This window comes from Cuculus canorus, chromosome 5 (genome assembly GCF_017976375.1).
Source record: "Cuculus canorus isolate bCucCan1 chromosome 5, bCucCan1.pri, whole genome shotgun sequence".
NCBI lineage: Eukaryota > Metazoa > Chordata > Aves > Cuculiformes > Cuculidae > Cuculus > Cuculus canorus.
This window is the reverse complement of record NC_071405.1, coordinates 21,663,593-21,735,681: the sequence shown is the minus strand read 5'-3', so window position 1 is coordinate 21,735,681 and position 72,089 is coordinate 21,663,593.

The following is a 72,089-nucleotide window of genomic DNA, read 5'->3' as shown; positions in this document are numbered from 1 at the left end:
TGGTCAAGTGTCTGCTCTTGAGTGAGCAAGGGTACTTGCTGTGGGAGTTTAGTTGATGAATTCTTCTCTTCTTCTGAGCTGAATTATTTGCTGATCTGCCTAGAAAATACTTCAGAAAGTGTCAAATGATAGTTCCAGTAAAGACCTATTGCTGGTACCTATATTTAATAAAGAGATTGAGCGGCAGATAAGGAGTTGGTATAACAGTAAAAAGATGTGTTTTCGCAAGACTGAAAGAGCCCTTGGGTACTGTAGTGCAATATATCCAACCATGCCGAAGGAGATAAGGATTGCTTCTTAGTAGCAAACAACAAGTTATTTGAGGTAATAGCATGTCCAGAATAACTTCTGTCCAAAACCACAAGAGCACTATGGGGCTTTTTTCCATCTTAAGGTTTACCAAAGTGGTGTTCAATAACAGACCACAATAGTCTGTATAGTAGTAGTATGTAAAGTAGTAGAATGTAATAGTAGTATGTGGTTAAATTGAGTGGGACAAGGTTAGCCAAAATGCCTTCCAAAATGGGACAAAATGATTTCTAAGCTCCTCCTTATATGTTTGCAACATTCAGGGTTCTTTCCTCACTGTCTTTGCAGAAATCTATAAAATTTAACTTCTTAGTGCTCTGCATATTTAATACAAGTCTTAAAATTCAAGGCAGGGTTTAATGCACTGACAATCTAGACATAAAACGTCAATTTTGGATTAAGTGATATTAGACCCTACTCTCTGTGTAGGGTTTAAAAAAAAAAAAAACTTAAAATCAGATCTGTTTTTAAGAGCAGACAAAAGCATTTAAACTAGATTTAGTATGTCATTTGGTGAGGAATAACAAGTTTTATGGTTGTCAAAATAAGAAAGGAATGAGATATGTGAATTCTTGTCTAAACTGTGCATAGAGACACACATATCGCTAACCCAAAACCAGAAAACTTCATGAAAAAATATTCTACTCTGTGCCATAGAATCCATTTATAGGTTCATTTGTCTGCTTGTGGTGGTAGCTACTATACACCATTTCATAACATCCTGTCTGTTGTATGATTTCCTCAACAGGGAGGATCCAGGGAACTACAGGCCTGTCAGTCTGACCACAGTGACGGGGAAAGTCATGGAACAGGTGATCTTGAATGCTATCATAAAGCACATGCAAGAGAACTGGGTGATCAGGCCCAGTCAACACGGCTTCACGAAAGGCAGGTCTTGCCAAACTAACCTGATCGCCCTCTATGACAAAGTGAATCGACTACTAGATGAGGGAAAGGCTGTGGATGTAGTCTTCTTGGACTTCAGTAAAGCCTTTGACACAGTTTCTCACAGCATTCTGCTGCAGAAACTGTCAGCCTCTGGCCTGGACAGGCGCACACTCTCCTGGGTTGAAAACTGGTTGGATGGCCGGGCCCAGAGAGTGGTGGTCAATGGAGTTAACTCCAACTGGAGGCCAGTTACAAGTGGGGTTCCTCAGGGCTCGGTACTGGGTCCAGCCCTGTTCAATGTCTTTATCAATGACCTGGATGAGGGGATCGAAAGCACCCTAAGTAAGTTTGCGGATAACATTAAGCTGGGTGGAAGTGTGGATCTGCTGGAGGGTAGGGAGGCTCTGCAAAGGAATCTTAACAGGTTGGACCGCTGGGCTGAGACCAATGGCATGAGGATTAACAAGGCCAAATGCCCATTTGGGGCACAACAACCCTATGCAGTGCTACAGACAAGGAGAAGTCTGGCTAGAAAGCTGCCTGGAGGAGAAGGACCTGGAGGTGTTGGTTGACAGCCAACTGAACATGAGCCAGCAGTGTGCCCAGGTTGCCAAGAAGGCCAATGGCATCTTGGTTTGTATCAGAAACAGCGTGACCAGCAGGTCCAGGGAGGTTATTCTCCCTCTGTATTCGGCACTGGTGAGACCGCACCTCAAATGCCATGTTCAGTTCTGGGCCCCTCACCACAAGAAGGATGTTGAGGCTCTGGAGCGTGTCCAGAGAAGAGCAACGAAGCTGGTGAGGGATCTGGAGAACAAGTATTATGAGGAGTGCCTGAGAGAGCTGGAGATGTTTAGCCTGGAGAAGAGGAGGCTGAGGGGAGACTTTATTGATTACTACTACTCCCTCAAAGGAGGTTGTGGAGAGGAGGGAGTTGGCCTCTTCTCCCAAGTGACAGGGGAGAGGACAAGGGAGAATGGCCTCAAGCTCCGCCAGGAGAGGTTCAGGCTTGACATCAGGAAAAAAATTTTCACAGAAAGGGTCACTGGACACTGGCAGAGGCTGCCCAGGGAGGTGGTTGAGTCACCTTCCCTGGAGGTATTTAAGGGATGGGTGGATGAGGTGCTAAGGGGCATGGTTTAGGGAGTGTTAGGAATAGTTGGACTCTATGACCCAGTGGGTCCCTTCCAACCTAGTGATTCTATGATTCTATGATTCTATGATTCTACGATTCTATTCTATGATGCTATGTACAATTTAATCGAATTATTGCTATATATCTAGATGAGAATTTCTTTTCTCAGCCCTGTTGGCTTAAAGATTTCTTCCTGAAAGGCTCTTCCAATTCCTACCTGAAGAATCACGTGAATGTAACTGAGGTGATGACTAAATGAGCTGAAAGGCTTTCACAGATCTGTGTCTTGGATCCTCTGCTAATATGCGGTTTCATAGCTCTATGGGAAGTTTCCCCCTTGAATTCAAAGGGGCCAAGATTTCACTCGTGGAAACCCTTGAAATACAGTCCCAATGGAAAATGATGTTGTTTGACCTGTTACAGAAAATTTTAGCATTTTGACTGTAATCCAGGCTGTTAGCATAATTTATCGGTTTAGATTCTTCAGTATAGCAAACATTTTGGTCTTACACAATACATTTTTCCAGTGCATACATTTCCATGTGTTTTATTTCCCCTTCATATGCTCTGTGTATTGTGTCAATTATGTGAAGAAGTATAATACACATATATTTGAAGAAAGACTATATATGAAGGTTTGCACTAAAAAGTGTGAATTTATGCAAAATATCTGTGATCATTTGGGACTGTATAATCAAATATAAAAAAAGCTTTGATGGTTTCAGTTTTGAAATTGTCACTGGCTCCAAACACTGCTGGCTTATTCCTCATTAATTTACATATCCCTGCCTAACCCTGGCAAAGAAAACACTTCATAAAGACAAGACTGAGATTTACAAATAGAACAGCTCTAAGCAGTCACAAAATAAAGTCTAATTTGTGGTGATTTCAAAGCAAGAAAGAATGTGGTAATAAAAATAATAATATCAATAGTAGCCAAAGATAATAATAATAACAATAATAATAAAAATAAGAAGTATTTATCTGCATTTCAGGAGAATGTGTACATTCCAGTAAGAAATCATGATGTACTGAATTAGAAAGTAATTGAATATAACATGGCGATGTCTGAACGCAACAGGAAAAGATTCAGTTTTGAAGAGTATCCAAAATCAAGAACAACCCAAAACTTGAAAGTTGAATACAGTAGAGCTGAGATGGCATTTAAGCATCAGAATCTTCTGCTTACTTGGTCTCTAAGGCTGGAGAAGCTTAAGTTCCCTATGACCACTAGTTTTTAACCAGAAAGTATAATAGAAACATATTTTTACTTCCATATTCAGAAGTACATCTATTGTAGCCACACTGAGTCACAGTTTTGTAGCTCATACTTTAAAATAGAAAGATGAAAAACATTTGCCTTCCTGGCAACTTATCTCTTAGGTACTTTCTGAACATATTTCTAATGTACATGTCAAAACAATCTGCAAGACTTAACTTAAACCTAGAGTTAGCTTTTCCTTTAATACGGTGCTCTTATTACTCTTCGTGTCTTTCTGAGAAGTGATTCCAGAAATTTGCATAGGCTCTAAGGTAGTATGATTCAGTTGTCCCATCAAGATTCTGACATTCCTTCAACTTCCACGATAGTGTTAAAACCAACAACAACAAGAACAAACTGAATAGTTTTCTTACTTTGGCACAAAGTCACTTGGCAATCATTCTGTCAAAGCTACTCTGGCATACTCCTCCCTCTTCCCCCTGAAATATAGTCATCAGTAATAAAGAAAGGATAAACTGTTCTTGTTTTATGTTTAGGGCACACACTAAGGAGAGAGATAATCTAAATTCTGTTGTCTGCGCTAAGGATTGTTGCACATTTTCAAAGAAAATATGCATTTGGCAAAATGCTTAAATATCCTGAGCTGGAAGAGGAGCACAGGTCTCTGCGGTATCCTCATGAGCGTAGAGAAACATGGTCTCAAGTGATCTTTCTGCTTTGTATTTTCAACCTTAAAATCTTGATTTAATTTCTTCAATGTGACAGTGATGAAAGCACACAAATATTGTTGCTCTTTGTATCTACAGTCTTCCTAAGTTGATACAAGCATAAGCATCTGAATCTCCGCCTTTCAGATCTCTTGAAAAGGTTTTAAACCCCAGATCACTGTGGTAGGAATTGTGTCCCTGAGTTATATGTCCCTCTAAGAACTAAATAATATTCCTAACTTAGGCACTTGCACTTAAAAAAAACTCATTTCCATGCAAAGCCTTAAAACTGCACTATGAAATACCATGTTTTCTTGCCTCTCGGTGCAATAATTCAGCAAAAGGAAACAGAGATCAATGTTCTGTATTTATAAACTGAGTTGATAAAAAGTACATACGCATTGGATTGTGATTAATATGGAACATTAAAGATTAATTTCTTTGTTGCTAACATTTTGGTTTATTTTTACTTCCAGTTACAGATTCATCTGTCTGGAAACCTGAACAATTTGGATTCTCCCTGTAAGCGAATAAACCACTGCTGAGCTCACAAGGAGCTATGGCTTCTGGAAGAGTGTAAGTCTAGTAGACCTGCTGCCAGAAAGCAATCTCAACAAAGGTGAGTTGGCAAATAATCTGAAAAAAATAGAGAACATAATCAAAAGCAATTTATTGCTGTGAAAATCCCTTAATTTGATAAAGAAGCGAAGTCCAGTAGCCCTCAAATGCAATTACTTGCTTTGTCAACACCACTTTCCACATACAGGTGATTCTGTGATATGTAGTTGTTGAGAGCCTTACGTAAAAGAGAAAATCAGCTCATTACTTGTACTTGCCAAGTATGTGAAAAGATGTGTTGTCCTGCTACACATGGGATATGAAAACAGAAATTCTCTCAGGTTCCTGACCAGAACCAGGCTCTAACCACAACTTTCACAACTAGGACCGCACACTTGCATTGCTTGGTGTGAATGTGTCAAGGAAACAAAGAATGTTAGGTCTCTCAAACTGCCAGTACATCTGGCTTTTACCCTTCTCACTACCTCACTCAGGAAGGAATATGGTTATTTTCAAATTTAAGGTCCATGTGTGGATCCAAATAAACATATATTCAAAGATGATAGTGAAAGATTTTAAATGCTCTAAATTGTATAGGCTTGTTTATTGTCGGTTAAATCCTCTCCCCAAAAGAATCGAAGACCTTATTTGTTCTTCAAGCACATATTACATCTTCAGTCACTCTATCAGAACCTCAAAGCAAAAAAGAACTCAAAATATTATTTCATGAACCAGAAGATAAAGAATAAATTTCAAATATTTCTCACGACTGGTTCGTGAACGATTTACCTAACATATTAATTAATTAATTAATTTTGACTTTTTAAGCAGCTGTAACATTCAAAAGTTCAATAAAATTAATTCCCACCATGCAGGTGTAGCTAAATTATGACCAGGAAGGGGGGATAAAAACTCTCTAAGACTTCTGTTCATTGGCTGTCCAGCACTTCCTGTGGTTTCTTTTGATTTCCTTCTTCTCTACTCTTTTTTTTTTTTTTTTTTTTTAATATTGGAAACCGATCTCCTAGACAGTGTTTGGGAAAAGATATGGAATTTTTGTGGAAACTGTAGAACCTCAATTACCAGGGGCTTTCTGAAGGTGTTAGCAATCAAGTCACTCATAACTCCTGGTCCTGAAGCTCCTACAATCACTGCTTCTCCCTGAATCATCTGTGCATGACTGATTTGCAGCTAATTACAGGTTGTGTGAATCACCTGGACATATGTTTATCTACTTTTTCGAGTCTAAGTGAATGACATTAAGAAAAAATAATGGTGTACATAGCCTTCTTATGTAAACCTGTATTTTGTACATTTGCAAAATAAAGCTTAATTGGTACTTTGGATGACTGAAACACCTAAAAAATTGCCGGATTAGTTTAAATATGCACACTTTAGAGAATATGAGTACTTAAGTATAAAAGGCTGTAGTGGTTCAATTATTAACTTTTATTTCTTGACCATTTTGATTAGTGTTCACTTTCTCATTTAGTCTCAACAATATTATTAGCTTTAGCGGGCATAATAATAGAGAGACCACATATACAAGTAAACTAAGTAAAAACCTTCCTTAAACATCATTTTTGCAAAGTAAAATCAGAAATTATGTTCATATTACTTAAACAGTTGTAACACTTAATATGCTTAACAATTCTTTCTGGAGCTGCCCAGATAGAATTTTCAAATGAGAAACAGAAGAAAGTAAAATTCAGTATAAGGTTTGGAAGCTCATGGTACAAATGAGCCTCTATAGCTCAGAGTTGTGTTTTTATCTTTTCTTCTAGAGAAGGCAAGTTTCTACTAACTCTGTCACTGTTCAAAAACTCCAAATCAGGGACAGTTTATTTATTTTTTTCTTTTCACTTTTCTTTCCCCTGTGAAATTTTAAACAGAGTCAGAGATATGAAAATCCTTTATCCTCTGTTAATCTGAGATGGAATCTGTGGCAGTTTGCCTGTCCATTGCTATATAGACTTACAGTATATACTGTAAAGTTCATTAACTTGTCATTAAACAATTAACTACACCTGCATCAGACATATCTGATCCTGATTATCAAAAAGTGTTCCTTGTATTCAGCCTTTCAAAAATATTTCCATTCCCTCTTCACTTTGTGTTCATTGTAAACTTATTGATCATGTCTTTGTTAGATTACCCTTTTCACATAAATCAGAGGAGTAGGTCTTTTATTTTCATGCTGTTTAGTATTTTCCTGGTTTTCATCAGCAGTCCCAGTTATTTAAGTGAAAACAGGTGAGATCTTTCTGGGAAAGGAGAGAAAAAACAGTGAGATTTGTGACTGCAAGAAACAGCTAAGGAATTATTTTTTTCTTTATATGAATATGCTATTAATTTTTGAGGTCCTAATGATCAGATCCTGAGGCCAAGTTAAATCTCTTCCCACAATCCAGTTGTGCACAGGGTACATGAAGTCAAGCTGAAGGAGCCAGGGGAGGTTGTTTTTTCTCTTCTCAAACACATCCCCTTCCCATCTTCCATCTGGTATTAATCCAGAATTCCCACACTCCATTATACTGTGGACTGTTTTGTTCCCAGACCAAGACGAAGAAACAATTTTGTCCCTTTCCCTACCTTCCATCCTTACTCCCACCCATGTTGCGAGTATAAGCCCTTCAATACTGTGCACTAGGCTCTCACAGCATGGTAATGGAAGGAAAATTCTTGTCTTTCTGCGAACAAGCTGTTTTGTTCATGCACAGGTTTGCCATGTAAAATTGTACATAAGATTTCTACACATAAATAGCTATGGTCACCTACTGCATGCTCAAACTTTTGCAAGAGAAGGTCTTCCATGGGGAACATCTAGATGAGCACCAGAAATAAATGAGAAGAAAAAGAAAAAAAAAAAAAAAAAAAAGCAGCAATGTGCAAGAGGATTAACTCCTTGGGTTGCTTCTGAGCCTGTGAATGCTGAATGGCAAGTCCAGAAGGGATTCATACACAGAAGTTTTTGAAAGTTGTTGAGCTCACTTTTAAGTGACAAATAGGACAGATGTATGGAGACTGTATTCCCCACAGATGAGGTCCCTGTGTTAGCTATTGTGATTGTTCTTAGGAATCAACAAACCAGCAACCAGTACATTAAAAAGTCTGTAAAAACCTGAGGTAGTTCAAGTGAAATAGCTTTCTTTCAAAAAGAATAATAATCTATTATTATCAAACCCTGTGAGTCCCATGGATAGCTGAAAGCTCCAATTGCAAGGAAATCCCAAATTCTAGTCCAGAGACAGCTGGATTCCTGCCAGGAAAGAAGACAATATTTCTATGGCAAGTTAATTCTTCAGAAAAAATTCTGCCCGATGCTGCTCTGAGATTTTGAATGTGAAAGGAAGTTAGAAGGAGAGTTTTGTTATCGGAATCTTCATGCAATGCTCAGAAAGGTGTAGTAAAATTAATCCTGTGGATCACTCTGACATGTACATGGTCTTTATTTAAATGTGAACACCTGTCTTGCCTATCTTTTCCAAATCTCTGTAGACTGTTGTGGATACAGATTTTACTTAGATACTTGTTGTGCTCATTGCCCTCTCATGGAGCACAAATATCTTACTCTTCTAAATATGCTCATCTCTCTAAAACTGGAGTCACTACTACAATCTAAATGTCTGGGCTATATCAAATGATAAGCTGTATTCTGTAAATGAATTAGTAGCGCTTTTTCCTACTGTCTTCTTCAAACACATAACAGTTACATAGTGAGTCAAAAGCATTTCGAAACATTTTCAGTCTTTTTTTGCTTGTATAGTGTGTTTTAGGTTACAAAACCCTCTGAATTCTTATAGCAATATTTTCCTGTTACTGATGAGGGGTGGAATCCCATTCCTAAGTCGCTGGCAAGGTTCCCATTTGCTTTATGACAGATCCAGATTTAACAAAAGGGTCTGCAATGTGGGAGACTTCTAAAGTCAAGTCTGAGCCTCATTCCTCTTCCGTCTGGGCAGGTTTTTCCAGCAGCCTACGCAGTGAAGAAGAATATCTTCATCAAGCCAGCTGGCACTGCCTACAACCCTGCGTCTGCTGCCTAAGAGAAAGCTTGTCTCTGGGTCTCAAAGGGATACCAGTCTTTTCACTTTCAAACTGTTTTGGTTTTTGGATTTTTTTCCTGGATTTAGGTGTGTTTCATTTTCTTGTCCAACTACTGGCTCTATATCCTTGCTGATTTCCTCAAATCTGGTTTATAGATTCTGTTCATATTTATAGCTTGTGGACAACAACATTATCAAGCCTCGTACTCCAGACATTCCTCAGTAGAACTGTTCTGACAAGTGACTTTTCCATTAGGGGATTTTTCTTTATTTGGCTCCACTCCTAAACTCTCCACATGTCTCTGTCTGGACACTGCAAGCACACTTCAGACAGACTCCAACAAAATCTCCGGATTTGCGCTCACTTCTTCTCAGTGAGATAACATCATCATGCTTTCTAATGTAAATTCGGAGTAAAGTTCACACATTTCTTTATTGAGTTTGAAGGGAAGTGTAAAGTTAAATTTAATGTGAAACGTGTGTGTAGGAGGTTAAAAAGGAATTAAATCCTGTGAAATTGTGCTTTTATATTACAGGGAGATTTGAAAATTGAATTCTATTAATTTCAAAAATTAGGACTTAGTTTCTTTTTAAAAAGGCTAACATCTGCCAAAATGAAAGATTTGGAGTTCTGGTATCTGTCTGGATTTTGGACTGATCTGAAAGTATTTTTGATTTTTTTCTGCCTCAGACCATAAGGTTTTGGAGATTATTTTACCTAGACAAATGCACTGTTGAAATCAGCTTTTTCTTAGGATAAGAAACTAATCCCCAGACAGCCTCACAAAATGCAATGCTCGAAAGCTATTTCATAGAAATAAACTGAACTCTAATCAGAATTCTTATGTCACTTGGGTAAAAAACTGACCATTTTTAGCTCATTTTCTTCTGGAGGAAGACCAGAAAACTGTTGTAGAGCAATAGTTAGGGCATTCAGCTGGGACAACATAAGTAATTTCTCCTCCCAGGGTTTAGGCATCTAATTCTTATGTTTAATGCCCATATTCTTCTCATCGCTGTGATGTCTACTTGGATGTCAGTCCAATGGTTAGAAGTGATTGTCTTTCTAGTTTCCATCTGAAATTGTTTTCTACACCAATATTTTTCTGAAACTGATAGATAAGAGAATGAATCTTTGATGACAGAAAAAATAAAGTGTTTTATTGCAAAATTCCTGACTACACGACCCTCCAAAAGTCAATAATTATAAAATACTGAATGAATGTGGTGCTCATAGAATAAGTTGTAAGATAAACAAAAAAAGTGGAATATAGTATGAGAACAACTGCATGTATGATCTTACATGAAAACCATTCAGTTTCATTAATCTTTCTCAGAATGAATGTCTGTTCAACAGTAATTTATGAACGCAATATATAATGCAGATATTGAAATATTTGTCATATGAATATATTGGTTAAATTTAATAGGGAGTAAGCAGAATGTGAAAACAAACCATTGCTTTGTGAACGTTTTGGGACTGTAGGGAGATGGTGGCTGAGCTATTACAATAAAGGCTTTGCTTTTTGCCTTCAGCCACCTGAAGTTTCTTTCCCCATTCAAAATCGAGCACCAGGGAATCAGCAGAGTTAAATATTGATGGAATTTACAAAAGAGGATACTTCACAGATATTTAATCAATTGAATAAAAATAATTTTTATGATATCAGAAACTGCCATGCCTGCCTGGTATATATCTAAAGGAATGGTAGGTTACAGCTTTTATTGGTATTTGTGGATTATTTGGACTTTTAAATAAAATTAGCTCTGTGTTCTTTTATTTCATAGATTCATAGAATCATAAAATCATAGAATCATAGAATAGTTTGGGTTGGAAGGGACCTTAAAGATCATCCAGTTCCAACCCCCCTGCCATGGGCAGGGACATCCCACTAGATGAAAAATGAAACAACATTTTGATTTAAGAAAGTTATTTGGGCAATTAATTCACCTCTGGTCACAGGACACTTGAGGGTAGAATTGCCAAATAAAATTGCTTTTGTTGGTAAGCAATAATGATATACGGAGTACAGTGGCCAAGAGCTTATTCTAAAAGTGAGAAGATTATGTCATTTTTCTCTGGGACAGGTAAATGCATCTTTGAGTTAGGACCAGAGGAAGGAGAATGATACAATTATCCCTGTAATTCTGAGAGAAGCGTTATCTCAGTTTTGGGAAAAAAGTACTGTCAGAGCAATTTAAATCAAATAACCCTTGGTGCACAGAAAATCTGGAGGAGACCTCAATTAAAGTGTCAAAATACCAAATACCACAGATATCCTGCTTTCAGAATCTCCAGTTTGACTCAGCTAGAATCGAAGAAAAAAGTTAATGATTTTTCCCAATTCACCTCTGTAGAGTCAAAAAGCTTCATTTACTTCCTTATCCTCAATGAAATGGAAGCCATATTGCAACCACTGAAAAGCTTGTTCAAAGAGCTGAAATCATTTTAGGTTTCTTCTACTTGTTAATTCAAGTGAAACACCCCGTGTGTCCTACTTAGGAACAGAAAATTGCACCTTAGCACTCCTCATAGTTACTGCTAATTGTCGCAGAGTTGTTATCTGTTATATACTGCTTTAGATAGACTTTTCTACTTATACTGTACTGCTACTTCATAAAGAACATAGTCATTATTTTCAAAATCACTCTCTGGATTCTGCTTCTAATTCATCCAAGTACAACTGAAGTCACAATTTAGTTATGCTTACACTTGAAGTGGAATATGACATGGCAGACTAAAGTCCCCCATTATTTATTTTTAAAGTAATTGTTATTCCAGCTCATAAGTTAACTGTTACTGTAATGATAGGAGTACTGCAGGAATGCTCTGCCAAAATTCATTTAATTTGCATTTTAATATACTAAATCTTCTTTCCATTAACAGTGCTGGTAGAGAAGTTTGATGCACAAAATAAAAATGTGGCTATGTTTGTTGATGCACTCTGAACTCCACTGTGGCATATAAAAGCAAATAAGAATCCTCTCTTTGGCACCATTATCCAAATGCCTCTCCACTACTCTTCTGTCTGAGGTGAAGGCTGTGCAGATGATTTGGTATAACTCACTCAACAAAATTATTCAGAGATAAGATAAAGCCCATGTTACCTGAAAATTTACTCCTTTCTTTTCTCAGCATGCTTCAGGCTTTTACTACCTTGAATATTCTATTTCTTAGAATATTAACAACATAGACTAATAAGATGCCATGTTTTTCTGGTAACAATATAGCTTTGCTTTTTAAAGTTCTGCCAGAGAACACTTCATAACATAGTTATTGTATCTGCATTTTGAAAGAGAAAACTACGACAGTCTTAAAATGTCATCGACAGCACCACATTTGTAAACTTTTGTGCGTGCCAGCTTTGTATGAAAGACATCTAATGAAAGCACAAATGAAAGCTAAGAGGTACCAGGAGAAGGCAATAGCTACCTGCATGAGGAAATGTGTTTGAACCCTTTGTGCGAGATATAATTTCTAAAGAGACATTATTGGAGTAAAAAATCAATTTGTCACAGTCTCTTTTTTCACTCTTCTTTAAGTGCTGTCTTTTTATCTGTCTTGACAGAACTTAGCCAGCTGTTTTCTTGTGTATCTTAGATAAAATGACTGTATTTTCAAACTCCAGTCAAACAGAACAATTTTCTGATGATATTTTTATAGGGCTACACAAAAGATTCACAAAATATATGATGGTGTGCTTTTAAACTTTACCTCAGCCTCCGTATTGTCAGTTTTTGATTCAGCAGTGACACTTGTGTATCTCTCACAGGAACTGAGGAACTGAGCAGTAGAGAATTTTTTTTTCAGGAACTTGGGATTTTGATTAGCATTCCCACATTTTACAGCAAGCTTTGAGATCCACTCTGAGCAAAAATCAACTTTCATAATGAGTCTCTTCTTATCAGCCAGAGTTCTGCCATGTTTACTGCTTTGAAGTGTCTTATTCTACAAGTAGAGCCATTAAAAACAATGGAAGAGACAATCTGAACCTTGAAAAGAAATGGGATAAAACTTTGTAGCTTTTAGGAAATTAAGCTGAGAGTTCAGACAAATAAAACAGCTGGTTTAGAATCTGCCATTAATCCTGTGTATGTTGTGTTATTCAGCTCATCACTTACCATTTTGTTTAGACTGTACACTGTCTTTGGTTATCTGTATATTTCCTGACTCCAGCACAGTATCTGTCTGCTTGATGGTTTTTAGTGTTTCTGTTTCTTCATAAAGTACAGTTTTGAACCCAGTTTACAGATGGAGAACTGAGGCACAGAGGAAGTATCATGACCTAGGAGAACTAAAACTAGTATAGTCATGGTCTGTAAGTAAACTTGCCTAACATTAGAAAGATTGATCTGATTTTTTTTTCCTTACCTGGGTGTCTATTGACATTTAAGAAGACCTTGGGTAACCTACTGATCCAGTCAGGATCAATACTTAATGATTCAAAATAACTCAAAACTGTGCTATTTATTTCAAATGAATCTTCATACATATAACTATGCAGTTTTTTAATGTTCTTGTGAAAAATTAGCTCATAAATAGTCCTGGTAAGGGATGCAACAAACGTCTTAAGTGAAAGATATCATGACAAGTATGCAAATAACGTTAACAGGCTCAGCCAATATAATATCAGATTATGAACCTGATTCAGCATCTTTGCTGTCACATGTAACTCACTGTTTCTAGACTTTGTCAGGAAAAAATAAATCAAGGGTCTGAAAACTTTATGCTATTTCTCAGGTACAGCAAGGATATATGCATGAAAGTGGCTTCAGATCTGATTTATTGAAACCTCTTTTTCACTCCAGAGGATGATTGGAACATGTGCATTTTTATATTTTTTCCTCCAAAATGCTCATTCATGGAAGAACATGTTTCAGCCTCTAAGTGATTATTCTACGTTTGCCTGTTTTAGTTTGCAGCACCAGTTACGTTAATGATTTCTGAGGTGATGCTGATACCTCTAAGGCTGCCAGGCAGAATTGCTAGCATAAAACTAATGAGTATCCCAGCACGACCCTGCACTATTAGGATATGAAGAGGGGGGGGAAAATAAATTAGAGACCTCGGTCTGTGGAAAGAATATCTGTAAAGGCACTTAATGGAGTCTAGAATAGAAAATTAATCGCCCGTAATGATTAGGGTTTGTGAGAATATTTGGTTCAATTCCATTTATAAATGTTTTCCATCCAATGATAAATGAACTCTGCGTTAGCTTGTAAGCAATATCTGAATCTGATATAAGCTTTCAGAAATGCACGGAGTAGGGAGGTATTAAAACACAGCAGCTTTTATCTGCTGCTTTCATTCTACATCTAACAGGCTTCACATAATCTTTGGCTACAAAATTATATGCTCCCACTGTAAAGTGACTGTTGGAACATACATGACCTGAAAGTGTTTGATAAAATCAAAGCGAAAAATAGGAAATTAAATAGCATTAGTCTGAAGTAGCCTATTATTAGACCATTAGGAAGCTAAAGCCATTACAATTTATTGTTTATAATTCCCAAGCCTCTAACGTCTTATTTAGCATTTCATATTTTCCAGGTCAGTAGTATGTTGATTTTTTCTTCTTGATACAGTCATTAACCCCTAGCTCTTCTTGTGAGGAGAATTAATATTTTAAAGCTATAGTAATATTTTTCTTAAAAGTGACTATCAAGCAAACAAAAAGGAGGTATTAAAACTCTACTCTACTTTGGCTTTTGAGTACATAAGATAATGAGGAATCATTTTTATAATGTGTGTCATAAATTTCTGAAATTCGGTGTAGTATGTTACGCAGCCAGTGAAGCTGCATGGTTGTACCCATTCCTTCTGGGTAAGTCTGTGCACATGTGAAATGGTTTTAGAAGAAAGATGACAGCATTGTTCCAAAGATGGAAATAAATCCATAATAATATAAAAGGCATAAATTCAAATCTCTTGGTTAGTACTTCAGGGTTTGACACCTCTCTATGAGAACAGCAGCAACTACTCTTTTGTAATTTTTCTTCAGATCTGTATTCATAGTAAATGAAGTAGAGAACACACAGTATTTCATGCCTATATTTGAGGGCTGCAAAAGGAAAAAAAGACAAAGTGAGAAAATAACTAGTAAATTAATGTACTATAAAAATATAGATTGGATATTAATCAAATGTATTTTTAAAAAATCAACAGCTTAAAACTCATGAATTACTGGAGACGTCATAATAGCACTGAGCAAATGAGGAACACAAAAAAAAAGAAAATAATAAGCCAGTTTCATTTCACTGGGGGTGAGAGGTGGCAGAACAGTAAATTATTTTCAAATTGGAGTAGAAACAGAAAAAAAATCCCAACACTTGCTATTAAAGAATATTGTGACCATTACAGGATTTTTTTGTTTTGAGTTATGTAATTTATCTTATTTATTACACTTTCATTATTTTCATCTTCTAAAAAAAAAGCTGTAATATATCCCTCCTTTTAAATTTGTCAGACAATTTAATTCCAACAGAAATGGTTGCGTCAAAATTTACGCAATTTCACAAATCCTAGAAGTCATGCAATGGAAATAGCTTGAGAAATTCTAAAAATCTGCCCCTCATTTAATCAGATAGTGGCTTGGTTTACCTATTTGGATAATTTATACTAAAATGTCATATTTTCACTATGTTAAAATAATTATGAAGATAAGAATACTTTAAAATAATTTTTTTTCCCTTTTTCGATTAAAAGCAAAAAGCTTATAGGACTCTACTGCTAATACTCAATTGTCTGGCTTTTGGACATCCTGCATTTGAGTTGAGAAAAAGTACATGAGACTGAACCTTTGTAAGGTGAATCTGTACTGAACATTTTAAGAAAACTATTTTTTTCTATCTGTTACTTCTTTCTAGTGTGCACATCAGTGCTTCTTTATTCAAGCACCTAAGTTGAGGTAAAGATCACCTGATACCTTGCTTTTGTGAAAGATATCTGCAATGTATTTGTATCTGGGTAGCATTTCATGAGTCAACAGAGCCTATAAAAACAGTGTGGAAGAGGATAGATGTTTAAACAACACAGTGGTAAGGCAAGGAGTAGGAAAGTGAATGGTTATGGGAACGTGAACAAGCAGAAAGTTTGAAAACCCTCGGGTGAAATCTGGAGACAGTTTAAAAGAAAGAACTTAATTCACAGTTTGCAGGTCTTACCTTTGACTTCAGTTCATGCAAGCTTTTGAGAGACTGTTTAGCAGCCTAAGGCTTCTGGAATAGAAAACTCTTCTAGAAAAAATGACTGAAATCATAGTGAATGCACAGGAAAAGTTAATTCTAGATCAAAAGCAATAGAGGAAGAATCCCAAATTTATCTTAATTATGTTAAGCTGTAAATAGGTTCAACATCTGTTACCAAGTAGTTGGTCGTTTGGCTTTCAACATAATTAACAGAGGTAACAGGTAGTTCAAAACTGGCTGAATGGTCACACTCAAATATTTGTGGTCAATAGCTCAATGTCCAAGTGGAGACCAGTGATGAGTGGATAGTTCTGCAGAGGTTGGTACTGGGACTGGTGTTGTTCATCATCTTTGTTGCAGACAAGGATAGTGGGATTGAGTGCACCCTCAGCAAGTCTGCTGATGACATCAAGCTGTGTGGCGCATTTGATATGCTGGAGGGAAGGGATGCCATCCAGAGGGACCTTGACAGGCTCGAGAGGTGGGCTTGTGCTAACCTCATGAGGTTCAATAAGGTCAATTGCAAGGTCCTGCACTTAGTTGGGACAATCCCAATCACAGTTACAGTCTGGGTGGAGAATGGATTAAGAGAATCTTTGAAGAGGACTTAGGGGTGCTGTGGACGAGAAGCTCAATGTCAGCCAGCAACGTTCACTTGCAGCACAGAAAACTACCATATCCTAGGCTGTATCAAAAGAGTTGTGACCAGCAGGTCAAGTGAAGTGTGAAGTGGGTCAAGACAGGTAATTCTGCCCCTCTACTTTGCATTTGTGAGACCTCCTGTGGAATACTCCATTCAGTTCTGGAGTCCTCAGCACAAGAAGGAAATGGATCTGTTTGAGCAAGTCTAGAAGATGATCAGAGTCTGGAGCACCTCCCATACAAGAATGATGCTGAGACAGTTGGGCATTTTTCATCTAGAGAAGGCTCCAGGGAGACCTTAAAGCAACCTTCCAGTACTTCCACAGAGAAAATTAAGATTACTTTCTGATGAGACAAATCTAGGAGGACTGACTGAAAAAAAACCCAATGTGTTGTGCAAACACCCAGAAGGGCTTCAACAGGCTGGAGATATGTTTATGGGAACCTTATGAAACTCAGCAAAAGGGAATGCCAAATCCTACTCCAGCAGAGGACTGACTGCATGCACCAGTACGTATTGAGGGCTGATGGTCAGGAAAGCAGCTTGGCAGCAAATTAACTGAGGAGCCTGGTGGGCATCAAGCTAAACATGAAGCAGAATTAGGAGAAATGTTTTTAAAAGTGAAAATATTTTTAAAATGTTGTCAGTTCTATCTCCAGTACCAGAAGTTCCTATATATTAAGTCACCGTTTTCATCAGCTACTGAAGAATTAATTACCAGTGTACATTCATTTAGATATGTCATTTAGACTTGTGATTTTTCACACTCTGCCAACCGATAACTTTACCTTAAAGTCCTTATCCAGTCCTGTCACAGATGAATGCAACCATCTATAAGATTATGTTGAGGAAATAGTCTTAGGAGAACAAAGGAAGAGACCTCAAAGATAGTCGTACCTAAAAAGTGACTGGAAAAGTAAAGCTAGTAATGCTCTGAAAGAATAAAGGGAGCTTTCCTTGAATTACAGTTGCTTGAACTATTCCCTGTATAATAATAAATCACTGTTTATGCTTTGGCTTGACAGCTGAGTGAAAGCATGTCAGAAATGGCAATCACGTAAGAAATTTTATGCAACAGAAAAAGTTTGCTGTCTTGCAAGTAGCAGGTTTCTTAGAAATACAGTCCTGATAGGAATGCAAATAAAAAATTCTATGCAATATATATTGTGTCTTTGAATATCCCTTACATCAAAGTTCTTATATTAAATAAGCCCAGTAAGATTCCATATGCATTTTTTAACATCATGTAAAACAGAAACATAAACATTAGGGTTTTTTGAGATATATTGTTAAATTCAAACAGTAGGAATAGATTTTTTCACTGATAGTCAAAAAGTGCTTACAAAATCTAAACATCTCGGATACAATGCTCACAGATAACTGCAGAAAAGGATTTAATTACATAATCTTAATGGTTTATATTATTAATTTTTTTTTGCTTCAGGATATGGTTCTGATTTATTTAATGCACACACACAAACATACTCTGGCTGCTTTATGTACACACACACAGACACAGGCACACACACACAGACACGCACTCAGCAAAAAAGATCTGTGGTGTTCCACGGTCATGGTTTGAGCTGTTGGTGTATTTCCACCTATATATAAATAATGACACTGGATATAGCAAGGAATATTTGCAGGAGCAAAAATTTGCAGATCTCATTCTACAAAAGGGATATAGTTTTTGGTCTCCAGCCTAATTAGGCCAAAATAATTCTGTAATAGTAATGAAGTCCCAGTCTAGCTAGGAATGCAAATACATTAATAGTTTTAACCATATGGAAATTTCATACATTTCTGTGAGAATATATTTACATTTTAAATTTCTTCTATCACTTGCATCCTTTCTGGACTGCTATTTATCCAAGTGTGAGGCTTGTTATCCTTATTTAAAGATAAATCGTATGCTCTAATTAACAGCCACTTTGACATCTGTACATGTAAAGCAAGCTTAGATCTGTGCTGGCAGGAAAACATCCTCATGACAAATACTGATTCCAGTCTATTCCAACAGAGTCATGCCCTAATTCCCTGGTCATTCCACTAAGCCATAGGAAATTCCCCAGTAAATCACATCTTCAAAGGTTGGCATCTTCAAATATTGGCATCAAGGTTTGTCAGGAAACAACGCTTTCAACTTTTGCTTAATAAGGAAAAGGGGATGCGAAACTCTTTAGAACATTTGTAAAGCTACTGAAAAAGATATAGTACCATTAAACTGAAACTTTACGATAGCTGGATATTGCATGATATGGACCTGGGTGAAAGTGTATTACTAGTAAATGTGGAATTGGATAGTAATGAAGTTTGAGCTGGGTCATGTTTTCCTTTTGATTAACAGAGAGTGCAATGGAAGTCATTCTAAACTAATTTTATGCAAAGATTATTTTTTTCTGTTCTTTTAAATATTTCCTGGCAAGGAGGTGGGCATAGGAATTTCTGTATATTCCCACTGCCTTGCAGGCTTCCCATCAAGACTCCTGGTATCTTTGAACTCATCCTGTATTTCGTGAGCCACTAAGTTATTTTCATAGCTGTTATGTCGCTGTTACGTATGGTGATGGGTTACCTATGCAATGGAATTTTGGAAATAAAATCCGAAGGACATATTGATTAGAATTTCTTCCTTTTCACACACACTGCTATTTAAATTCTCTGTGAATTAAATCCTGTGGTTCCAAATAGTAATAACTCTGTGAAAACAAAATGGCAGGAGATGGGAGAGGGCATCACGGAAGACATGAAGGATCATGTAAGAACCAGGAAAATGTAACTCAGTTGAAAGCTTATAACATGAATAAATACAAAATTGATTGGATAACTTAACAGTGAAATTTATGTTTGAAATTTAATGAAGTCACTAAAACTTGAAAAAATAGGACGTTTAAATGACACGTAATATCCAGCAATCCAAAAGCTTCAAATTCTCCTTTAACTGTCAGCAAAAGATTCCTTCAGAATCCTCTAAAGCATCTTTACTCAGCCGTGGTCAGAAAATACAAGAGTAAATGGACCATGTTGCCTATTTTAAGTGCTTCAGTGAAATTATAATTTGTTATTTGGGATTTCTGGTTTTGGAAATTAGCTAGCACAGCATATTTCTTCTGCAGATTTCTTCTCATTTGAAAGTCCAAGTAAAGGGCCATCAGCTATACTTACTAAACTTAAAATGACGACAGTTACCTTACATTAGGTGTTACGGAAAACAGTATAATAATAATAGTAAAAAAAATACAGTAACTCTTCTCAGATGATTGCAGCATCTTTTGCTTAAACAGCAATCTGATATGCATACAGGTAACTTTTCTGAACTCAATGAAATATATTTCCAGACTGGTACCTTTCAGCAAACAGCAGACACAACCATGCCTCAGCATCTGAGTTTCACTATAAAATTTACTAGAGTAACTTGAAATACATCTAACTCAGAATCACAGAATCACTAGATTGGAAAAGATCTCTAGGATCATCGAGTTCAACCATTCCTACCAAACACTAAATCATGTTCCTGAGCACCTCGTCTACCCATCTCTTAAATACCTCCAGGGAAGGTGACTCAACCACCTCCCTGGGCAGCCTCTGCCAGTGCCCCATGACCTTTTCAGTGACAATTTTTTTTCTGGTGTCCAGCCTGAAACTCTCCTGGTGGAGCTTGAGGCCATTCCCCCTTGTCCTGTCCCCCGTCACTTGGGAGAAGAGGCCAGAACCCTCCTCTCTACAACCTCCTTTCAGGTAGTTCTGGAGAGCAATAAAGTCTCCCCTCAGCCTCCTCTTCTCCAGGCTAAACAACTCAAGTTCCCTCAGCCGCTCCTCGTAAGACTTGTTCTCCAGCCCCTTCACCAGCTTCGTTGCTCTTCTCTGGACATGCTCCAGAGCCTCAACATCCTTCTTGTGATGAGGGGCCCAGAACTGAACACAGCATTTGAGGTGCGGTCTCACTGGTGCCAAGTACAGGGGCAGAATAACCTCCCAGGACCTGCTGATCACGCCATTTCTGATACAAACCAATGTTGGGAAATGGTTAAGTGAAAAAGGACATGAGAATGTTGAAAAATGGATCGAGGAATGGTTAAGTGAACAAGGACATGATTTAACAGAAAAGCTTTGTGAGACGTATTGTGTAAGTGGAAACCTTGTTAAACTTTGAGTGAAGATATGGACTGAAAGAACAAGAAGGCATACAAGGAGGAATCTCTAAGAAGAAACTTCTGAAGGACAAGTGAATCTTTCCCAAGGGAACAGGATGGAGCACCAAGCCCAGCTGCAACTGTAATATAACTGCAAGTAGATAAACGGAACTCGAAGTAGCAACATAGTATTAATGAATTAACAAAGGACAATGAATCAAGAGAGAACAAATAGTTTTAAGTAACTAATCATGTATAAGGTGTAACAAATTATAAAGCACAAAGCATCTTTTGAATGTTAGGGTATATAATCCGGGCTGATTTTGAATAAAGAAGAAGCTTGCTTTATCACTCACACTGAGTTGTCCGCTTGCTTCCCTCGCTGTCGACAAACCAAGATGCCTTCTTGGCCACCTGGGCACACTGCTGGCTCATGTTCAGTTGGCTGTCAATCAACACCTCCAGGTCCTTCTTCTTCCGGCAGCTTTCTAGCCACTCTTCTCCTAGTCTGTAGCACTGCACAAGGTTGTTGTGCCCCAAGTGCAGGACCCAGCATTTGGCCTTGTTAAACCTCATGCCATTGGTCTCAGCCCAGCGGTCCAACCTGTTCAGGTCCCTTTGCAGATCCTCCCTACCCTCCAGCAGATCTACACTTCCTCCCAGCTTAATGTCATCCACAAACTTACTTAGGGTGCATTCGATCCCCTCATCCAGGTCATTGATAAAAACATTGAACAGGGCTGGACCCAGTACCGAGCCCTGGGGAACCCCACTTGTAACTGGCCTCCAGCTGGAGTTAACGCCATTCACCACCACTCTCTGGGCCCGGCCATCCAACCAGTTTTCAACCCAGGGCAGTGTGCGCCCGTCCAGGCCAGAGGCAGACAGTTTCTGAAGCAGAATGCTGTGAGAAACTGTGTCAAAGGCTTTACTGAAGTCCAAGAAGACTATATCCATAGCCTTTCCCCCATCCAGTAGTTGAGTCACTTTGTCATAGAGGGTGATCAGGTTAGTTTGGTAAGACCTGCCTTTCATGAACTCGTGTTGACTGGGCTTGATCACCTGGTTCTCCTGCATGTGCTTCATGGTAGCGCTCAAGATCACCTGTTCCATGACTTTCCCTGGCACTGAAGTCAGACTAACAGGCCTGTAGTTTCCTGGCCCTTCTCTCTGATCCTTCTTGAAGATGGGTATAACATCAGCCAGCCTCCAGTCCAGGACTGCTGGAAAGATGATGGAAAGAGGTTTGGCATGCACGTCCACCAGCTCCCTCAATACTCTTGGATGGATCCCATCCAGTCCCATAGAATTTTGAGGGTCTAATTGGCCAGGCAAGTCTCTAACCACTTCCTCTTGGATCATGGGAGCTTTGTTCTGCTCCTCTAGCTTCTGGATATATACACACAAGGAACAACTTTCCTTACTACTAAAGATTGAGGCAAAGAAGGCATTAAGTACCTCAGCCTTGTCCTCATCCTTTGCCACAGTTGTTCCCTTTGCATCCAATAAGGACTGAATATTCTCCCTAATCCTTCTTTTACTATTAATGTATTTATAGAAAGATTTTTTATTTTCTTTCATTGACTTGGCCAATCTGAGCTCTAGTTGGGCTTTAGCCCTCCTGATTTTTCCTCTGCATGATCTACCTTCCTCCCTGTGGTCCACCTGAGACGCCTGTCTCTTCTCCAAAAGTTCATAGACATAGAAATTCTTCTTTTTGATGTCCACCCATATCTCCACTCAATTTTTTGGTTTTATTTCTTGCCGGCTCATTTTCTGGCACATGGGGACGGCTTCCTCCTGTGCTGCCAGGAATTCCCCCTTTCAGAGTACCTAACCCCCGCTGGGCTCCCTTGCCCTTAAGGAGTGTCTCCCATGGGACTTTATCAAGTAGCCTTCTGAACAGTCCAAAGTCTGCCTCAACTAGCCTTCTGAACAATCCAACTCACACCAAAAGAATTCAGATGAGCCTGAACATCTCAATTTCCTCCTAATCAAAGTGAAGATTTTTTTTCTCATTAATTCTACAGTATGTCTGAAAATATCTACTAGTAAGAAAGTCTTAGACATTCTCTAAACAAAAACGTTGGCAGCTTTAGACCTTAATTAGAAAGGCAGTATGTGTTTTTTTTAAAAAAAGCTTGATTTAATTAGAAACATCGTGACTATTCAGATTGAGTGGTGTATTCTTCCACTGTCCTTATCTAGGCTGAGTCAGAATTTTGTGCTGTGAATGCAAAATAATATTTCACAAAGCTGTAAGAGACTAAGAAATTAGTCACTGGATCACCAGCTCAGCTACCTGTCCTGAAAAATCTCTGATTACCTACTCTGCCTTGTCTCATTTGCGTTATTCAGGCCAAGACAGAATTTGCCCTTAGAATTTCTTTAAGGTAAAAGGGAATTACTTACAGAAGAGTTCCTGGGTTACGCTTAGCTGTGAACTAACAGGAGTAGTGAAAGGCTCATCCTTTCACTTATGCACTGCTCTTATATTTCAACCCGTAATGACTGACTGATTTCATCTATACAGAATAACGGGTGTTTTAGAGCATGCATCTAGAAATGCCTAAAGCATTCTGTCTGTTCTCAAAGTTATAAGCATATCTGAAGAACACAGCATGGAGAAAAGAATTGTTCTTTCCAAAAACAATTGCAAAAATTCCAGTGACTCAGACTCGTAATTTCATTCATGATAGTTCATGCAAATGAGCAGACACATAAAAAGTTGCAAACATAAAACTATTTTTCATCTTGACTAACTCTTATCGTGTACTTTGCTATATGTTATATTAAAGAGTTGAGGAAAGAAGGGGATAGAAGGATGAGTCTTATGCAAGTGGCAGGTGCTGACCATCAGAACTATCTGTAACATGTTGACATTTGCAGATGTAAGGCCATGAGAGCAACAATATGAGATAAACAGCAAGAGAATAGTAAAGAAAAATTACAGCCACGCAGTCTCTGAGAAAAAGCTGTCTCAGTGGCTTGAGTGAAAAGGAGCTGTAAATAGCAAGTCTGTAGTATTACTAAGGCTGAGGCACTGAGGCACCTCGGGTGCTGTGAAACAACTTCCATGTATAAAGTAACAACAAATGCTTTGGTCCGCAGTTATTTGAATCTCACAGGAATCACTTTATCAGGGATACTAAGGAATTAGAATTGTTCAAATTAACTAGTTCCATTTCAGACAAACTGCTCAGACCCCAGAGATCTACAGAAGTTCTGTAGCTTTTTGATTTGCATAAAAAGACTCACGCAACATCAACAAATGGTCCACAAGCTGAAAAGAACATGTGTTTCTCTCTACCGAGGGAGCTTGCTTTCTCAGTGAAATTCCGGATAATCAATTTTTGTATGTCCCAGAGGACAGAAAAGCTCTTATTGCTAGAATCACAACAAATTAAGCGTGGAACAAGCGTGTACTATATTGAAAAGGAATGTCCTTGCACTTGCCGACCAGCCCTGGGAAACAACAGCAAGTGTGACTTAGTGATGTCAAATAGGAGATACTACATCTGGATAAAAACTTCTCAGGAAGAGTGCAATTTTACTCACACTGTATTCAAGACTGCAAGATTCACTTTTCTTGCCAAGATCATCACCTTCTTCTAAGTCTCGGTACACTGAGTCTAGTCTAGTTAGCACTGTCTGAACATAGAAGGTTCCCTTACTTTCTTCCAACCTATTTGAACTCCATGAGAAGTGGCTCAGATGTGATGATCCATTGTAGATCAGTATTATATCCTCTCTCTTCTCCCCCATATGCCCATTCTTTTCCATGCAGACATATCTTCATGTTTGTAGCCTGCAGGGGTGTTACAGTGCGAGATAAACATTTAGCTTAGACATTGGTGAAACCATAAAGAAGAAGGACTTCTTTTTCCTTAGCCTACATTATATGAAATACGTAACTGAAATGAGTTGCATTGTAACTTCAGAGTTATTTCCACACTGAAATGTTAAAGAGTCAAATATGCAAAGAATAGCCTGACAAGCTTATCTGGTGGATTTTTTTTTCTGTGGATTACAGTTCCAGTTGCAGATTGAAATAGCCATTAACATCACGTGTTCTTTTCAATGTTTGGAATTCAACTCTAGGCTTGAAACTGATGTTCTGCACATAAAAAAAAGACAATGGCCTATACCGTCTCACAATTTGGACAGAAGGAACAGTACAAAACACGAAGAATTCTGGTTTATCCTCATCTCCATTATCCTTGACTTCTATAACTCCTTATGCAAAACCAAGGTGTCAATGCCCTCCCATGTAACTAGTCTCTCCTCTTTCAGATAGATGTCAGCGCGAAGATATATTTTTTTACCTTGCAAAAAAAATATGATCTAATATTTTTCCTGATAGAATACGAAAGATGAACTTGTGTAGAAACTCATCTCTGGGGAAATGCAAAGCATAAACATTTATTTTATCATAAAGAACTTAATTTTGCATACTGGAAATGCTTTTTCTGTCCTTAAATTAGTATAGAAAGCAATCTTTCTCAATTTGCAGCATAGAAATGATGAACAGCTTTTTCTTTAGTCTTTTAGGTTGTCCAATATGTACTGCGATCCATTTCATCCTTTCCTTTTAATCAAAGGTATATCTAATTTTATATTTGCATGCTATATTTCATAGTGACATTAACAGGTCCACTAGAGAGGGAGTGGGCTTCAGTTCAAGCCATTTGCCTCTCTCAGAAGCTAGTCTTTTTGGGCACTCAGTGCTTACCAAGATAGTGAAGTCCACACTGTAAAAGTGCTATTTTTTCCTGATAGTAGGAAATCACTACAAATTTTTACACTTTTTTTTGCTGAAATTATTTTCATATTGGTGGTTTTTTAGAGGACAAAGTACATACACGTTTGCCTGTTTAATGGGTCTTGGAATGACTATATGTGAGTGCGTATATGACACACTGATATCTACAGATGACATCTCATGTGCAAGTACTCTAAGGATTTCAAATGCAGCTTTCATTAGAATGAAAAAAATCTTGTCAAGGGCTGTTATGGCTTAATTCTACCCATTTCTCTATGAAAAAAATATTTTATTTATATACTTATTCATACACTCACAGAGGCCCAGATTCATCCTATAAAATTTTAGGAAATTCATGTTGGGAAATCAGTAACCTTGGATCCCTCTATTCTTAGGCAGAGCTTGTTCTCATGTTCTGAAAAAGATTACTGTTTCTACGGAAGCTACCATTTATATATACAATTTGATGAAATTTTCATTTCTGTGAGTCAATGTAAGAAAAAGTAGAACTAAAAGTCAGATAAACTGGTGCACAGAAGTCTAAACACACCACCTCCGGTGCGCAGAAAAACACAGCTTACATATCCTCCTGCAATCCAATGATCTTACATGAGTCCTGAAATGTCGTGTCCTGTGCTCCAACAATGAAATTACTAGTTTCCTTTTTCAGGAGGCAGCAATTGTAACATATATGCAATCTAATGTGACAAAGAGAAACATAGTACCTCAGAGACTGATTCAGGTAGTCTGTGAACAATTTTTCTGAAATTGTTTGTCATGAAATTCTGTACTCTCATTCATCATCTACTCATCAGGAACAATCACGGGAGTCTCAGCGAAAGAAATACTCAACAACGATGATTAAAGTATGCAATTCTCAGTTCAGGCTTTGGCACAATAACGGATAGAAGATATGTTTTGCTAGTGGACAGAAGATATGATTTGCAAGTGGTGTTTAGCTCCATCCCAATACTAAGGAATATGGAGCAGGACGTCAGGAACGTACAGATGATTAATGCCTGGCTCCGAGCCTGGTGTGAGGAGAGAGGCTTTGGCTTCTTTGATCATGGGGTGACCCACCCACCCCCAGGTTTTCTTACTAGGGATGGGTCATACTTGTCTCGAAGGGGGACTAAAGTTATCTCTAAAAATCTAGTTAGGCTCTTAAATAGAGCTTTAAACTAGATGTGAAGGGGGAAGGGGAGGAGACCAGGCTAGTTGGGAATGAGCCTGGAAGTGGGAAACCGGCGGCTGAGAAATGGTGTGCTGGAGAGGACCACCAGTACACCACAACAGGGCAAGTGAGGGTGAGTATAAGTGGGGACAGTAAGGATGAAACTGGGTCTGTGGAATTAGTTATTCCAAGGACCACTCAATCGAGAATAAACTCTCTTCCCTTTACGAGGGCTGAAGGTTCATCAGCCCAGCTGAAGTGCATTTACACCAATGCACGCAGCATGGGCAATAAGAAGGATGAGCTGGAAGCTGTTGTAGGGCAAGGTGACTATGATGTCATTGCCATCACAGAAACATGGTGGGATGACTCACATAACTGGACTACAGCTATGTTGGGATATAAACTCTTCAGGCGGGACAGGAAGGGTAGGAAAGGAGGCGGGGTAGCCCTCTATGTCAAAGAGTGCTTTGAAACTCTCGAACTGGATTACGGTGAGGACGGGATCGAGTGCCTATGGGTTAAAATCAGAGGAGCCCACAAGAAAGGGGACTTTGTGATAGGAGTCTGTTACAGACCACCCAGCCAAGAAGAAGCTGCTGATGAACTCTTCTATAAACAGCTGGGGACAGTCTCTAAATCTCTGCCTCTTGTCCTTGTGGGAGACTTTAACTTTTCGGATGTCTGCTGGGAGTACAATACAGCAGAAAGGAAACAGTCTAGGAGGTTCCTGGAGTGCATAGAAGACAACTTCCTTGCACAACTGGTTAGCGAACCAACAAGGGAGGGTGCCTTCCTAGACCTGCTGTTTGTGAATAGAGAAGGTCTTGTTGGGGATTTGACGGTTGGAGGACGCCTGGGATTAAGTGATCATGAGATGATAGGGTTTTCAGTTCTAGGTGGGATTAAGAAGGGGGTTAGCAAAACAGTCACATTAAACTTCACGAGGGCAGACTTTGGCCTGTTCAGAAGGTTGATTAGCAAAGTCCCGTGGGAAACAGTCCTTCAGGGCAAGGGAGCCCATGAGGGTTGGGCGCTCTTGAAAAATGAAATCCTAGCAGCTCAAGAGCAGGCCATCCCTGTGTTCCGGAAAAGGAGCCGGTGGGGGGAAAAGCCAGCTTGGTGGAGCAGGGAGATCTCAAGATGCGTCAATAAGAAGAAGAAGCTCTATGTGCTCTGGAGGAAAGGACAGGCTTCTTGGGTGGACTACAGGGACGAAGTGAGATCGTGCAGGGAAAAAATCAGGAGGGCCAAGGCCCAACTAGAATTAAAACTCGCTAAGTCTGTGAAAGACAACAAAAAGTCTTTCTACAAGTACATTAACAGGAAAAGGAGGACGAGGGAGAATATCCAGTCTCTAGTGGATGCAGAAGGAATAACAGTGACAGGGGATAAGGACAAGGCTGAGGTACTTAATGCCTTCTTCGCCTCAGTCTTTAATAGCAAAGGAAGTTGTTCCTTCTGTTTACAAATCCAAGAGTTAGAGGGGCAGATTGAGGCTCCCGTGATCCAAGAGGAGGCGGTTAGAGACTTGCTTGCCCAGCTAGACGTCCACAAGTCTATGGGGCCGGATGGGATCCACCCAAGAGTATTGAAGGAACTGGCAGATGTCCTTTCCAAACCCCTATCCATCATCTTCCAGAGGTCCTGGCTGACTGGGGAAGTTCCACTAGACTGGAGGCTGGCTGATGTTGTGCCCATATACAAGAAGGGTTGCAGAGAGGATCCGGGGAACTACAGGCCTGTCAGTCTCACCTCAGTGCCAGGGAAAGTCATGGAACAGGTGATCTTGAGTGCTATCATGAAGCACATGCAAGAGAACCGGGTGATCAGGCCCAGTCAACGTGGGTTTACAAAAGGCAGATCTTGCCAAACTAACCTGATCACCTTCTATGACAAAATCACTCAACTACTGGATGGGGGGAAGGCTGTGGATGTAGTCTTCTTGGACTTCAGTAAAGCCTTTGACACAGTTTCTCACAGCATTCTGCTGCAGAAACTGTCAGCCTCTGGCCTGGACAGGCGCACACTGCCCTGGGTTGAAAACTGGTTGGATGGCCGGGCCCAGAGAGTGGTGGTCAATGGAGTTAACTCCAGCTGGAGGCCAGTCACAAGTGGAGTTCCTCAGGGCTCAGTACTGGGTCCAGCTCTGTTCAATGTCTTTATCAATGACCTGGATGAAGGCATCGAGTGCACCCTTAGCAAGTTTGCAGATGACACTAAGCTGGGAGGAAGTGTCGACCTGCTGGAGGGTAGGGAGGCTCTGCAAAGGGATCTGAACAGGCTGGACTGCTGGGCCGAGACCAATGGGATGAGGTTTAACAAGGCCAAATGCCGGGTCCTGCACTTGGGGCACAACAACCCTATGCAGCGCTACAGACTGGGGGAAGAATGGCTGGAGAGCTGCACAGAAGAGAAGGACCTGGGGGTGCTGGTTGACAGCCGACTGAACATGAGCCAGCAGTGTGCCCAGGTGGCCAAGAAGGCCAACGGCATCTTGGCTTGTATCAGAAATGGGGTCACCAGCAGGTCCAGGGAGGTTATTCTCCCTCTGTACTCAGCACTGGTGAGACCGCACCTCGAGTACTGTGTTCAGTTCTGGGCCCCTCACCACAAGAAGGATGTTGAGGCTCTGGAGCGTGTCCAGAGAAGAGCAACAAAGCTGGTGAGGGGGCTGGAGAACAAGTCTTATGAGGAGCGGCTGAGAGAGCTGGGGTTGTTTAGCCTTGAGAAGAGGAGGCTGAGGGGAGACCTTATTGCTCTCTACAACTACCTGAAAGGAGGTTGTGGAGAGGAGGGAGCTGGCCTCTTCTCCCGAGTGACAGGGGACAGGACTAGAGGGAATGGCCTGAAGCTCCGTCAGGGGAGGTTCAGGTTGGATATCAGAAAAAAATTCTTCACAGTAAGAGTCATTGGGTACTGGAACAGGCTGCCCAGGGAGGTGGTTGAGTCGCCTTCCCTGGAGGTGTTTAAGGAACGGGTGGATGAAGTACTTAGGGACATGGTTTAGGGAGTGTTAGGAATGGTTGGACTCGATGATCCAATGGGTCCTTTCCAACCTTGTGATTCTGTGATTCTGTGATTCTGTGATTCTGTGATTCTGAGACATCACATATATCTTAAACTACATTTCTGAGTGGCCAGGTCCAAGAATGTCTTATTATTTTGGACATTTTTTTTTTCAAGAGAGTTTCTTCACCCCTATGTTGAAATCAAACTTCTAATTAGAGTGTATAAAGAATCTCAAATGTATTATTACCTTTTACTGTTGCTGAAGTGAAATACATGTAATTTCATAAATAATGGGAGAACAGAAAGTGTTAAAAGAAGGTATGTGTCATTAAGTACTTCTGATAGCTACTGGGTTTTCAGGTCAGTTTTCAGTTCCATTTGAGGTACCATTTATGTCTAGAATTTTCCAGGAATATAGAATATGATTACCTCATAAAAGAAAACATATAACACGGAAAAAAGTCTTTAATACTAGAGATATTGCTGTCATAGTAAGCACTTGCCCGAAAATCTTTCCATCCTTGCTTTCTCTTTCTGCCCAGACTCCCCCCAAAACCAAATCGATTTAAATATATCTTTTTTTCTTGACAGGCTCTGAAGACCAAGGCAAAATAAAACAAACAGAAAGCCCGCTTTCTATGTTATGCATGAAAAGAGAGAAAAATGCATAAATTGACAATATGTACATTCGTGTTCGTTTTCACAGAAAAAAGGAAATTCCCTTGGGAATTGTTTTCTTGTTGGAGGACTCTTGTTATCCAGTCTGACAACTAATGTCAGTGTGCGCCAAGTTAATCTATCTTTACATAATGCCAAACAATCAGTAATAGGAAAAAATAGTCATGTAGCAAATGGTAAATCTACAAATCAGACAGCTACTGATGATTAATTTTTCCCTAGAGTTTCCTAAAGGTGGTCTATGAGAAAAGAAGAAAAAGATTCAAGATTGAGCTATCATTCCTAAAGAGACAAAAATGTTAATAAATGAGTAAATTTAAAAAAATAAATTTAATAAATTCCTGTATTAATTTGTAAAATGCACTATTCTTTTCACTACTTATCATCACTGGTCTGTTAAAGAATAGGCAGATGTATAGAAGTAATCAACTTCATCATGATGATTCCAGGCACAATTCCTTATCTTTTCTCAATCTGGCCTCACAGTTTCTGTCCACCAAAGGATTGGTCTCATGAATTATGTATCAACAATATGGTCTTAAAAATTTTATCATAGGTATCTTAGGAGTATTTTGTGCTCACATAGGGTTTGTTTTCTCTTGAGGCATGCCTGGAGTCATTAGCAGCCTGTGGCATTATGTTCTTAGATTACATCTAAAACCTTAAAGTTATTCTTAGAGAAATTGCTTTCTGAATGCTATTTGGAACAAACTTTAGCTCCTAATTGTCTAGGAGGAGCTTTCAGTCCAATTATCCATTCATTCAGATGTCCCAAATGGTGAATATGCTAATGAAGAACAAACAGGGAAGGACTCTTGAAATGAACATAACTTGTCCTTACACAGATTCCGCATCATCATCACAAAACAGTGCAGAGGTAGAATAATGCTGACATTCAAAACCAAGTTGTCTATTAAAAACTCTTTACTTTCCATTTATTGTTTTAGCGCTTGTTGGACTCTCCACAAGGCTGTTTTGCCCCTAAATAAATCCAGAATTTATAATTATAAATCATAGGGTTATAATTTAATAATTAATTTTAATTAAATTAAATTAAAATAATTTAATAGCTAGTGACATATTTTGAGTGGGGAAGGTATAAATCTGTATTACTACAAAGAGTTAGTAATTAAGCCTTTCTTTAAAATTCTGGGCAGGAGTTCCACCACTACTACTGCCTGGGAATGGTGACCTAACACATGTTTTGAGGTGACTGACCTCTTTGAGTAGTGCTGTGATGAAAGGTGCACTATCATTCTGTCATGGCAGATCAAGATAAACAGAATTCCTTTGTCAAAAAAATTTAAAAAGTAAAGGAAGAATTCACAATGTTTTGGTAGAGTTTGTCATGCACTCTGACTAAGACACCAGGAACTGGACTGCCTAGACATTTAGGTCTTCCCAGAAAATATCCCCAGGAAACCAGAGCAGAATTCTACACAAATTCTGATCTATAACCAAATTGGTATATGAAATCAGTGTAGCACTTCCTCAAGTTGAAGCTCTTTTTGAGACATCAGACTACTAACCACTTTATTGGTCTTCCCTAAGAAAAGAAATTTAGTTCAGTAAGTTAAAGAAAATTGAGGTGTTGGCTTGAGTTCTCCTCCAAATAGCTGTAAACACATAGTTTACTGAGAGCTGTTTATTTGGACTCTCCTGTGTACTCACACTACATAGATGAGAAGACCTACCTGTTTTCAACTAAAATCACTGAACTGAAGGGATTGTACATGAGGTACGCAAAACTGCAGAAAATCAAGAAATGCAAACTGCAGAAATCAAGAATCGTAAAGGAACACTGAGTCCTGGAAGGAGATGTGGTAACAGGAAAGAGAGTGTACCTGTCCTGATGAGTGACACTGTCAAGCTGGGAACAACAGATAAGGAGAAGGCTGAAGTACTCAAGAAAGTTTTGCATCAGTCTTCACCAGCAACCTCTCTTCCCACACCTGTCAAGAGGATGGTCTGCAAGATGTGGACTGGGAGAGCAAAGTCCCTTCTGCTATAAGAGATGATCAGGTTCCTAACCACCTGAGGAACCTGGATGTACATAAGTCCATGAGACTGCATGAGATGTATCTGAGAGTCCTGAGGGAACTGTCTTCTGTGGTTGCCAAGCCACTCCCCATGACATTTGAAAAGTAGCCATGAGAAGTCCCTCGTGACTGGAAAAGGGATAAAATTACACCCATCTTTAAAAAGGGTAGAAAGGAGGACACTGGGAACTGCTGATCTGTCAGTCTCTCTATGTGCTTGAGAAGATCATGGAACAGATCGTCCTGGAAGCTATGCTGAGGCACATGGAGGACAGGGAGGTGATTCAAGACAGCCAGCATAGCTTCACCAAGGGCAAGTCCTGCCTGATCAACCTAGTAGCCTTCTATGAAGGAGTGACTACATCAGTGGACAAGGGAAGATCCACAGATGTCATCTATCTGGAATCCTCTAAGGCCTTTAACATGGATCCCCACAAACACCCTTCTCTCTAAATTGGAGAGACATGGATTTCATACACACACGATTTGGTGGGTAAGAAGTTGGTTGGATGGTCACACCCAGAGAGTAGTTGTCAACAGCTCAAGGTTCAAACAGAGATCAGTGATGAGCAGAGGGTTGTGTTCTGGGACGGGTGCTATTTAGTATCTTCGTCAATGGTATAGATGAGGTACACCCTCAGCAAGTTTGTGGATGACACCAAACTGGGTGGTAAGGTTGACACCCCTGAGGGATGGTATGCCATTCAAAGGGATCTGGACAAGCTGGAGAAGTGGGCTTTTGAAAACCTTATGAGGTTCAACAAGGCCAAGAGGGAGGTTCTGCATCTGGGTCAGGGCAACCTTCAGTATCTACACAGGCTGGAAGATGAAGAGATTGAGAGCAGCCCCACAGAGAAGGACCTTGTCCTGGTGGACAAGAAGCTGGATGTGAGCTGAAAATAGCCGGCAATGTGCACTTGCAGCCTAGAAGGCCAACCATATCCTGGGCTGTATCGAAAGAAGTGTTGCCAGTAGGCTGAGCGAGGCAATTCTCTCCCTCTATTCTGCTCTGGTAAGACTACACCTGGAATACTGCATCTAGCTTTGGAGTCTTCAGTAGAGGAAAGACTTTGGCCTGCTGGAGTGGGTCCAGAGAAGGGCCATTAAAATGATCAAAGGCCTGGAACACCTCCTCTGTGAAGAGAGGCTGAGAGAGTTGGGGTTGTTCAGCCTGGAGAAGACTCTGAGGAGACCTTATTGTGGCCTTTCTATACTTACAGGGGACTTATAAGAAAGATGGGAAAAAATCTTTTTAACAGGGCCTAACAAGGTTTAACAAGGGGTAATTGTTTTAAACTAAAAGAGGAGAAGTTTAGACTAGATATTTGGAAGAATTTTTTTTGCTGAAGATCGTAAAACATTGGAACAGGTTGCCCAAAATCGTGATGGATGACCCATTCCTGGAAATAGTCAAGGTCAGGCTGGATGGGGGTCTGAATAACCCAATCTAGCTGAAGATGTTCCTACTCACTGCAGAGGGGTTGGACGAGATGACCTTCATAGTCCCTTCCAATCCAAACGATTCCATTACTCTATGAAACTTCAGAGGAAAACTGAGGATCCGCCTGTAGCATTATTTTTGTGCTCCACAGAAGTCCAAGAAGAAAAAGAGGATGCAGTAGCAGCAACACCTTCACCTTATTTTAAAGTTTCACTGCAGCATGTCAAAGCATGCTTGATCTTTAAAACAGGAGTAAAAAGATTCTGGAAATATAAGAGGTAGTTATATCTTGAACCCATCAAATTATCTATAATAGAGATTAGGTGAAATGAGTGATCATTTCATTCGCAGTTGGTCAGATCTGAATAATTCTACCATATTCCTTCATTTTTAGTCAAAAAAATTGAATCTAGACTATTACCAAATTTACATACAATTCTAAGTAAAGAACATAAATAGATGAAGAACTCAAACACCTTTTAAAAAGCAAGGGAATTATGCAACAGTAATTGAGTTGAGTTTGTAAATTTAGCAAACTATTTAAAGTTTTATCAAGTAATCATGTCTTTTTTAATTATTTCCCAATATTGCTGTCACAAAATGGTGTTTTTTACGAAATGATCTTATCAGTACAGAGTAAAATTTGCTCATAGTACTAAAATGATTAATGTTTTGAATACTGATCATAGTTTAACACTGAACTGCTTTCTATAATGAGTATAATTTAACAAGAGTCATGAAATCCTGTTAAAAGTCTCAGTGATGTGCAAAGGCAGAAAATTTAGAAGGTCACTGGAAACATTTTTATTGTACATGGTGTTCTTTACAGTTAGACTTGATGATAATAGTTTCAGTAACTAAATAGAGCCTTAGGATCATATTGAGTTCCTTTAAAAGCCCTGTTTTAAATTCAACTTTCATACAAACCAAGCAATACATTTTGATGCAACTTTTCAGCTTTTTCTTTTGAATTATATTTAATAATTATTGTACAATTTAAATCTCTATTTTTTTTTTCATTTTCTACCAGCAGTAAAAAATCAATAATCAAAACTCCTTGCAGTTTTGTACAATAGAGTTATTAAAACTCAATGGAATAACAGACTGGATGAGATTGTAAGGCAGGACTGGAGGGCATCTTTTCTCACCCCCATGCTCAAGCAGGGCACCTTGAACAGGCTGTCCAGGAGCACATCCAGACATCTTTTGAATATCGTATTGAACTCTCTGGGAAACCCTTTCCGGTGCCTGACCACCCTCACAGTAGAAAAACTGTTTCCTGATGTTCAGAGGGAATCTTCTGTGTTTGTTTGTGTCCTTTGCCTCTGGTCCTTTCACTAGAAAAAACTGAATAGAGTTTAACTCCCTATTCCTTGCACGTTCCCTTCAGGCATTTGCATACATTGATGAGATCCCCCTGAGCCTTCGCTCAGCTTTTCTGATATGATCCAGGTCCTTAACCATCTTCACAGTCCTTCACTGCACTCTCTCCAATATATACATGTCTTTCCTCTACTGAGAAATAGGCTCAGTACTCCCAGTGTGGCTTCTCCAATGCTGAGTAGGAGCGAGCAGCGTATTCCTCAGCCTACTGGCAACAGACCCAGTCCTCGTAATGCAGCTCAGGATACTTTTAGCCTCCTCTGACACAGGAGAACATTACTGGCCCATTCTCAGCTAGATGTCCACCAGGACCCCCAGGTCCTTTTCTGCCAAGCTACTTTCCAGACAGTCAATATATAATTTGACATAGAAAGTGTTACAATTTCCATGTTTGAGCATCTGCCTAAAGCCTTGTTAAAACATTGTTACACATAAAAATATGAAGCTATTACAAAACTATTTTGACATGGTGTTCAAGTTGAATAAACAATGAAATTGCGCTCATCCAGCTATTAAAAAGAATGTTTTAAAGCACAGATAAGATCTGAAAATAAGTTTGCAGGAAGTGGTTTCTCTGTTGCTGCATTTCATTGAGATTTTTCTTCTAGGCTACATGTGTGAGAAAAGCTTTAAAATACTATTATGTTTACCTTTTCAGCTTCAAGCATTTTAATTTGACCTCACATTATTCTTTTACCCTTTACATTTTAGCAGTAACATTATTTTGGTTTCATTAGCAGCTTTCAGATACTTTAACAATTCCTTTTAATGAATTATGAAATAAATTTAACTGGAAGCAAGCAACTCTCTAATCTACTATTCTACTCCATAACAATTTCTAATGGTTTTAGCTGCATCTTCCTGATTGAATATAAGCCAAGTTTTTTCTTTCTTCTTTTTCTGAGTGTGCAGATTTATTGATTGTCACTATCTATCTCAACTTATTGTTTCACCAGAGCTGTATTTGTATAAGAGAAAGATTTCCCATTTATAATATTTTTTACAAGTGTTGTTCTTCATTTAGAGAAAAGAAAATAAATCAAGATAAATTCTCTTGATCATGAACAAATTTTCCAATTAGTGTGCAGTCAAAACCTTTCCTCCTCGTAAATCCTTTTCATGTGGGTGTGTTTGAGATACTCAGAACTAGAAATAGTCATCAAAAAGAATAGGAGAAGCAGAGAACAACAGATTTTTATTTTTTAAAAAAGAATATACAAACAAAATCAGATTTTCCAAATTTTCACTGATTATTTTAGCTTTGATCACTAATCAGGAATGTGAGAGTTCAGTTATAGAATAGTCAGGGTGGAAACGCCAAGTTAAAAAGCTATGTTGTTCAATGTGTTTTTTCTTTCTTTCCTTAAAGTCTCTTTTCATATTAAAAAAAATAAATGTAATGTATTGATGAACTCACATTTCCTGCAATATAAACACTGCAGCAATTAATTTTTCTCCTTTTAATATATGTATCACTTCCTGTGATATCAGGTAACAAGATTGTGGTAAGAGATAAAATCTATTTGCTTTACTTCTGTTAAGCTTTTTTTTTTTCAATGGGACTTTTGCTGTAACATTTTAATGTGAAAGCAAATTGAATTTATACGGTTTGCCCAGCACAAACCCATCTTTCTATTCTTATAATAAACTTTGGGACGGTGTAAAATCATTGCTACCCGACAGGTGATGCTTTGAATTAAGAAGTTGGAAATTGAGTATAATGTTTGACAGTGACTTGTTTAGAAACCATAGGCAGTCACCACTGCCCAATAGCCTGGTTTATCTGTCTGTCAAACAGGATTATTATTTACTTCCTCAAAGGCTCAGTAAGGCTTAATGGATACAAATAACAAGCCTTAGGATCTCCACGTGAATATCTCTGTACAGAATAGTAAAGTGTTACTGTGAGGCAGGCTTTGGGAAATGCAAGGCCCTGTGCTAGAGCAGGGCAGTTACACCAGGAACTGCCAAACCTGACCAGAAGCTGAAATCAAATATCACCAGATTTTTTTGTGCCTGTTCTTCACGGTCGGATACCCAATTCCCTAGCTTTACCAGCTCCCTATCCCCCCTCCCCAGCTTTACATCCCCTCTGTCTTTCAGGTGTCTGTCCTACCCTGAATGTCAACTGGTGGAGCCGATGACATTCTCACGCCAGTTAAAACCCTTACAGTACTGTCTTGAGGAGAAAATCTTCTCTCATGGAAAGTTTTCATTCGATTCCTGTAATAGAATTTCAATGCTCTTTTTTTCTAAATCCTGTTGTTCCCAGATTATGTTTTTGCTATTCCCCTTGTGGGCAGCTCCTCCTCTCATTGCATGGAGTAAAGTTTATTTGGCAAGGACCTACTGCAGGTCCTGCTTTTCACAACAGATTTAAGCTTGTGCTCCATTTGCAATAAAAGGAGCTGTGTAGGAGGAGAAAGTGCCATCTTTGATGAAGGATGAGATATTTCTGCAGTCAGTGAGGGACATTGAAGTATTTCTGTGTAGAGATCTTGACATGAATTTCCTCTTTACTTACAGACATTACCACTAAAAGAGATGTTCATTTCCAGTAAGTTAGCATTTCACTGTTGTGCAATTGTTTAAAGTTGTCTTCCTTTGTCAAATGGTATCTTTTCAACCAAATAAAACAAGTTAAAAATGAATTCTGTAAGAAACCAGTTAGCTAAAAACACACAAAAGCTTCAAATCTGTGTGCAGAAATAAAGCTGAGATAATGGAAACCAACTCAGGCAAATTAAGTAAGTGGAGCTGGAGTTATTCTGAAAATGTCTGTAGATCATTACAGATTTGACTGACTACTGTCTACTGCCAGTAGACAAGTGGACACCAGTGTTGTAACCAGGGGTAGTCTGAGGAGCATCAAGAGGGTTACAGAGCCCTGGGAACAATGATAAGGGACTCTTGAGCTCAGGTGGTATTTTCATTAACACCGCTGATTAAAGGGATGGGGTTTGAAAGAGCCATTTGAGCTTGGCAAATCCAGAAATGGCTACAAGACTGGTGCTACAGACAGGGCTTCGGCTACTTAGACCATGGGACTTGCTTTGAGAAATTGAGTCGGCTGAGACTGGTGGGGTCCATATGTCAGAGAAGGTGAAGAGGTTGGTTAAAGGCTTGCCAACCTGGTAAAAAGGACTTCAAACTAATGTTGCCAGGTAGGGGAACATAAGTCTATCCTGTTCCTATCAGTTTGATGTCAGTACTAGCAACAGATGCCAGAGCTTGGAGGAGGAATACAGGAACACAACACCTGAAGAACAACAAAAAAGATCTCCAGACATTAAGACAGCTTCATCGGAGGCCCAACTTAAGTGCCTCTATACAAACACATGTAGCATGGGGAATAAACAAGAGTAGTTAGGGATGTGTGTGTGCCTGTGTGTGTGTGTGTGCTGGCATCACAGAGACATGGTGAGATGGATCCTATGATTAGATGGAGGGATACAGGGTCTTTAGGAAGGACAGGCAAGGGAGATGAGGAAGAGGTGTTGCCCTCTATGTCAATGACCAGCTGGAACATATGGAGCTCCACCTGGGGATGGATGAGGAGTCAACTGAGAGCTTATGGGTCAGGATTAAGGGGAAAGCAGGGACAGTTGATGTTACAGTGCGGGTCTGCTACAGGCCACCAGACCAGGAAGACTGAGATGAGCCTCTCTATAGACAGATAGGCACAGCCTCACATTCACAAGCCCTGGTCCTCATAGGGAGCTTCAACCACCCTAATATCTGTTGGTAAACACAGCAGGGCAGAAGCAATCCAAGAGGTTCCTGGAATACATTGATAATAAGTTCCTTCTCCAAGTAACAGAAGGTCCTGTGTTGGACCTTGTTCTCATCAACAAGGAGGAGGTCTGTAAGGTCCCTTCCAACCCAAGTCGTTCTATGACTCTATGACTCTACAATATGTTTTATGTTTATAAGTGTATTTATTCAAATTGCTTCTGCTTTGGTATTCATTTGACGTGAAACCCAAATCACTGAGAGAACAAGGGTCAAATTCTGTTTTCAAATAGGCACGTTCAGTTCCTGCTTGTTAATGAGAGCTGAACTTTGAGGGCAGTGCTGCTTCCCAAGTGTTGCCAATGCAACAGAAGTCTTGAAGTAATAGAGTCTCAGGGGAGCCTTTGTTCAGAAAAATTCACATAAACTTAAGCTAGTTTTATTCAGGAAGTAAAACCAATCCTGGCACAAATATCCAGGCTTATTGTCATCTTTTGGGTTTTTTTCTTAAGATTAGTCTATAGCAGTATAACCAATATTGCTACACTGTTTAACCTCTTAAACTGTTTAACCTCTTTTCTTAAACATAAGAAAGGGTTCAGCCCTTATACTAGAAAATGATGATACGATGTTATAGTTTGCATCATAATACCCCCTTCTGTTTTGAACTGATGAACTCAGGAGTGAAATTGTCTCTGGAAGTACAGGAATAACCATATTTTGGTGGAGGAAAATATTTTTCAGTCTTTAAGAAACTCTTCTGTTTGTCACGTATAGCAGTGTTCAAAGTGTAGCATGACAGACATGTCACACTGGTGAATCTGTTCCTGTATAAACTGTGTGACTTGAAGAAACATTTGAATGTGATGTTAGCAAATGCTCAACAGGAGTATAGTCTGCAGACCCAGTCTCACCAAGCACTGTCCAGCCCTGCATTGATACTGTGTGACAACCTACCAACAGCACTTTTGTATTCTTCATGTTGTGGCTGTGAGCAGGAAGCTTGGGCCTCCTTCACTGCTTGATTCTGCCAGAATTATGAAAGGGCAAGGAGAGATTGTTTCTTCTGACTCCTAGTAGCCCTACTGCTGGTAATGGATGCCTATGTAATAAACCACCTTTTGACATGAAAAGATAGGAACATGAAGAAGAGCAGCATAAGAAAGTGTAGAGATGGACAGAACAAAGCTTGGGCATTGTTAGGAAGCAGTGGATATCTAGCAAAGGCTGCAGGGACCAAGGACCAGAAGAGCAAGGGGGAAAATCCTAGAATAAAAGGGACCCTCTTTGTCTTCTGTGAAGTAGTGGTGAAACACATAGGTGTCATCAAACTGTCATGGCTATAGTCACGAAAATAACAGCATTGACACAAATCTTTCATGTTGCGTGGTTATGAGACAAACATTCCTTGGAGGTTAGTGGAGAAGAAGAAATTAATCACAAAGTAATAGGCTAACTGCCTGTGCCACAACTATGAGCATGAGTAGTTTCGCAAATATTAGATCAAAAGTTTCACAATTTCTACATATAAGTGTTAAGCTAAAGCAGGTTCTTCAGATGCAGAATTTTATATTTGAGGGCAGCCTTACATGGAGAATGGAAGTGGCATTTGACTAAAAAAAAAAAAAAAGAGCTCTAATAGTTGGCACCCCAAGTCACCAACCGAAAAAGTATTTATAGGAAAGGGAGAGACCATTTGGCTTGTCCCCACTATCTGTCTCACTGATCACTACATCCATCCAAAACCTTTTTACATCTGAATTCAGATTAAAATTGGTAAATGACACTGAAAAAATATTTAAAGGTTTCAGAGTTGTTTTACTATAGGCCTTGCTATGATTTCAAGAGACTTCCTTTCTTCATTTTCTACGTTAATGCATTCTCTTGATGATAAAGTGAGGGTTTTTTTTAAAAGAAACTTTGTTGGTTTTTTGTTTTGTTTACAGGGAAACCATTTTCCTAAGCCTTTTATAATTACAAAAGAAAATGCACGCCAAGTGAGGGGACTGAGGCACGGACTCCTGCACTGGTGTTAACAGCAGACCCTTTATTGCAGAAGGGCTGCTTTTATACAGCTCTGCTGAATGTCAAACCCCGCGGTGTTATCCGGTGCGTTCCAACCACCTGTCCCCGCGCTCACCCCTCACAGTCCCCGCTCAGCGGTAACGGATCACTCGCTGTTCCCGCGCAGCCCCAATTCCTCCCTCGGGCAGCAGAAGGCTGCGGTCGTCTCTTCGGTTCTTCCGTTTACGGCGCTTTCCCGGCAACGCTCGTGCGCCGTCCGCTCCGTCAGGGTCCGCGCGGGGCAGCGTTGGGCTCGGCCCGTTCTGTGTGTGCTGCCCGTGCAGCAGCGCGGCGGGGCCCAGAGCGGGAGCGGCAGCATCCGCGGGGCGCGGGGGGAGGGGCAGCACCGCGCTACGCGCAGCGGCGGCCCCGGGAACACGCAACACAGCCGAAGGCTCACAGTTTCACCAGGAAGAGCAGATGCTTTAAATTCTCTCACTTTCCTCTTTAGATGGTGCTTCAAAACCATTTCTCTAATTTTAAAGGTTCTTTCCAAACCAAACACCAATCCTCGGTTGCTTGAAAGAGTGCAGCCCCTCGTTTCTGTTCAAGAGGAAGACCTTCTACCACATTGCTCAGTAGTTCGTTCTCATGAACTTGAGTACTTGTTTTGGTGTATGACACACAGACCACCATGATTTTGCTGACTTCAGTGTTGTTTAATGATGTGAACATGGTAACAGTTTCTCATCTGGAAAAGTGTTTGAGAGGTTTATACATTTGCTCAAATAAGGAGAAAATCTTTCTAATCCCCAAATTGCTCTTGTAATGTTGAACAAAGGAAAGAAAAGGAGGAGTTGGGAGTAGTAGACAGTGGTTGAGTCAATGGAAAACATTGTCTCAGTCTTTTTGAATATTTTTTTCTTTTGATTTTTCAGTTTCCTTCTTACATAATAGGTAAGCTACAGCTAATGACAACTAGAAGCAGCATATAATTTAATATTGAACTTGAAACTTGATTTTTTTCAGAAATTTCAAGCCTCCAACCTGCTGTAGTTTGTAATAGTGAAGTAGGACTGTAGCTTTTTATAGGTTGCAGCACTGGAAATTTAGCCTTAACTTGAAGCCCACTTCTGCTAAAAAAGGGATCATTTGTAGATTGTAAAGTTCAAACATATTCCTCCTTCACTTTTGTGCATGATAGTTGTTCCTCATCTGACTAAAGCAGTGTAAATAAAGACAGAACTGAGTTAGAATTTAATGAACTTATAATGTAGTGATAAAAGAGGTAGTAATTGAGCTGGATTTATTACAATCCCACTGGGAAACACAAACTAAAAACAACTTGTATTTTATGTATTTAGTTGCTCTTTTGCTTCACTATGAACTCCAGACTACTCATATGAAGAATACTGTTTTACCTCCATAGGTCTCCAGTGTTCATTTACAGCAAAGGCAAGAAAGGGTACCAGAAAAAAATCCTGGAAGATGAAAACAAGATTGCAACATAATTTTAAAAGAAAAAGAGAAATGAAAGTATAAGAAGACGTAATTCCAAATGAACAGTAATGAACTAGCTCATCAGCAACACTCCTTTGTATTTCTAAATGTTTTGTTATCCTGAAAACATTTTTATTTTCAGACTTCCTATGTAATTCTGGAAAAGAATGGTACTAGTCAAATGCTCCATCACTTTAGTTCCTAAAAGTAGTCAGGCACTTAAGCCATTTTTGCTCACATAAAATGTGACCATATTATTTTCACCAGGTGTCAGTGAGTACCTAAATATTAACAGTTAATTAACTCAATTTACCTCTCCCTTCAAATGCATAGATGACATGGCATTCATAGAGGATTGTAAAAGTAAGAAGGCAACTGAAGCCTGAAAGCTAATAAGCAGCCCCATAAGAGAACTTCATAAGTTCAGCTGAATGTTCTCAAAGACTGAATTAAAAAAATTACATTAGTAAGGAAATATAGGGTCATTTGTTCAAAAATGCATGCTCCTTTTGCTTTCCCTTGACATTTATAACATTCAAAGTAATTGAAACTACAGTCAAGGCAGTTAAGGTAGCTCTTTGAACAGCAGTAATTCAGCAGGTGGTAACAACACTAATTTGGAAAGGAACAGAACTGACCTCTTCACTTCTTTTTAAACTTGGGATTTTGTTTTGTTGCTTTTGAGAAAGCTTCAAAGAGAATGTAAAAAAGTCTCTATGATACTTTGAGAAAAAAAAAAATAATTCTCTTATCATGCAGATGCAGCCTTGATATCGGAGTAATGAATGCATTAGAAATACCCAGAAATTAGATTTTCTTTACATTTCTAATCAGACGCTTAGATTAGATAGCTTAGTTCCATGGTTTTGGATTTGTAAAAGCCAAACTGTTTATGGTTTCAGAAAGATCTGATATTGAAAAAAAACAACACAAATTAACTTTATTTTTGGCTTGAAAATGAAAGAGGGTCCAATCTAGAACATTAGATCTCTCAGCAAGCACAAGTGGCCCATTTAAAATCATTTTACTGCACACACAGCATGCAGCACTTTCCCAGACATAACAGAAGTATATCACCAGCAAGTAGGAGTACAGATTTTCTTGTAGGATTTCAGTTCTGTAAACATAAAGGCATAGCAGGTGTTCATGACAAAATTATTTAAGAAAAAAAATCTACAATTATTTTGGAAAGTTAAATCTGTCATTTTGAGTGTGAATCATAGCCTTTGTTTGACACCTTTATAACACAAATTACTCTGACTACTTATCTATAAATTCAGCGTCATTGCAGCAAGTCATAGGGAATTTGTCATTATCACCACTTTATAGCTCTGAAGATCTTGCAGAAGGAAGTCAAGACAGGTTCTGTTGCACGAGGGCTAAAAACGTTATAAACAGTTGAAAGACTGTTGAAAAGACTGTACTATCTACCTGTTTTGTCGTAAATCTGAGCTCCAGTCTTCACTGTAAGTCTACAGCCATGAAGCACTTCATTCATAGTTTAACATCACTTGTGCTACCAATAAAGGCTAGTATTAGTTAATTTAATAGTTGGAGGTAGTGGCCTTAACAATCGATTTACATGAGGAACAGGGGACTGTTGTTGCATTTTGATTGTTGTTTTTTTTTTTTTCGTCACTGCCATTAAATTATGTGCAAAGCCTTTTTTCACCTGCTCTGATTTTCTTCTTTTTTGGGTCCACTTTCCCTTCTGATATTATCTGTGTCTATAGGTATTTTTTTTTTCATTCTCCTATCTTTGCTTTCACCCAGAGAAGGACTATGTTCATTGTTGATAAAAATAAATAGTTGTATGGACAGGTAATTATCTGATTTTGACTTTTATGTTTCTGGATGTTGGGGATCCAATTGTTCTGGATAAATATATACATCTTAAACGAATTAAACATAAAATTGAGAACAGTCTGAACTTCCTCCCAGTTTTAATATTTCTACTTCCATGGTTCATTTGCAGCTGCATTTGTAAGCTTTTGCTATAATGTGATTTTGACACTATAATTATTTCTTCAGAAATCAATATTGCTATTATGATAAATAGTAAAATTACCTCAACAATGTAATAAAAGTCCGGGGTATTTCCATTGATTACAGGCCACTTGAGCAAATATCCTTCTCTCTGTGTTTGCCTTGACAAATGTCTCAGAACAAGTGAATTTCAATGAGATTTAGATCTAGAAGTGTGAGGGAGGGGAGAATATTATCAAATGCTTTACAAGAACATATGTTCATGACTAATGGTGTTATTCAAAATCATAAATAATGAAAGAAACTGATATTACAAGTGCAGTTTACCTAGCATCTCTCGATTATACAAGCGCTGGATATGTATCAAATTTAGGATATGGTGTAAATATTTATTAAACACTATAAAATGTTTACATTTTTGTAACAACATGCAAATAGATCATTTAATTTGCTTATAGCCCTATCAAAATGAAATCCACATAGAGTAACTAGGCAGCAGTAAACAAAAGTCTTTCATGAGTTTGCTGCTGACCTTTTTATAACTGCTAGAATTCCAAGTAGTGTAGGGAATGCAAAACTTTCTGCAGTAGATACACAGCAGCAGATAATAACAGATTATGTTTGGAGGACTGTGTATTTTCTTAGAGTATGTGTTAATTCATGTTGGATATATTGTCCGAGTGGACATACTTTTTCTTAATTGGCAAGTGGGATAGGAGTTCTGAAAAAAACATCAGGAACCGAGGGATGCAGGTTCAGATTGCTGCCCAAAGGTTCCCACTACAGTACTACGGTGATGTAGGTTCAGTTGAAGCTGAATTTCATAGATACTTCCCTATTTATTAGGTGAATCAATTCCTGGATGTAACTCTGTATTCACTAACCACAGGAAGCCTTGGGCAACTAACCACCTACTCTTTAAGACATGCTACAGGGTAACTGTCTTCCTCTTTCTGACAGGGAATTGAAAACCAAGCGCAAGCTGCACTCAAGATATTTAAGACTTTTCATGTTAGAAAAAGAAAGAATGTGTTCTGGGAAAAAAGTTAAATCATGACAGCTTCAGAAACACTATGATAATAATCTGTACTGGTTTTGTATTTTATCCAATTACTGTTCCAGGGAAGCATCCTAACCTGAAGAACACAAACATTAATGGTTCCTCTTCCTATACTTTAGACTGCTTTAGTTTAATGTTTGTACTGCATTTAAGGGATGTTATTAAGAAAGCAGACTGCAGATACCCCTAGTCAACACTGCTCTTGGGCTGGTAATAGAGAAGTCAAGTATAAAGTGGCAAGAGTGCATGGATGTGAATTTAAAACAGGGATATCTTAGATCCTGGGGGAGCAGTTAATCTGAGTCACTCATTTCTAGACTGAGCACTATTTTCTCTAGACAAGTTGTTCCAAAATAGAAACTGAAATGCTGAAGGGCAGGATGATGTTCTGTATTCTGAGTCTTGTGAAGAGACTGACACCTTTGAGAACCTCTGAGTCAGATGCCTAAACCTCAAAGAGAAATGGAATTTAAAACAGTTTTCTAATGTCAGCCGCACTTTCTCTTGATGTAGTTACTGGTTTTGGGCAGCATTGTGTTTATTTCATTTCTTTCTGGGGCACCTCAGAAGTACCTTTGTTTTGCGTGTGTTACTATCGTTAGGCTTCTAATGCATTTCTAGTCAAGAATGACTTAACTGAACCAAATCTCTACTGCAATCATCAGAACTGTCATGAAGCACAACTGGACAATAATACCCATATTATATTTGCCCAGTTCATTACTCCAACACGATGATTACCCCTCCTCCAGCTGAACACCTAAATAGACATGCAATACTATTGACCTAATGCTTTAAGTCGAATACATGTTTAAGTGCACTACTGGACTGATTCCATAGTCCATAAACAGAGTTTTCAAGGTGGAAGTACTACAGAAGTGCAAAGTATTATATCTACTGCCATTGAATGAGTACATTCTGTAATAATGTTTTTATGCTTATAATTTATAATGCAGTTTCCTCTGCTAATCTTAACTACTTAATAGAAATACTTGCTAAAGAAAGGGGACAGCAGATTGAAAATCACTGTATTAAACATTAATTAAAATTCATGATGTTTGAAGCCACACATTTGAAGATTATCTACTTATAACAAAGGAGTTTACTGCTTTCTCCTCTGATTATGGTCGGCAACTATTATACCTTTGTTCTTTTCAGTCTATTGGTAATACGTAATTCATGTATCAGCATGGTAGCACATTGTTTTTCCTTTTCTGCGCACATAGCTCCATTTTGCATTTCAAATTCTGCATCTTAAGTTTAAGCAATTCATGGCCTTTTTCACTATTGTTTGTGAATCTATGTTTGTGAGTGCATGTGTACGCATATAGAAATCTGAAGAATTTTTTCAGTTCTTGTATTTTTTTTTTCATTAGCTTTAGGAAACAACATTTGGTCTCTACATTATACAGATATTTTATTTTCTTGAAATATAGCTGAAGCAGACTCTGGAACAAAGATTAACTGTGGAATAAGAATGGTAATAATGTTTTACATTTAGATAAGAGTCATCAAAGAAGATCCTAAGCTATCTGCATGTAAGAGTAGTGATAAATTGTAGCTCCCTGTGAGTTGTGTGCTGAAAAGAGATAGTTGGTGAGAAGCAGAGACCAGTGTTACAAATGCCATACATTTAAACAGTCCTTTTCCAAAAAAGGACTATTTTAAGTAACATTTAAATGAATTCACAAAAGATGTCTGAGTAACACTTTTCTGTCTTCTACTGCCTTTGAAAAACCTTTTATTTATTCTTTGAACTGCATTGATTTGAAATCTAAGTGTCTTCCTATTAAAATATTGTTTTCATTTAAAAAGAATTACAGACTAAAATAGGATTGATAAATAATGAGGAAGTTAAAATCGTAGAGAACTATAGATTTTTTTTATAATTTGGAGAATCTGAGAGAAGAATTAGCAGTCTGGAGGCACTGGAAGTTAATATGTTTTTATTCCCAAACTTAGTCCACATATTTTTATGTTTGTCATTGGAGATCCTTCATGAATATTTTGTATAATTACTTTATAATGATCTTAAATGTATAGTATGAAACTTCATTTGCAGCTCACTCAGGAGTTTGTAAACTTTCATTTTCCTAAAAATATTTCCATTTCTTTTTGAGTGAGTTATTTTGATCAGTAGGGGAAAAAAACACAAAGAAACCCCAAACCAGCACATATGATTCAGAAAAAAAGAGTTCATGCTCAAGTTTGAGGTAACAGCTAACAGACGCGATCTGGAGGAGGTGACATGCGTGTGTCTGAACACATTTGAGAGATCTGATAAATGTGCTAAGACCAAATTAAATAGATTATTTGAAAAATACCTACAAATGGGATGAGTAAGGGAAGAATACATCATAAATGAACTATGAGTTTTGACGAAGGTGACCGCACACAAGTCCTTGCAGGAAATGGTGGTGCCATGCAGGCACCACTCTCCAAGCTGTAGGCTAGCTGCTTTGTCTACCAGGGCAGTTTTTAACAGTTCAGGAACACAAGTAATCATGTTAGTGTAGTTCTTTGACTGCACTCTTGCTGCTCTTTCCACATTTGGAATAAATGTCTGGTATCTGCTTAGTCCTTGCCTGGGACTGAAGAGATAAACTCCAGTTTTCACTCACAAGTTCTTCAGGTGTTGGAAGCTATGCAGTCATTCATGCACGACTTTTTTAGGCTTCAGATTTACAGGTTCAAATCTAGACCATTAATGTAGGCTTTCATGAAAAGCACCAAAGTTATCTCCGTGCCAAGTAAGCTACCAGGAAGTTAGAAGTCACCTGCACACAAAACGTAAAGCAGAGTCTCAGTGTAGTTGTGGGGTAAAAGTCAGAAAGGATCTTAAAAGGTAACAGAACTGTGAACTTCCAGGTGTAAATGCCGTTCAGGAATCTGAGAGAACGTGCCCAGAAATCATGGCAGAATAAGCACAGCAGCACAACTACCTCAGGACAGCAGTCACATGGACAACAGATGCTGATCTACAGCAGAGTTAGAATGACGGAGCTGCAAAAAGAAAAGTTTAGGGAAAACAAAACTGGATCTATGTACACACACAGGTATGCCATATACTAATGGACTGCCGGCCACAAAATACGCCTTCAGGGTTCATCACAGCCCAGCGCACACAAGCACATCCTGCATCTCCCTTATGTGGTGCTCCTACATCTGTGACTAGAATTAATCAAATATCTGTGAGTTATGTAACCAAATTCCTGACAAAAAAAAAAAAAATCCAGAGACTGAATCAGATCTGTGATTTGTCTCCAACCCCTCGTAAGTCTCTTCAGAACTAAAAAGGACATTGTTTAGTTTTGGAAGTGATGAAAATTCATAAAGTAAGAGTATTTCAAATAAAAAGTTTAGAATTCTACAAGTCAATGTCTTTCTCCTGATGGATCTGTGGTGAGGGGCTGATTCTTCAAGCAGAGTAAGTCATTCATTCTCACAATCATGTTTACAGAAGAAATAACGTCCAAATTATGTTTTCCATTATTTGAGATGAATTTTATTTTCTTCTCTAAGTTGGGTAGTGAAATTCAGACTATGGTAGATTGCTATCTGGACCTACATTGCAAGGAAAATTCAAATTAGTGCCAAAAGACAGAACAATATCTATCTCTAAATACAGTGAATTTAAAGCCTTCTTCACAGGTATGAGTAAGGTAATTTCCTTGCGCTTTGGAAATTACCTCCTACTGATTTTTCTTCACAGTACAAAACTTAAAGAGAGAGAGGCTCTATTGAGGTTTTCTTTTTCTTGAAGGAAAATACTTTTGCCCTATTTTTTTCAAACTATTTTTCAAAGATTAATACAGAATTTATTTCCATATTAAACATAAGACTCTTAACAGCAGTGCATACCTGAGTAATACAGAAGGATTTAGGTTTGCTTGTTCAAAGTTTAGGTGGTAATTCAGTAACATGTATTAACATGCAACATGAGTTTATAATATGTCGTGATCTGGAAATAACAAAAATTTTGGAAAGGCATAACAGGGCAAATCAAATAAATTTTGCAGTACAAACTAGAACACTTTGGCTGACCAACTAACTGAAGAGGTATAGAGTAAAATAAAATACAAATTCTAGAAAGTTAATAGATTTTGATATGAGGAATTAAGGTTAGATCTGTTTTCCCTTGAAAAATCTGTGTAAGTGTGCATTCTTTATGATGTTTGTAAAATAACAACTGACAAAGGCACAGTAACTGCCGCAAAAATTGGGTATTTTTCAGATTTGGGTTTTCTAAGTAAAAGTTTGCCTGCCTTTTCCAATCAGATTATGTGATCTAACAAATTCCATGACTTCTCACCAATCTTGACAGTTTTGATAAAAGTCATTATAAGATGGAGTGGTGACTGGGTTTTTTTTAGTACAAATGCTTAATGCCATCTTTGATTCAATTTTGAATTTTCTTTTTTTTTTTTCATTATCACTGGTTCTTGTTATTTTTCTGTCTTGCTGCAGTTATGTTTCCACTCCTATGAAGTTCTCTTTTATAATTCTTTTTAAGAATTTACACACATTTAGCCTTTACACTTTTGGTTCACAGTACAATTTTTTTACTCCTATACTTATTCTTCCATTTTTTAATATCTGATAAAATAATCTGACAGCAAAAATCTTGCAAAGACATTAACCATGATCAATTCACCACCTCCTTACTTTTCTGTATGAGAATTTCAGAAGATTTTGGCTATAGTATCATTTGAATTTAAGCTGACTTTCCAGTACTGCCCACATAGTCTTTTGGCATCAGGGTTTTTCAAATCACCTTTATGTAGCAGTAGAGAAAATGTCAGTGGCATGAATCTCTTGTTAGAGGTGAACAGCTTTGCCAGTCTAATAACTCCAGGCTGCTCAGTCATACGCCTCTCTAGTGTAAGTCTGTCCCTCACGGTTGTTTACCATCCTTTTTCCCCTGTCACCTACTAATTTATTTTTTTTTTTCCAGCAGCAATTTCATCTATATTCCTGGATCCTGGATAAAAAAAGGTGTTGAATACTGTCAGATTGAAAGCTGAAAACATTCTCATTCAATGACAAATTCTCATTGACAGCTGCTACAAAAATCTATACATATTCAGCTTGCAACAATATCTTTATCAGCTAAACATGTATTCCCATAAAAGAATTAAATCAGCTTTGTCTGACAAGATTTATTTTCTATAAAACAAATTTGACTGGCATTAATTATATCCCTACCCTCTCATTCTTTATTAACTGTTTACTCTGTTACCTCTTCTATTATTTTGTCCAGATGGATGTCAGACTAACCAGCCTGCAAATACCCTAGTTATCCTGCCTGCCCTTTATGCAGTCTGACACATACATAGCATTGTTTATTTTTCTGGAATATTCCAAATATTGCCAGAATATTAAAAATCAGCATTACTGTGATTTTTTTTTTAAGCTGATGTTTATGCTTAACTTTAACGACTGAAGTTTCTAATAGGCTGGAATATACTTGATCACCTTCTTAAGGGTAAATACAATATCCTACTGTTTTTTCCACACAGTGTAGACATATTCATCAAACACACCTGCCAGCTCTGCATCAATTTTTAACTATTTCACCATTGTAGGTGGCCACAATCTACCTTTTACAGGAGCCTACAGCACTTGACTTGGGTAAAAATAAGCATTTGAGACTATCTCTTCAGGCATGACACAAGTAGGAACACATGCAACCTTTCAAAAGACAAGCTCTCGTTGAAACATGCTCTCCTGCACTTATTGAGAATATACACCTGTCAGATCTGATAAGCCAAAGAACCCCACATTTGCTTAGACCATGAATGATAAACCTCTAAAGGAGGTCAAGTTCATTTTGAGAGATGACAAAAGTTCCCATGGGAAGATTCATATCTATAGTGGTAGAAGTCCTGTCTAAGAGGATATGTTTTTATCCTAGATGTTTTAGTAAGTGAACAGTGTATAAGTGCTTCTGTTTGAACTAAACTTCTCCTTATTTAGTTAAACACATATTTTCAAAACATGATGAATTATTTTCCATCTCTGAAATTTGCTGTGTAGTTTAAATTGTTAGCAAGAGCTGAATCATTCCACTTACAAATGGTTAAATTTTCCTGTTAAACATAATTCATAAAGTGCCTTGGAAACTAGATGAAAGTTGCTCTGTTAAAGGAAATTATTGTTATTATGAACAACGAGAACATTATTTCTAAACACTTTGGGTTTGTTGTGTTCAATGAAGCCCTGAACTACTATAGAAAATAAATTACCTTGTGACACGGCAATATAAGTCTTGGTCAGTAAAGGTCGGAAAGATCCAGAAGAGTATAATTAAACTCTAAGGATCTGATTTTTTAGGACTGGGAGGCTGTATGCTAGAAGGCTACATGTACTCCAATCTGCCTGGAGTACTTTTACTGTATGTATATAGTGTTTGCATGTGTATTATGTATATAATTATGTGTATTACTAACAGACACAGATAGGAAGTTTTAAAATATGAAGAAATGCAGATGAATATTTCGGAGCATGAGGTTGGGATCATCGTTGATGATCTGTACCAGGAGTATAACATTGAAAATATCATAGTTTAGAAGTGATTTATAATCTTCCAGATATTAAAAACCATGAATAAATAAACAAATAGGAAGGTTTAAATTGGAGCATATCTTCTCTTCAAATGGAATCAGAGATTTCAGGTAAGGAAAAAAAAATTCAATATGAACTGATCTGAGATACAGTTGCTGAGAAGCTTTTAAAGGCCTGTGGTTTTTCTTTTTCACAGTTGTTTCACTGTAAAACTGTAATTGAATTTTTCAATTTGAATCCAGCAGGTGTTTTATTTTAAATTGACTTTAACTCTTTCTTGCAATTACCCCAGGGTTCACAGAATTTGAACTGTTTAGTGCAGATAAGGATGATCAATTCAGTATCAGCTTTCCCAGGTTCCCTGTCATAATACACAAACACACTCCACTTAAAGTGTGCGTATTTGGTAAAGATTCTACAGCCATTCAAACATAATGACTGATTAACAAAAAAGGCAGCTTCAGGAGATTAATTATTTAATTATAAACATTTGGAGCATCAAAGAGTCTCAGATTCCAGATCATTGGGAAAGACATTTTACAAAGCCAATTCATGGTATTCTGCCAGGGAAAAGCATTTTTTATAGCTTTGTACATTCTTTTAAATAAGAAAGGTTATGATATGATAAGCCAAGACTGACAAAAGATATTTATTAAATTAACTGATGGGTTAAAAATTTGAGTGTCATCATGTTTTCCACAGAGTAAGTCTTGACGCTTCTTTGTCCTGCACTCTGCCACTTGCTAAATGGCACTTCAAAAGCAGCAGTCTCTGTGGAGCCACACTGATTATGGCTGGCAACATAGAAACACAATGACAAAAAAAGACTGTCTCTTGTACATTTAGAGCATGTCTATATTAAAGGTGCAGAGACTACTTTGCCAGCTGCCCATACATTGGCTATGACAAAATAGCATGACTCCACCTAGTTCCACACACCAGAAAGCATCCAGAAGTCAAGCATTTTTCTACAGCTCTGTGCTTTGTCCACAGCTAATGAGATCCGTTGCACAACAAAATTAAAAAAAAGCTTTAGCTAAAAGCTCTATTTGATTCAATGATGCTATGAAGACATTCATAGGAAATTAAAAACAGAATGCATAACAAAATTAAAAAAGTTACGAACTGTAGAAAGTTGATTAAACAACCCAAAACACTAAATATGTAACTGATTATTAACCACAAATAAAAGTTGTTTTCTGAAGCAGAGTGGAAAAAAAAATTATTTTACACTAAATGTAAATTTCTTTTATGTAACATGCAGTAGAAGAACCAGTCTCCAATATGGTGTCGGAAATGAGTGCCTGGCTAATATATAGAAGCAAATCTATTTTCGATTATTAAATTAATACTGAAAAAGCTAACAGCAAAACAATATATTCTTTCTATTCAGTGTTACTTCACTGATAGCTGCTAGTAATCCTATTACTATTTCATTAGAAGGAGGTTTTATTAAATGTATATTATAAAACTGAAAGCATCACTAGTCTTAGAACTAAGTGAGAAATAAGGATGTATAAAAAATCTGCTACACAGTTACAGACATGAATGAAGGTTAGCAGTCTTTTCATGGGAAACTTACTCTTGTCAGCTTGAAGTTACTGCAAAAACAACATTTACGATTTCTCAAGTTCAAGAAAGCTAACACTGAATGACTATGAGGGAAAATAAAGCTATTTTTAAAAGAAGTCAGTTTGAAAGAGGAGATCACCTATAGAACAGTATTCATGAACAGTGGGGAAGTAATTGCTCAAGGTCTATAAAGCGACTGCCTTGACTAGAAGCTGCATAACTGTGAGTCTCTAACTAAAATTTCTTTAGTGGCTGGGCAAACTGCAAGATATTTCTGCTTTTGATATGGCAAATCTTATCAAGATCTGGTATCTTCAAATGTGAACTTTAATTATGGTTTTAAGAGAAAACCCCTTGGGAATGGATAGTGAAAAGTCTTTACTCTTCTAGTATTGTTTTTTTCTAAAACAGCATTTAAGCATCACGGAAATGTACAACACTTATATTTTCAATTACATCATTTAAAGAAAACTGAATCTTTATGACAAAGATTCTTGCGTTTGCCAAAATTCTACATTCCTTAAACACGAGAGGACAGTCTCTTTGTTTCTCATGAACACAAGTATTCCTATCCAGAGACACACATGTATGCATACCGAGGAAGACTGATGGGAGACATGAACACGGACAAAGGGGACAACAGAAATCAGCTTTTAGGAAAGGAATGTTGGCACAGACTATTTTACACCAGAAACACACTATGGGTCAGATTAAGAAGTCCTGAAACAGCAAGGGTAATAGTATTGATTTGGAAGCAATGTCTGGTTAATTTTTCACAAGGCGTAGGTTCCTCAAAGATCAATAACTTTCTGCTCTATCTTTCTTCTTCTGGATAAACTGTGTCTGTCTAAGAAACTTGATTCCTAAGTCCAATTAGATTCATAAAACATTCACAGACATACACAGCACAAAAGAAACACACTTTCCAAAGAAGCACTAGGTATCTAACCCCAGGGTAAGACAAACTGAATTATTCTTCCTTGATGTAATGTTGTCCTAGTGCAGATGTGATTTCTTTTTTTCTTTAGTGCCGTAGTTTTCTATATTTTTGTTTGCAGTACACAGACATCTACTCAAAATTTCTTTTAAAGTCTTCCCTTGGTCCTGTGAATATTACATTTACTGTATCACATTTTACATTTTTAAAGCATATGAAAGAAAGACAACTACTCTTACAAATGATACAAGCAGGGATGCACATGGCCTTTGTACAACAGTAGGCGAGAAAATGCTCTTTGAAGGAGAGATAACACAGCCCAAAGGACAATAAAAGGAAGAAATTGTGATACATCAATATAAAAGCAAGGAGTTTTACCTAGACAAGACAGGAGGAAGCTTCACCATGAATAGCACTCCATGAAGTCTTGTAGCTATATTAGCTACAAGTTAATATTTCTGTATCTGATCTATTTAGCTCTATTCATTACAGAGCCCGTAGAGGAATAAGTCTCTTCAGATAAGCACCTGCATTTGCACATCTGAGTCTGAACAGTGTAAATACCTTTCCTCTTTCTTTGGAAAGGTGCTATGACTACATAGCCTTATTACCCAACTCCTGATCTCAGTCACAGTTTTCCAAGTGTAATAAATTTGCCTTTGCATCATATAGTTTACTCTGTGCTAAGCTGATCTCCAAGTAGATTTTATATCTTGTCAGGTAGACATAAAAGAAATCAAGACTTAGAGGGAAGAACCTCTTCAACTCATATGAAAGCCCGTAGCCAAGACTTGCGTCCTCAGTAGGATCTGTTCTTAATCCCAGGGAAGTCAGGCGGTAGTCGCTGTCGTTCCTCTTCTTCAAGGCAGCGAATTAAATGACTTGTGAACAGCACTCCCCTCTCCTCCTTAATCTGTCTGTCCCTTTCACCTCAATCAGTTTATTACAAGAAGTGAGTGAAAATGCTGGCCAGTGGGGCAATTTCACACCCACTGAATCAATTTTCTGCAACAATTTTCATGTCTTCCCCCCTCAAAATTTGTATTTTAAGTGTTTTGCAGATATTCATACATATTTATTTCCTTTTGTTATAAAAAAAAAAAAACTATTGAGAAGGTCTGTAACCAATTTGCTGTGACAATCGGGCAGAAAGGAGGAGTTGTTAATTAGCACTAGAATAACAAACCTTCCTTCAGACACTGAACAATTGAGTACAGGACTGGGATGCAAATCTGTGGTGGTGGATGTCACCTTGAGTGACATTACTTAATCGTCATGTCTGCACAGGCACAAACACATCCTTACATGTAGGTGCAAGAAATATTACAATGTATTTTGAAGCCTGAGAATGGACTCAAGAGTCTGTATAATGACAGCAAATTTGGAGGATGTTAAAACAATTGTAAAGTTAACCAGAATTTTTCTCCCTACACAATCTATGACAGAGAGGGTATAGAAACCTGGGTACACACTCAAACTTTCCTTTCCTACCTTAAAATTATTTCTCATGAAACACTGCAGCAGTGAAAACATATAACCTTAGCAGCAGGGATGATTCTGGTTACAGACATTTCCATCGTTTTAGGTAAGTGGTAACACTTTTGGTCAGAATACACACAAACCCCCTTCTCTAAGTTCTAAACTATGTGTTTTTATTTTCTCTTATTATTTCGCTGTAATACCATCTGAAGTTTCATGGGTCTTTTTCTTCAGAAAACTTATAGCAACATGCAGGGGAAAAAAAAAAGAAGAAAAATAATATGATTTTCACTTATTAGAATTATTTTTCTGGATTCCGATCTTCTGATCTTCCTTGGGTGTGGAACTAAGAAATATAACCCTATATCTTATCACCTCCAATACTTGTAGAAAACCTGCTTAGGTAGTATCTCAAGGGCAAACTCTAACAGGTTAGGAGCAGGAATGTGCATAAGCACTGAAGTGTGTCTGTATCTGACTAGAGTGCATTTGTAACTAAGCATATTCTATAAGACTGCGAATGTTGCTTGAAATGTTGCAATAACTCACTTTCTTATGAGCTATCTATAATTACTTAAACCTGATCTCACTCAAGTAACATTGTGAAACAGCGTTTCTCGCAGTTAGGAGGCACAGTGTTCCAACTCATATCTATGTATAGGACAGTAAACCAGTTTTTCATCCTATTGTCAATGTAATAGAAAAGCCCTCTCCCAGATGAGACATTCTGATATATTTTTATTTCATCATATGGGAGATAAAATTCCATGACTGTTTCTAATTCTTATGCTTCAAACAAATGTAAGATATTGCATTGATTGTGGGTGGGAAACTCTTTGCATTTTTACTTCTTAATAGGAGAATGATGGAAACAGATTGATACTCAAAAGCACTAAATTCGCTGTGGAATAACATGAGGTCCTAGTAATCTAATTTATTCCAGATAAAATATCGCTAACCCCCGTAGCTCTTCACTAAGGATTAATTTGGCCTTAGGAGTAAAGCAGCCAGAAGCCTTACAATAAGTTTCAGATGGAATGAAGCCAAGGCCAGTCAAAATTCACAAATTCACAGTTTTAATGTCAAATCCTTAAGTCTCCTGCGATTTTTGTGGGAGCACATACATCAGTTTGGGGTTAGCAGAAAAAGTATCCGTGTTTTTGCCCTTCAATACCTTTGCTTGCATTTTATGCTTAGGGCAAAATTCACTTTATCCTAAATCTATATTATGAATATTTTGCAGCAACCCACTGAGAATAATCAGAGTATATATAAATATATATATTTTATATATACATTGATTCTATAGTATTTTTATTACTTTATGTATTTTTTTTCTATACTTTTTCCAAGTACTGTTTGAGATCTCATTGTATGAAAGACTGGGTCTTCGAATTTCAAAAAGAGAGGAAAATGCACTCTAATTTCTTCATAACCGTTGTTACTGAACAAAGACAAAGGTATTTTTAAACTATGTTCTATAATAACAATTATAGAGAGTAACATATGCTAAATGCATACACAAAATGCCAACACTGGAAGATTGAGGCTTGCTCGTGATTTCATAGCTAGTATTTCAGCAGAAACATGCTCAGTGCGAAACCTTTTTGCCAAGGGAAATGTTTTATTGTAACAGATTTTTTTTCTGTTTATAGGGTGTTTGTTTCGGAGTACAAAAGGGTTTACTGAGAATATTTAGGTTTTACATGTAGAAAAAATAGACTGATTCCTCTAAGACTTGCTCAATTAATCTTTTCCTTCCCTCAAGTAAATTACTTTTATGAAAGGAAGAGCACATTGTCTGTAGAAGTCAAAGGACATAGAAAGATCAGCTTCTGTTCCTCATTGCCAAATTAATCAAACTTCACTGTTTATTGCACTTGGAAGGAAGGATGGAACAGGAGGAAGGGGGACTATTGATTTCCGTCTCTTTCCCGATCTTCTCCATTCAAAATCCACTACCTTACTGCTACTCTTCTATCCTGTTTATCTATCAAAGGGACATTCAGTGCTTTACCGCTGCAGTTTTGACCAGCAGAATTTTTCTGGAGCACCCAAGAAATTCTTAAGTATGGAAGGGCTAGAAACGTCAGTGAGCAGCTGATAGACCACAGGCAATATCACAAGGTTGCTCTTGTTGCCAGTGTCAGGTTTGTTTGTTTGTTTGTTTTTAATTATTATTGCTTCTAGCTGCATGCAATGCCAGCGTCTCCTGGGCAACGTGGTACCAGTGACATTTGAGGGACCAGCTTGGAGGCAGCTGCTTTAAAAAATTCAGCCTCTGGGAATTTCTGTAGTTGCATTCATAAATGGATCAACTCTATCATTCAGAGGATCCAAAAAGCAGGGAGAATTAATGTAAAGGACAGTTATGTGAATGAGTAGCTGAAGAACAATAGAAACAACCAGTGGGAGTGAAAAGAATGGTACATTAAGATTAAACTTGAACTGAATGCCAAAACAGAATAAAGAAAAAACACACTCCAAAACCACACTGTGATGTATGAAACACTCATCAGGAATATACTTCTAAAAATGGTTTGGATTATTACTTGTGATAAATCAACCTGGTTTTATGAACTTCTGCTTTGTACAGCTTCCACAACAAATACTGAATAAAACCCTACAACTGTATTAGTTTACTATTATTATTGCAATATTTCTAAATTGTAGCCTACTCTCATTTCTATTACACTTCTAGATCAGCATAAGGGAAAAGTGCAGTCTTTTTGTGATTTGCAGTACCCAGCCTCGTAGGAGATTAGCTACTATAGGCTCCTGATCATCAAATGTACATTAATTTATTATAGTTAATAACTACACTGATGAAAATGGTGTTCTTGAAGCTAAGGCCTGAATATTAGCACTATAGTGCAGATGGAGGTCATACAGAGTTCTCAATAGCCCCTTTCAGTGCACCTTAATCTGTACTTAATCCCCTGGCTATTACAGGCCTACAGTTCTCACACATTGCTCTGCCAACATACATCAATCCTGGTCTCTGAAGTGTCCCTTATTATTCTAGTTATACATCTTTCTTTAGGAGAAAAATAGTTGTCATTCTTAATGGCATAGTGAAATCTATAACGCAGATAAACTGCATCTGGGGGATCATCTTGAAGCCATTAAAAATATTTTCACTGTGGGTCCTAATGCAGAATTGGATCAGTAATCTCCAGAGATAAAGGTCATATAACTGATTTCCCACTTTAGCCCCAAGTTTAGCTTTAATTTTATTATTTGCTTGCTCTGTAACATTAATCTGTTTCCTGAACCCTTGAGCGTTCAGAAAATCTTGTCAACATCACTGCATTCAAATGTACTGTGTTTGGCTGATATCTCTGAAGTGTTCAGAACACACCTTCATTATCCAGACTAGAAATAATTGATTCTTTGTATCATAGATTATATTGTTATGAAATAGGCTGTTATACAGTTGGAATAAAGCATTTAAAGCCTGATGGAATGGACACAATGCTCACTAGTTTCATATTGATTTCTCCAAGCAGGAATTATTATCAAAGATTAATTTCAAGCTGAGTTAAGTTTCTCTAGGATTAAATAAAGCTTTCTATTAGTTCAATGACTACACACCAAAAAGTGAGATAGCATTCAAGGAATGGCAATTTGTTGGAGTGTTTTCTAGATCACTGGGATTCTCTTACAAACAGCTCATTAGATTTTCCAATATGCATTCAATAAAACTTTGTTGTACAACTTTAAAGTGATTCCTTTGCTCCTTAGAGCTGGGAACTTTGATTTTCATTACTTATTGTTGATGGAATAGGTGGAAGGACATAGATAGCATGTGCTTTTCTTCACCGGTCTGTATTCTTTCTTCTGCATACAAATTAAGAGATCTTAGAAATTTGGAGTATCTAAATTAGAGAGGGGATTAAAAGAGAAAACATGTCATTTTTCTTGTGGTTGAAGTCCTGCAACGATTTCAATGACTTCACTATATCCTTAAGGGATACTGAATGTGAAAAACCCCTCCTCTGGAGACAGGTTTTGAAACACTGCATAAATCATGGTCTCCCAAAACAGTGGACATAGACTGTTTAGATGGTTGGATGAAAAATATTTCAGCTGCCATTTGGTATAAGAAATGCTATTTTCCTTCCTTTCTATTTGTCTTGTGTGGAACATGCAAGAACTAGGAAATTGATTAGTGGTTTGGGAAAACTTGCAAGGAGAATGCAAAAAGGAATAAAAATATACAGCAAAGGAACTGTGGTTTCTCTCAGTCACTGCAAGTGACACACTATGATAATTTTGGCTTTGTTATTTTTCCATCATATATTTCCAGATATCTCCAATAGCATAATCAGGATCATGTCAACAAATATTAATATGTAAACTACAGCATGTGGTTATACCATAACCAAATAAAACCTTTTAACTGCTAGAGAGAGTTGATCTTTGTATGAAATGTTCAGGGTAATATCTGCAGTTCTGTGGTTGTAATTGTATCACAAAAGATGCAGTGAATGTAAAAGAACTCCTCAATAAATTTCTCTTTTTGACAGAATTGATTTATTCTTCTAAGATATAGGTAGCACACGTAGAGTTTTGATTCTTACTGTAGACAAGGCTGCCGCTAGTCAGAACATGACAATCTTTCATTAATACCATTTTAATTACTTTCACAGTTCACATCAAACAACTCTCTTCCAGTCTTTGAATCAATTAGTAAAGTTTCATCTACAGAAAGATCAATAAATTATATATATCTAGATCGCATATGTGAAAATGCTTATGCTCTTAAGTATGCATAGAGACCTCATTGGTCTCTACAGCTCCCTGAGAAGGAGAAGTAGAGGAGAAGCTGAGCTCTTCTAACTGGGATCCAGTGACAGGACGTGGGAATGGTTCAAAGCTGTGTCAGAGGAGTTTTAAACTGGATATTAGATGGCATATCTTTACTGAGAGGGTGGCCAAGCACTGCAACAGGCTTCCTAGAGAGGTGGTTGATGCCCCAAGCAAGTCAGCGGAGGCAGTGGCATTTGGACAATGCTCTTAATAACATGCTTTAAATGTTGGTCAGTCCTGAACTGGTCAGGTAGTTTGACTGGATGATTCCTGCAGCTCCCTTCCAACTGAAATATTCCATTCCATTCCATTCCCTTCCCTTCTTAAAAATATGTTTATGTGAATGTGATTTTTTATGCATATTGTTGAATGAATCCCTCTAGTTTATTCAACTAAATAAATGCTGAAGACTTGAGAATAAGCAAGGCAAGATATTACCTGTCAGAAAACTCATTCTTCCCTAGGAACATAAGACACCTCTTTAGCTGGAGAATGGCTTTTTTTTTTTTTTTTCACAAAAACTCAGTGAATGAAATTTGGAAGAGAAATAAAAATATTTCTATAAAAGAGTAATAATTTTAAAAGCCCACCAAAAATACCCCAACCAACCATAAAAAAAATACAACACACACCATCAAACACCTCGAAACAGCAAATAACACTTTATAAAATCCTTAGTGAGATGGGAAAAAGGTATTGGGCAAGTTAACTATGAGGCTGAAGTCGTTATCACAGCCCTTCATGCTATTTCAATTCTAGTTTCTGTACAATTGCTGTTATTGAGCTGGTCAACGGGAAAAGTGAAAACAGGTCAGAAGGGACCACCGCAAAATATAATCTGATTGCCTCTGCACTTGGTATACAAATTTATTTTGATATTCCTTGACACAGACCCTTGTGTACTGTTTACTGAACTGAGAGGAAAGTAGGGTAACTCCGAGGACTCTGAAATTTTATGAGGAATTGAAATGAATAAATTTAGGATAGTAATTAGAAATTGTTTCTAGTCACAAAAGAAATAAAGGTTGGTACTATCTTCCAATAGGAAAGAATAGTGAGAATAAACCCCTTTCCCAAGCCATCTGTAGGCAGTGTAATGTGACATTATGAATTACATGTATAAGGCACTATGAAATAATTGCCTGCTTTTATGTGAATTGGATTCACTGACCTTGGAGGTTCTTGCAGGTGTTATATTCCTTGTCTGTCTTTTTGATCACAACAGTGGGAAGGGTACTTGTGCCTTCGGCCTTTGTCCTCTGTGACTGAAACTCAATTTATCTTCATTACACAATCACCTAACCCTATCATTTGATTTTTTTTCACTTCTCTGTAGACAGAGTTTCATGTGTTCAATTCATTTTCTTTTTTTTTAATTTGTGCTTTAACAGAGGTTTTCTAATCGATTCCGTGTTTTTCAGACAAGGTTTTCACATTTTTCAACCCAAAGAGGAATTTAAATTTAATAATCTTCTAAACATACATAGACCAAGTAGATTCAGAATCAGAAATCAGAGTTTTTTTCAAACCTATTTGAAGATTAGGTATTGTGATAAAAGGTGGACAGTTGTTAAATCTAGAAAGTTATTGTACAACCATATGTTTTTAAACAAGTTTGGAACACACAGCTAATATGATATGATATGATGGAAGGTTTCATGTAGTGTCTTTGCCATCTCTGTTGGCAGCACTGTAGCTGCTAAGTAAATATGGATGCTTAATGGAGTATGGTTCTAAGAGCATTGTATATCAAATTAATGGTCCTGTTTATAACTTGCATTAAATTTTCCATCATCTTGTTTTAAGACCGGAGGGTGGGTTTTTTTAAGTTGATATGGAGTGTTCCTTTTTTTCACCTTTCTCTCTCAGTCCTGAGATTAAGCACCACATTTTGACCTGGCATGAATTGTTATCACCCTTTTTTAAGTCAGTGAAGCAATTTCAATTTACACTAACTGAAGATCTGTCCAAACAAAATGAAGACCCTGATCCCTAAAGGGAAGCAGGTATATAGCTTCTCTGACTACAGAGATAGCTAGGAGTGTAAGACCATTTCAGGATTTAGGCAGAGATGGTTTATTTGTATGACTTACTTCTATAATTAGTGGTGAAATATTTTTTTCGATGTGTTAGGGAAAGTTATCTTTGCAGGATCGTACTCAAGTTGCCAGGCTATAAAACATAGGATGCTAGCAATCACAGATCAGTCACTTTCCTGTAGTGACAGTAAAAAGAAAAAGAAATAGTCCTGAGTTTTAAACTGAGGAAACGTGTCTGTTCATGTGCAGTATTCATATTCTGTATGAACCTAAATACTTGTCTAGCAGCATTCCTTATATTATACTATTATAGTACTATTAGCTAGTATCAACACTGAAAATACCATGATATAAATGATCAAGAATATTTCATAAGTAATAAACAAGCACAAAAAGAAAAATTCACATAGTTTCTTCCTTCACATAACAAACTTACTGAATAATCAAAAGAAGTTTATAGGCCCTTAATGATGGCATGAAATCCCAGGGTCATTTATCCACAACTAAACAATGTGACCTTTACATAAACTTGAAATCCTGACAGTCACAATGACTAAAGATCAGTTTACAGCATCACTGTACCATAGTAGCAGATGTTTGCAATTGTACTTGTTCCACCACCTCTCTAATGATGTGCAATTGTCTTGAGGGAAAGTAAAAAGCCAGCTTAATTTAAGGATCGAAAAAGTGTTTGTTTGAACAAATTAAAAGAAGATAGACATAGCAGACAGTATGAAATCTGTAAATAAGGCAAATGTCTAGGGATGAATTAGTTTGACTCTATCTTTTATTAAACATAAAAAAAAGAACTGCTAAAATTACATAATAATATGAATTAGTGTATCTATTCCTGTTTTGACTGTTTTGATCTCTATCAATATTAACTTAATATTAAGTCAACATAAATCTAGCTGTTATTCTCAAATGTGTTTCATAGCCACTTCCCTGCAATGAAGGTTACTTTCATTTTATGCTTGACATAGCACAAAGGGATGCATTTGCATCATACCATCCTCATTTCACCTCATCTGCCAACATTGTTATAATTTTGATGACTTTTTATCCTGTTTCTGGTGATACACAGCCCACAGTAGTGCTCACAAACCCAAGGTGATGGAAAATACATCAAGTTAACACCAATTGTTTTACTGATTTTTAAGGAAGAAAAAGAATGCAGTGAAAAGAAAGCCTTCTTCAAATAATTCCACTTTTTTCTTTTTATTTTAAGATTGTAGAAAGATTGTTTTATCAAAAACCATTCACTACATCGTTCTGTAAAGTCTGTTTTTGTAGTTACATTCTGATATAACTTAAATGCAGTGCTTTTAGATTTGTATTTCATTTTTCCCCCTTGCAGATAACTTTCCTCCAATAGTCTTTTAACATATTAGGACTGATAGAGAATCAGATTCGTAACTCTATGTATCCACCTATTTTGATTTCTTATCAAGATATAACCCAACATCCATTGGTGTCAATGTTTGAAAAAACCCAACAAACGAACAAACACAAACCACAACAAAAGTTATTAATCTGAAAATCTTAGAACTACAGCAGAAAAAAAGTCAACCAACATAACAGAACTCTGAAAAGTCAATCTATTTTTCCAAGCCACCAAAATCCAATAGCCTTCTCTAGATCATGTTCACTGTATAACATAATCCTGCATTGGAAATTTCACGTGAAGATTCCTTCTACTCAGAAATATTTCCTCCTGCAGCTCCTTGGTAGGAATTTGCTGTCAACAGTTTTTGGAATACCGAAATCCAAAGTAGCATTAGAGAAAGAACAGGTGTTGATAAGCCTTATTAATCCAAAAACTGTTGACAAACTTTCTGAGCTTGTTCTCTGAGTATAAAATGACTTTCTACCAAATGGCCTACATAGCTCCTTCCTATCCCTTACTCTTACAAATAAACATATACGTAAAATATGAGCACGCACATACACATACACAGCATTCTTTTATACTCTGTGTTTTTTACTCATGAAAACAACAAATAAGAATAACATGCCCCAGAAGATACTGTTGCAAATGTTATAACCTTCTGAAACACCAAAAATGCTGGCTTAAATTGCCACAGTTACCCTAGGAAGTACACTTCACTGCCTGCTACAGAGAAAGGCAATAAAATCTCTAGTGTTATTGTAAATCTAACCATGGAGGAAGAAAGGAATAAGATAGGAATTTTTCTTGACTGCAAATCTGGAATATCTCTGACATAATTGATATTGTTATAATAAAAGTGCGTTTAACCATAGTATAATTCTAACATAGTGAGCAAAGAACACCAATCTGTCCAGATGAGATTTCTCAGTACTAGCAGGTACACAACACTTAGAGTGTTCATGACTTGGGGAAAATATTTCTTGCCTTTCTTCAGCTCATTCACAAGAAACAGCCTTCTCCAAGAATAAGAAATCATCAAAGACATCAGTTCCTACTTTTAGTGGTGAAACAGACTCCTTCTTCCAGTAACACATAATTTGATGCAGTGATAAAGGCAATCCCATGCATCTGAATTTATACCTTGCCAGGCTTGGACAGATCATTTATAAAGCAAGATTATAGCTGTAAAAAAAGGACATTGCTTTCTGTTTTGTCTTTAAACTGTTTGAATATTTCAGTTTTGTACTGAGTTCATTAATAGTCCAGCATTACCAAACTATGTGCATTAAGGTGCTAACTCAGTACAATGCCTAAACATGACTTTGGCTTCAAACACGTGGGTTGCTTCTTTGGAGACATGCTCAGCGGGACTGATCAGAGAATAAGATCTTTCCTAGATTTTGCACCTCTAATTTCCTCTGAACTGCTTGAGACAGCTATAAGTAAATGACAACAATAAGCAGAGAAGGTCTCACAGCTGTATGGAATGCTGTTGTTCTTGCGGGGTATTTAACTTCCTTCAGATTTAAGGGCAACAAATCACTCAAAGTCCATATTCTCATCAACGTTATCTAATCTCAGCGCTTTAGACTTGTTGATGCTGATTTGTCAGAAAAAAATGTTTCCTCTTTTGGCTCAAGGTGCTCATCAGCCATCTGGAACTGTTTCCCTAGTCTCATCCATTATGTAAATGAGTTGTAGCATTCGTTATGTTTCATCTACTGATACTAATACATTAATGTGGATGTTACAGCTTGAGTCCCTGAGAAGGGATTGGTTTCACATCATTCACTGGCTTGAGATCACATCCTATTACTTTTAATGGCCCTATGGCATTTAAGGTCACTTGTTTCTTAATAGAGTGGATTCCTGTGATGTCAGTAAAATGGTAGCTACCCTTCCTCATTTCCTTATCTTTCTTTTTCTTCCAAAGAATAATAGTATTTCAGACCACTGCATAGCTCATTGTTCTGTGAAACCTTTTACCTTCATGCCTTTTTACTGTTTGGAGTAAAATAGCTGAAAAGTTTTTCTCTATTTTAAAATAAAGCAATGGGAAAACAGGATTTAAAATACCAGGGAATTTGTTAACAAAATTAGTAAGAAGGTTTACACAGGAGCTGAAAAAAAACCAGTTCTATTCATTATTTTGCCTGTCTTTGATTTTTGATACATGAAAAGAGACAAATTCAGTCTGGTAATATTATACCTGTGTAAATAGTTCTTAGTCACTGAAGCAAGTAAGTTGAAATCAATGTGCAAATAAGTATTATGGCTCTGTCCTTGAAATGTATAGTTTGAAAGTGCTGCAAACTCAGTTAATGACATTTATAACTATGAAGCACCATGCAGGATTGAGCCCTGTCACAATAGGACAGCAGACTTTGATGGAAACACCAGACATATTCCAATCCAGTACCATTTAACTTTTAAATGAACATTCACTACATGTCAGGGATTTAACATGCTTGCTCAATATTCCAAATCACTTATGTGTAAAAAAGGAAAAAAAAAACTATATACTGCAATTAAAATCTGTCACTTAGCATGGATAATTTAAATATGATTTTGCTGTATTAAAAAACTGCTTGCCAAATTCAGAGTGGAAATGAACTTCAAATGCAATATAAGCTTTCAGTGAGCTTTATGCAGAGAACTATCTGACTAGAAAATACAACCAAATTGGTTTTTTCAGTTATGGAAATGGGTTGCAATCAGTCAAGACAAGTGAAACATGCATTTATATTGAATGAGGTAAACATGCAGCAATCTAAAACCTCTGCACATTTTCTTATTCCTGTAACCCGTGGCTACTTGAGCAACCCCGGGATCTTGTAGGACTACTTAAATGAGAGTGGGCAAGAGGATGAGATTTCAGCAACTATTCCTTTGAACATGACGGGGTTGGTAGAACATTTCAGTTCACATATTTTTTATTATATGAGACTATAGAATAAAACACATTTTAAAAAAAATACACGTGTTAACTTTCAAAGTGATAGAACTAGCTAAATCTAAATTTGTCCATTCTGAGCTTGGTCATAGGATCATAAACGATCAGATGTAAAAATGTGCAGTTTGGGATTAAGACAGGAATAAATGTTATTTTATTCTTTTGGACTATGCTTCCATTTTTGTTATATATCTGTACCTACCTCAAGGTAAAATGCAAGCAAAAATATATTTCTGCATTCTCCATGATAAATAACATTAAGGGACTTTCAATTGTCTTTCCAATTTAAACCCAAAATGAGAATGATAGATAGAAAATGTTTCTGAAAGATATTATCTCCTTTAACTTCCTGGAAGAACAAATTCTCTTTACTAATATCAGCAGTAAACAAGCTTCACAATGAGATTGTTCTGTACGACTGTCTCTCATATGCCCTGTAGTTGACTTAAAGGTGGATTAGATGATAGCATTTTTTGCATAATCAGCACACCCATATTTTGTTTCACCAATCTTCAGGTTAGCAGGCAGAGACAGATGTTAGCAAACAGTGTTTATTCTTGTTTAGTAAAGAGAATTTTTATCTCTGCTACTCTGTTTCTTCGTATTATTGCTGTGCACTGTTATTTTCACGCTTTCTGAATGCAGTCACAGGGGCGGCATTTAGCTTCATGGATAACTATCAAATTAAGTATTGTTCTTTACTCAGCATATCCTATTTAGAGTTCGTTTGTGTGGCGGTATATGATATGCACTTACTACCTGCAGCAATATCTTATTACCAACACATTTCTCTTTCCACAGAGTGCTGGAAACTTTTCAACAAATTATGGTTTAACACTTACATCAAATAAGCTTGCAAAATTTAAAGGAGAATTGGTTTCAGGGGTTTGTAAGGTAAAACTAACCTAAATTTTTATTGCTGCTGTTTACTATGTTGTTATTCACTGATGCTAAATGCCACATATGAAAAGTACCAGTAACAATTAATATTTTAATTAGAATTGCAGAGTTATCTTGTAATTGTGCTATTTCATCCAGCTGCAAAAGATTGCTACAAATCCAAATTAAACAAGAAATAAAGTAAAAGAAAACTATTTTAAATACTTTCTTCAAAGCCATCATACTGAAGTTAAAATATACTGATTAATTCTTGGCTGTAATATTTTATAGAACAACACCTGCACTGAAACAGAAGAGTAACAAATATCATGGCACAGCTGGAAAAAACAGTCTAGTAACATGTTGGTTACAAAACAGGCTAATTTAATCAGAACTGAACTAATAGGTTTAGTATCTGCAGCAAGTGCAGTTGCAAAGTCAGATTAATCTCACTGAATTCAAGTTTGTATCATACTTGTTCACGAAGAGAAACATTCATTAATTCAGATTCACGTTGTAAGTTAGGTATAAAATCCAAATATTTAAGAGCTGGGACATTTTTTCAGTTTTGCAAAAGGAATTAGCTTTCCATTCTGCTATATGTTATGAAATAGCTTTTGTTTCTATTGGCACAATGATAGTATTAATATTCAGTTTTTTAAAAGGCCACAAACAAAAAAAAAAAGAAAGGATGCAAGTCTGTGTATGAAGATCTCTGAAGAATTGATCTGAACTGCAGATTCTGTCTGAAAACAGGTAAGGAAAATGGTTTGTGAAAAAAACAAATCTTACAGCAAGTCCTAACTTCTGCTTGCAAGCTGAGATCATTTTCCAGTGAAACAAAGCTATCGGTCTACAGAGCAACTTAGGGGCAGATTTTGAAAAATTGCCAGAGGACACAAACCGCACTGAAGAAACTTCCCTGAAATCGTACTGAAGACTTTCTGGATGGATGGACCAAGTCAGATTATACTTTTACACACTTGTTTCACTTCTCAGAACAGTTCTATACCTAAACTGTGGAAAACACATTGCTATTATGTGAAAAAGGATCTATACTCTGCATCAAAATGGGGCTCTAATTTGTGTTTATCCCCCATCTTGCTCTTCTAACTTAAGTACAGATTCCTAATGAAGATGACATATGGCATAATTGGTGCACTTGCTACTAAAAACACTCCCTAAATCTATGTGGTCTTATTCCAACAACCAGATTTTAAAGAAACTACTACTGAAACAACTCGTGGCTCATGGAGCAGAATATCTGTGGAGCAATAGACAGGGCTGGCTCCTCTTTCCAGTGAGAACAGCCTTTCAAAGTCATTTGTCCAAGAATCATCTGGGAGTTGTAAGTTTCTTATTACAAACACACAGATGTTGGGACTGGAAATTAATTTTGTGGCTTTGTTTGTCACCTTCTGGAATGGAATTAAACCATAGCCCTGATGACTCGTCTCCGTAAAGACTAGTCTATTTTCTTGTTTGCTGGTTTGTTCTTCCTTCATCAACATTTATGTGGTACAAAAATGAAACACATTGTTCCTGTGATGCTGACATCCACTGGTCTTCCTGCTTTCATGGAGTGGGAGGAGGTGAAGATCTGGGTGTGTCGAAATCTCTGGCATACTCCTTCCTTTTTACCTGTTGCTATCTTTTGTTCAAACAAAGCCATGTGTACAAGACAAAGGCTCTTGCGAATGTCTGCATTCTGTTAATCAACATCAGTACATATCACAGCAGCTTCAGCAAATTGTTTTTTCCGTACGTGAGTCGTTGCTGCAGGTGAGCAGGACACAAGAATATACTGTTAGAACTGACCCTTAAACAGAGAGCTGCAGAGAACACCCCTACTTTGAAAATACCTCATTCTCACTCTCTTTCTTTGCAAACAGTAGTAAATTGAAGATTATTAGCTGCATAAAATCCAGACAGGGAATTTCAAGCTGCTGACATTGTGGCATTGAATATACAGAGCTCAGCAGCAAGACGCCAGCAGCAATCTGTGAAACAACCTTCACTAGACCCTCTGTCTAATAACTACAGATTCAGAGCATCATTTAGATGTGCAGCCTCCCAAGGTTATTGAATAACAATCCTATTTCTGCTAATACTAGATGTTCCTAGTTCTCTCATAATTAGTCACAATGGAGTTTTTATAAAGGTTATTGGGTTGAAAGTTATTGCTGTGATTTGTTTTAAGGAGGAAGGAAAACACACACACACAGTGATATACACACAAGAGAAAATTATATATATAAGAAAAATATATACACATGAGAAAATTATCTGTCTACCACTCATTAGCAAAAGTCACAGTTAACTCTGGTGTTTTCTGTGTTCATTGAGAGCTTTTTATGCTCTCAATCCTCAAGAGATTATTATTCTAGTAGAGGTTGGGAGCTGAATATCAGCAACTCTGCTAAAGCCGGTTAAGTCAATTCACTCTGCATGCTCTGCAATGGCTGCCTATCTTAAACACAGTATATATTCCCTGGTCTAGCAGGGACAACATTAAATCTTTCTTCCATCAGATAATGTGACAGCGCTTCCCACTGTGGGTGAGTGAGCTTATGTTCTCTACATTGTAAGCTGCAATGGCTTGAGAGAGACGAGGTCCTCCCTTATTCGATAGTGATTTTTCTCATTTATTTTGTTTTAAATAAAGGTTTCACAAATTTGCATGCTGATTCAACAGTGGTGTGGTCAGGAAGCTGCCAGGAGATCATATTGATGCTATCTGTTTTAGACTTCCCCCTAAAGGTCAAAGGAATGAGGCGTGAATAGATAAACAAGCTCATAAATGATGATATTTTTTTATTTTCCAGACTGATGAGACATACATCAGATTATTAGCACCCTGTGATGTGTGGATGCAGACAGGTTTTAATATCCATAAAGACATCTGTAGCTGCAACACGGGAAGCTTAAATTTTAGTTTAAATATTTTGAGGGTGAACACTGAAAGGACAGATTCCACAGTGCTTCTACTGTAATAAGCACTGAAAGCTGTAACTGAAAAAGCAAAGACTGGGACTGGTCTCAAATGGTTTATTATTTCACTGCTGAAGAAATGTAGAGCTCAGCTCTGGTGTTCTGTAGAAATCTGACAAAAAAGTGTTGGCTGGGGAGACACGTGCAGTGCTGCCATAAGAAAAGAGCTCTGCAGAGACTCAGGGATGTGTGCTTGTTTTGAATACTCAGATCCATGCAAAGACATTGGCATCCATCTGCCACTGCCCCTGCTTTCACCAGTGGCTGCACCACTTGTATTTTAATGCAGAGATCTACTGCAGAGTTTGCCTAAGTAGCACACAGAGTATGTGAAAAATTAGTTCCATTACTCTCTCTTCTGGTCATTCCAAAGCCTCAGAAAGAACAAAAAATGGGAATTCTGGCTGAACATCAGGAAATGGACTGACTATTTTTTCCAGTCAAATAAGGCTCAGTGTTTTCAAAATTTTCTGTTTGCAAAGGTCTGTGACATGTGAATAATCACAAAGTTACCCAAACACAAAACAAACGTAGCTCTGCAATAATTTAATTCTTTTTCTAATACAACCAGAAAACAGCACTCATTTTCCTAGTAGATAACTCAGGATTCTTTTACTATTGTATTCCATTAATAACAAGAGGATTTCTTCCTTAAACCACAGAAATTAAACTGTTAACACATACTGCATAATTCTCAGCTCACATTTACTAAACTAAACAACTTTATTTATAATACTCAAATGGAAAACCTCTGAAAGTCACTTTTAGCAACCTATGTATTTCTATCATTTGAGACACAAATTTCTTTTCTCTTTGATTAAACCTACATATTCACTTCAAAGGCTGCTATTTTGCATTCAATTTCAGCATGTT